At 40.1% G+C, this 72,089-nt stretch overlaps 1 protein-coding gene and 1 non-coding gene across 2 annotated transcripts; both read left to right on the top strand.

Annotated features, from left to right (window-relative positions):
* Positions 1 to 29,985: 29,985 nt before the first annotated feature.
* Positions 29,986 to 30,483, top strand: LOC121870359. The gene has a single exon (XM_042372155.1). It carries the CDS (start codon positions 29,986 to 29,988, stop codon positions 30,481 to 30,483), a length of 498 nt encoding a protein of 165 aa, XP_042228089.1.
* A 10,993-nt stretch (positions 30,484 to 41,476) lies between these two features.
* Positions 41,477 to 41,549, top strand: Trnak-cuu. The gene has a single exon. It is a non-coding gene; the product is annotated as a tRNA-Lys (tRNA).
* The last annotated feature ends 30,540 nt before the right edge of the window (positions 41,550 to 72,089 follow it).

Genomic DNA, 72,089 nt, shown 5'->3' with positions numbered 1-72,089 from the left:
AACCTAATGGGAGCCAATCCTAATGGTTACTGTAGGTTAAGTTAAGTTGGGGCCGACTAATTTTCAAGAAATATATTCATAAGAACAGATATTGTTCCTGAAATAACTGACCAACAACCAAGGACACAGTATCTGGGAGGGCAGGTACAGCAACAGCTTCAACCCGCGACAGCTGCACTAAGCATATGGTGTTTGAGTCTGTAATGCCACAAAACATTACTGCACTGTGTTAAGTTATTACGAGGAACACAATGTGGACATGTCCCTCTTCGCACTACAGTAAAATCCTGAAGGCCATAATTCTGAATAACATTATTGTATAATGCTGATTACTGAACATATTTGATTAAAATCCATCGATATTAATCACAAATTATCATGTTTACTACAGAACGGACAAACATTAGGAAGGAATGGTTGCAATTCCAGGTACAGCGTGGGCAAAAATACGGTGATTAAACCAAGTCACCGGAACATCCAGGAGAGAGGCCTGAGCTCACCGTTTCAGTTGTACAAAGTTATGTGGAGCGGCTGAAAAATATGGTCACCTTTGATTTTGCTCGATCCTTCCTTGGTGCCTCCTTTATTACCTGTATTATAGCAAGTGATGACTGTGTACTGAGTAACTTGTTTAACTGAATCAAAATATGGTAGTTCTTACCCCTGACATTAATAAACACCAAAGTTTAATACAATATGTAATTTATAACTGGACGGTGACACACAGTCTACGTAAATATTGGTAGTGGTCTAGAATATCCTTAATAAACAATGAGAATATTTTTTTGTCCAAATATGAAACTTACAGATACAATCTAATCTCATATAGTTTTGGATGATTAATGAAAAACCGATGAAACCTTCTTATTGATGTCATTGATCATAAATCTCTGTTTTAGTCTATAATTCTATGTTTTGAAACTTGAAAATATCAACATTGTTAAATAAATTTATATTTCTCATAAAAAAAATACTGTTTGTTATATATCATTTCGGGGCCAAACTGCATTATGTAAAACTTATACATCATACCTTGACATTAAAAAAAAGTCATTGTAAATCATAACACCAAGTAATTCATCCTATATTTATTAATCCCTGCAGCACCTTGTTACCTGTTGGGCGGAGTGTTTGTTATACAGTGTCGTGTTAGGGAGGCGAGAGGAGACCCGCAGCATCCAGACTTATGTTCCTTTAACCCTACCGGGGATCACCAGCACCTCATTACCCCTGCACCACAATAACTCCATAATCTACCTCTAGCCAATGCTTGCAGCCATCAGAGTTACTGTTCAGACATGTATAGAAGCAACTAAAGACTTTACATAGATTCTGTTGAGAGCCACTATACATCCTTCTAGACATGGTTAGGATCGACTAGAAGCCCTGCATCTACAGAAGACCTGAGAACTCCAATATATTCCACCCTGACAACAGAGACAGATCAGCACCACGACAGTGCGAGACTGCCTGACCAAAATAAATAATTAACTCCGTTGGCTGAATAAAAGATCAACATGTATCTCGGCTCAGCAGTACTAATCACAAGAGTGGTCACGCTGGGTCTTTGTTACCAAGGCGAGGGACGCCTCACAGTGTCTGGCACCCGCTAGCTAATCCCCCACATAACAAAATCTATTTTCTTCCCCCCTCGGGTGCGTGATGTTCGAGGGGCGTCAGTCCATTATAACCCCGGCAGGAAGGCCGCCTCGTGTGTTCTGTCTATTTTGTTTGTTATTCATAGGCTGACTGACCACCATCATCACCCGTCTTTAGAAGCTGACGAAAATATGAAAATGGTTTTCTGTGTGTGTGTGTGTGTGTGTGTGTGTGTGTGTGTCGAACCCCCGTGTGTGTTAAGTGTTTCTGTCACTGGATCTTCCCCCCTTCAAAGAAAAGTGGTTCAAGTTCAATGGTAAACTCAAATATTTAACACCAAAACTTTTTTAAGCCATCCACAGGTCGCTTGCTGCTACAACACGTCCAGGATATAATGTTCAGTGTTTGCTGTGTCTTCAATGTGTGTGTTACAGAAAATTCTCCTCCTCAGACCTACAACACTGGAAGTACTGATTACTTACTCGTATCTTTATTTCATTACCTTTCTATTGTACCATCTTGTTTCATTGGCAGTTCCACTCCTGGCACACCCAGGTCATTGTTCTAAAGTCATCACAATAAACACTATAAGCGAATAGCATCATTACTAACTTAACGTACCTACCTAACCTGACCTAACCTAATTTTGGTATACCTTGGAAATTTTGTGATACTAAACGACGTTCTACTTAAAACAAAAAATTTGCCAAATATGAACAAGTTTTAATTATTTGACAGCAGTAGAATATAAGAGTTATTACATTTTAGCAAACACATTCACAGATTCATGAGTCTCAGCGTTTACGGATGAGACGGAGATTTACAGGAGATTTTTCGGTGACTATATTATATATTGGACAAAATGGAAAAGAAATGGAAGAGAAGCACCGGGATAGATGAGGGTCCAGTGTTGTATTGGTTCATATGAAAGATAAGAACCACCAAAACGAGAGAATGACTCTGATAATACACGTTGTCTTTCATCAATAGTCATGATGGTGAGTATAAGTTAGATGATGTCTTCACAAATTATATATTTACAGAACTTAAGATTCGAAGAGCTTTCACAGTTTAGTTGGTGAGGTGCAAAGAGGTTTGGGCTGGACCAGTCTGATAAAAGTCGCTACTACCTGGGCACTCCTACTACCTGTTACCCTACACTGAGGTGTGTATATATGTTACGCTCCGTTTGTGGAATTGCCCAGTTCATGAAATAGCCTCCCAAACTAACCTAAACCAGCCCAAACATACTTAACAACCAATTTTAGCCCAACCCTATCTTACTTAAAGTAACCTAGCTTACCTAGTTTATGTTATGTTAGTAAGGTTAGGTTAGATCATTTTGCCTAGTTCGCTTAATGGGTTCCTAATCAAGCCTTGGTTAAGTTAGGTTGGCTTAAGTTAGGCTAGGCTAGTCTAGTCTAGTCTAGGCTAGGCTGGGTTCGAGAGGGTCGGGTTAGGTTAGGTTAGGTCGAATTGGTTTAGGTTGGAAACCTATTTCACGAACTGGACAAAATGACTGCCCAGTCCATGAACTGGATTAGAGACGAAAGCATGATAGTTAGGGCATTTATGTTCCCTTGTGAGATGCGTTGAATCTTTATTCCAATATTCCATGTAACCATTTCATATATATATATATGCGCGTGTGTGTGTGTGTGTGTGTAAGTGTGTGTGTAAGTGCGTGTGTGTGTGTGTGTGTGAGTGCGTGTGTGTGTGTGTCCAGTGCTGCCCGGCTCTCACCCTCACCTCCCGCACTAACCTCATTATACGTAAGTCTAGACTTTCATTAAACTATGTCTTCATCAGCCTGTCCAGTTTCTCACCAAACTCCCGATGCCTCACTGTCCCCGACTTACATGTGGCCGCACCATGACGACCCTCTGAACCGCCACCAAGTCTCCTTCCAACCTCTTACAATAACAGTAATGTTGAGTTTATCATAGAAAACAAAATGTAGATTGCTGGCAAAAATTATGGAATTTTTCTACATGAAGCAGTTTGAACGAAGTTTACAACATTCTGAGATATAAAATACCAAATATGGAGGAAGTTAAGACAAGAGTATAGGAAACATTTGATATTCATCCCACCAGAACTCCTCGCACTGCGCAAATAGTTTGGCATCGTACACTTTCAGCATTGGTCTCAAAATAACTTTCATGGTTGGTTGGGCTGCCCCCGGGCGACTGACTCCACCGACTTTGTCAGTAATGAGTTTTTCCCTCCTAGATGCTGAGTAATGACACTTTTACAACTTTCCAACTAACTGCGTGAGACATGGAATGTTGAGGCCCGTGTATTTTGTTTTTATTTGTAAAGTTTCATGAATTATCAACACACACACACACACACACACACACACACACACACACACATATATATATATATATATATATATATATATATATATATATATATATATATATATATATATATATATATATATATATATATATATATATATATATATATATATATATATATATATATATATATATATATATATATATATATATATATATATATATATATATATATATATATATATATATATATATATATATATATATATATTACCGGAAGCAATCATTTCAAACTCAATTCGAAATCACCTCGAGAAACACAAGTTAATTAATGATTCTCCGCATGGCTTCACAAGTGAGCGTTCATGTCTATCAAATCTATTATCATTATTACAACCGTGTTCGAATCAGTGGATGACGGACACGATTATGATGAGGTTTACCTCAACTTTAGCAAAGGCTTCGACCGGGTCCCTCCCCAATGAAATACTAATACGTAAAGTGGAGGCACATGGAATTGGAGGCGATATTCTAAACTGGATTAGGGCGTGGTTACTTGACAGGAAACAGTCAGCATTAGTAGCACAAAATCCGATTGGGGTAACGTCAATAGTGGAGTGCCCCATTACTATTTATTATATACATAAACGACATAGATATAGGTGTAGAGATCCACAAAGTAAATTTGCTGTGTAATTAAATCTGATGAGGACTCCGCAAAACTACAGGAAGATCTAAACAAGTTTTTCACATGGTTTGAAAAATGGCAGATGAGATTTAATGTGTAAAAAATGTAAAGTACTTACCTTAGGACATGTAAACAGAGAAATCAGATATTATATGAACAACAATGATATAGAGAAATCCGACTGTGAGAAAGATTTAGGAGTAATGATAAGTAGGAATCTTAAACCAAGACAACAATGGGTATTTGCTCAAAACAAAGCAAAGTACTTAGGTTCATACAAAGAAGTGTTAGTTACAAGACTAGCGAAGTTATCCTAAAACTATATCTTGTGCTTGTGAGACCTCACTTGGATTATGCAGTTCAATTCTGGTCACTGTACTACAGAATGGATATAGAATCCCTAGAAAGTAGATTAAAGAATTTGAATTTGCACTCCCTCGAGAGACGTAGAGTGAGGAGAGATATGATCGAGGTGTATAAATGGAAGTCAGGGTTAAACAAAGGTGATATAACAAAGGTACAGTACTTAAACTATCCAACCAGGAGCGAACTCGTAGCAATGGTTTTAAATTAGACAAATTTATATTTATGCGCGAGATAGGTGAACACTGGTTTGGAAATAGAGTAGTGGATGAGTAGAACACGTTACCAAATATCAGGATAAACTCGAACACGCTGGATAACTTCAAATATGGGTTGGGTGGATATATGATCAACATGGGTTGGGTGTAAACAGGACTGCCTAGTATGGGCCAAAAGTCCCATAAAGTAATATTGCAACGTACCTCACATGTACTTTGACCTCTATTTTCCAAACTTCGATTGCTTGTCTAGTAATGACCTGGGAATAATGACTGCAGTTCTGAAGGCTCATGTAATGTGTCTGTGTCGAATTTTTAATACCATTAAGACTATCAGCTACAGGTTATAGGCTGACCCTCTCAAGTGTCAATGGCGGTAGTGGCATCCTCACAATAACAGTTGTGTTGGGTTGGAGAGAAAGTTGCTTCATCCTGTTGGCTCCTTACCTCACCTGTCGTATTGTTCTGTTCACCTATATCTAGATTCAAAGTTACGTCATCTGTTTTGATTGATATATTTACGTTGCCTCCATTAGAACTCATCTTCTATTTATGACACCAACAATTATCTCATCGGGAACTGTTTTGATTTATGTTTTTTTTTTTGAGAACTTCGTTACTTACCAATACTAAGTTTCATAATTCATGTTTTTAGTTTTTTTGTTACACTAATGTTTTCAAGCTTCCTCTGCCTCAAATTCTCCTCCTCCCTTACAGAACTACGAAGAGATGAGAACCGAGGACTTGACTACAAACAATTACTGTCACCTTACCCTGGGATCTAACTAACGCACACCTTTCCTTGTCAGAGAGCATAGTGCTATTGACAATGGACAAAGAACTACATTGGTGACTACCATTTTCCTTATTTTCTTTTATATTCCAAGACATTAAATGTTATGGCAGTCTTTGTTTAGTTTTCTTGTCATTTTTTTCTAGTTATGTGTTCTGGAGGACAACCAGCTACAAAGATATAAAATTCCTATATATACGGATAACTCTAGTTCCCGTTTACAAAAGTCACTCACTGTCCTACTTAGCCGCAGACTACCTCAAAGAAAATGGAGGTGGGGTGATATTCTGTGACTCTCAAAGTGCTTTGAAATCAATGAACAGCCCGTCAGGTTCTATGTCTAAAGTTGCATGTGATATTAAAAGGAATGTGATAACTGCCAATGAGAACAACTTTCGTATCGAATTTGTGTGGATTCCGTCCCATGTTGGAATCAGGTATCATGACCGTGCTGATAGACTGGCCAATGAGGCATGTAAGAAAGAAAATGTTGACCGCGACCTTGGTCTGTCCAATGCCGTAATTAAAAACATTCAAGTCAGAATCATAAGGACAGAACCAGACAATGTGATGTAGTCGTGGCCAGAATTAGGCTAGGATACAGACACATCTGGCAAGTTAGTAACGCTGTACCCATACCGGAACACTCAGCATGTAAACTTTGTGATAAACCTTTAAAGCATACACTTGAACACTATATTATTGAATGTGACACTGTCAAAGACTTCAGGCCACCTGACTTACTGTATCTTGAACTATGTAATTACTTCATTGAATCAGGTGTGCTTGAGGACATTCTTGCTGTTTATCCCAAATTTGCTAGCCCACACTGATTAGTCTTCAATTAGAATATGACTCCAATGTATGTGATCCACTGACCCATATATGCTGCTGGTGAATGTGATGTATTTCCTTCTTTGTGTACGAACCTCTGTCCTGCGTGGCAGTGAACAGTGGCATTACCCACATGAATCTGACCTATATATAGTGTCAATGAATATGATGCATTCTTTGTGTACGAACCTCTGTCCTGTATGGCAGTGAAAAGTGACATTACCCACATGAATCTGACCGACGTATATGTATGTATGTGTGCGTGTGCGCATGTATATGTACGTGTACATGTATATGTGTATGTATATACGTATATGTATGTATATGTGTGTGTGTGTGTGTTTACATATATGTATATGTACTGTCAATGAATATGATGCAACTCTTTGTGTACGAACCTCTGTCCTGCATGGCAGTGAACAGTGACATTATCCATATGAATCTGACCTCTATACATTTATAGTTGTTAATGAATATGATGTATTTCTTTGTGTGTGAACCTCTGTCCTGCGTGACAGTGAGAAGTGATACCACCCTCAGTGTCAAGACCTGACTGAATTACTCAGAATAGGCAAACTGTACTACAAGCTCTGCCAATAAATTTGTTAAACTAAAAAACTAAAAACTGTCCTAATGACCCACACGAGAGAACGTTTTTATTTTCTTAGCCATCTGAAAATATATTGATTATAAAACTCAAATTTCAAATTTAATTCGTAGGGAAAACTTGACCATAATCCTAGTTAAGGTTGCTGGAGGGCCACGGAATGTGATAAATTCCTGTATTTGAAGCAAGAGTCCTGAAGTTCTTTGCTCTCCAAGAAGTTTTTGATAACACAGAGGCGTGTCGAGACCAACACTGACGTTCCGTGCATTTTTTTTTCATTTACCAGCGTATGATTAGTATTTTTTCTGTCAGCGAGTGAGTGACATGCTTTTTGAGTGACAATTAAAGTTCTGTATATTGAGATGCTGGCACAGAAAACATTAGTTAAATTTAGTTGAGTTTTATATTCCTTACTTTTATTGGTAAGTTAAAGAAGAGTTTCACTGAATAATATATGTTTCTTCGTCAGTGAGACTGTGAGTGAATGGCGGGCGTTTTCCATTGTTTAGTTACTAAATCATATACACAATTGCTGGTGATGCATATTTAGCTAAGTTTAACTGATTTAAGTGTAGGTCAAATTCACTGAACCTTATCAGTGACAAAATTATGCATAAGTTGCCGCCGTAGTTAACTTGACAGATCTTACACAACTACAGTCTTCTCGTTTACAGCATACATGACCTTTACAGCCCGTCCATTGGTTGTTGTTGGGTAGCTTACCACAAATGACAACCATTAGTGTAACGGACGGGTGAACAGACAACTCGGAAACACAATTTCCAGGCCAGCCACAACGAGCCCTCCCCGTATTAGTACACAAGATACTTACTTGCCTTGATGTCTGACACTGGTCTAGCAAGATGTGGACACGCAATGAAAATACATTCACCACCGGAGAACGGTCATTTTTTTTACAGTCAAGATGATTTACACAAGATATATGGGGCTTCTTGCTCCTTCAAACTAGTTCATAGTCTATAGCTGTATAAACACGTGCAGAATGTGTGACTATAAGGAGGGATAAGCTTCGAAATTACTTTGCTCTCTGGCGGGATTAAACTGTTTCTAGCTATATTCATTTATTTAAACCTCTGTGAAGCCATGCTTGAATATTTGTAAATTACTGCAACCTGTCGCACGTACGAATACCTGTATTCATTTAGCCATGTTTATATAATCAAGTATATTCACGCACCCATGATTATACAAACGTTACATGGTGTTTTATTAAATGTATATGCATATGTTCCATCTTCTGCCACGTGTTGTTTATTTTTAAAAACATAATTATGAAAATAGATAATATGCTGAATACTTTAATCATGACGATGAACTCCAGTTAATATTCAAACATATTTTAATGATAATAAGTAATTTCCATATTCATATTTTCACATCGTATTATTAACAACTAAAAAGCTAATTACTATATTTTTTACTTCATAAAACAGAAAGTTTTATATTTCCGTGTCTAAATATCCAACAATGATTTAAAAACACACTGTAATATTGAACCAGTAAACAGCCTTAAGTTACTGTATTGTAATTGAAGATGGAGTATTAACGCCAAGTGGTGCAAATATTTTCATAGTTCCACAAAAGCTACAAAACTGACTGACTCCTTGGATCTAACACAAGAAACAACATTAAATGCCTATCTATTACATTTCCTTCTGCTGCATTTTGGACTCAGGGATGTGTCTCAAACATAATTAAAAGATTGAAAACTTGCTTCTGATATCACACCTTTGGCAAAAAGTACTGCCATCCGTAACTATTCTTAAGTTAAATACTTGTGTCTAAATTAGATCACAAATACACACAAAGACATCCACGGGAGAACTTACCACTAGAACTAAGTGAATGTAAAAGAAAGTTTTCATGTCAGTGTGTACACGTAAAATGTCTTGCCAAAGGTATTCACGCGTCCAAATTCGAGTTTCCAATTTAAAAAAATAAAATACCTGAGATACCGCTCGGACAGGCAAGCAAGCAAGGAAGAAAAAAAAAACGATATGGAACTTGGTAAAAATTGTGTCCAAATTTTAACTTCCAAGCTCAAAAAGTGCCTGAAACATTGCCCATACACTCGGGTAAGAAGATACAAAACCAACGAAGCAACCAACGTCTGCATGTCAAAAGAAAGATACCCTGCATTATAACTTATTGTAGTCACGCGTCACAAACCTGTTCTCACTCAGCCTGTGATTCTCCGAGATATATGCAATATTTATACAGGTCAATTAAAATACTTGTTCTTATTCGAAAATCACCTCATTGGTAATTATAATTAAAAAACCTCAAAGAAAATTTAAATTATGTTAACAAAATTACCTGCGACCGAGAACAATTTCCTTTCCTATGAGTTACCGATTCACATCCTATCATTCTGAGAGGGAAGGATATTAATTTGAACTCTTACGTCAACCGCATCAGTGTTAATCGATATGTTATCATGAATGTGATAGGTGATTCAGGGTATTGGTTCATTGATACCTTCCAACTCATCTTCTTCGGCGTTCTGTCAATTCCTAAGTGATAAACAATGTTGTCCGCGTTTAAACCATTCAAAGGTAATGCAATATAGAATAATTTGATGGCTTTATTTGCTTCGTGTTTTCTTTCCATTTTTACTTTTGCAATCACTTATATCCCTTTGCATTTTAGGAGGAGGGAAAAGAAGATAATTATTGCGTTCATCAGTATACATTGCCTACGTTACCAAGGCCACCAAACTGTTCTAGGCTACAACGGGGCAAAAAGACATGTCACTCATAGTATGGAAACAAACCATATTTTAACCCATAGAAAGAAGCGAGTACTCTGATGGTTCACTGATCACACACACAACACACTCACACCCCGGCCTACACCGTCATTGACTTACACCCCGGCTTACACCACCACTGATCACACACACAACACACTCACACCCCGGCCTACACCATTACCACGACCTCAATTTCCTCCACACAGGTTGCAATGTTTAACTTATAAATCAAAAGGAATAAAAAGATACTGCTTCTATGAATATTTTCTTTGTTCATGTAGGAAATTTATCCATCGTCATTTTCGTTGCAAGTTCCTTAGCTTAAGAAACTGCTCGGGATTCAGCCAACTTATAAGAAAGTGTTGAAATAAAACCAAAAAAGTGACACCTGTCTATAAGGAAATACAGTATTACTGTAAATTATTTGACTGATAATGAGAATATTTTTTATCGTTTGAAAATCCTCACCTATTGGAAAAAAAATCTCCGGTTAAACACACCAAAAAAAATAAATTAACAGTATGGAAATAATTTCTCACAGTAAGCCGTTGCCGCTACAACAGCAGTCAGTTTAGGAAAAATAAATGTTCCACAATTACACGTTGAGCTAAACTCGTCTTCTACAAATCACACCATTATTAGTCTTACCAAAAAAATAGCCAAAATTCACTTGTCAACCTCGCTGTGTTTTCCACCTTCAGTTAGTGACAATAAAACGAGCGTCAACACGTCTCTAATGTCCTCAAGAGAGTCTCCACAACACTATTCTTTACTGGCAGTAAATAAAAGAATCATTGAATTGCATCATTGCTAGAATGTTATATTACATAATCCCTTCCAGGCTTCGCAATCAACACCCAGGACTCCACGGCGCCGCCCAGAGCTTTCCTGGTGACTGAGGCACAACACAGTTCCTCACCGCTACTGCATACGCGGCCGGGATCACCTAATTTACACTATGTAAAAGTTCCTCACCAACGTCCAAGGCTCCTCCATCACCATTCAGTCCAGGGTCAGCGACTCAGGGTCCTATCTGAAACCTGTAGCACGAAATTAACCTTTCAATATGATCAACAAGAGTAACACCATGCAAACCATTCTTCCCTCCATAGTTAAAGTTAATGGTCTTTCGTCAACTGTCGCAGTCTCGTTATATTACCACGTGTAAATGTGGTAATACCTCTGTGGTGATACCTCTGTATCACACGTGAGGTCGCGCTAACAGGTCCTAATAACAGTACACTTAATTCTGACATAAGTAGTCATGGTTACTCTTCTCTGTACGAGTTTGTTACAAGCAGGTGAATAACGTTGACCGGTGGTAGCTCTGCTACACGCCAACAAACACTATTATCACCGCTTTTGTAGGGTCTGTCACTGACATTTTCATCATTAGCTCATTGACTGATTCTCTGCAAGCTACTACACCTAATATCTGAATTAGTTCTCGGAGGTAATTTCGTAAAGATAATATCATTGTTCTGTCATTTGTGTCTATGTGACCATCTGCTTGTCTATTAGTGTTCTCGCTCACCATCACGTGCAGCTCTCGTTTTAAAACTTCCTGATTATATTTCTGAGTCAATCACTGGAACTCTATGGAATTTGTTCGAAAATGACCCAAGTCCCAAGATCACATTGCCACAAGGCAGTGGACCAATTTTGAGTTATTTCCTCCAAACTTTTAGATTGGATGTCAGAACTTCTTTTTAGAACAGTTAGATGCCAAAATCACGCAAAACACAATATATATATATATATATATATATATATATATATATATATATATATATATATATATATATATATATATATATATATATATATATATATATATATATATATATATATATATATATATAAAATGTACAAACCTGTAATTTATTCTCTTTGCCGTTATTTTTATAGGAATTCCAACAACAAATTTTCACATTTTGCGTTCAAGAAATACGAGTACATGTTTGATTGTCGTGAGTTGCGTATGAAATCTCTTTTGGTTGGGTTTTGCAACAGGTCCCTCGTACTGTTGAACTACTTGGTGCCTATTAATATAAGAGGTATCCAAAGAGAGTGAAAAGCAGACACATCATTTAAAAGGCTGAACACCGACGGAAAAAGAAAAACTCAGTCAAAACATCTGCAAACATCACCTGCTCCTTGGTTCACTGACTAATGTACTATATGTGAGGAGTGTCCGTGTATAGATCTGTGCCCGAGTGTGAGCAAGGAAGAGAAGAGGTAGACGTGGCAGTCCATCACGAGAGATCTTCTGACACAGCATTTTGTCACAATTAATTAATGTATATAAAAGAATTTATATTCAAAACTTTTTTTGAAGAATTATGTGACCTTTGACCTCCGTTAAACTTCATTTGCGGGAAGTTTAAAATTGTAAAAGAATGTATTTATGAAAATACCTTGCTTCAACTGACTATAAAAACAAAAACTAAACGCAAAAGGTGTAATTTTCTTTAATGTTGACTTATTAATTGTTACAATATGACAAAAATATTATAATCCATAAATTTTCTGGCTCTGGTCATTACACACCAGCCCCTTCCCCAAATATTATTCCTGCTGGATCGATATTTAAGTGAAGAGCAGGACAAGATCTCCTTTTTTGTACACCAGCATTTTTTTCTGATTATCTGAGGGTATCTGTCCGTCACCCGTGTACGTCTGTCTTCTCTTTGTCAATAGGAAAATACAAGTTAAATTCATTTTCCAGGAATCTAGCCTCGACGGTGCCAAGCTCCACCTCCAGTACAAGATATTAATACCCAGAATTTTTTTTTTCTTCTATAATATCTAAACCTTGACCTCTCGTGCTGGAACAAGGTTAAAAATAATACTAAACAAATAGACTCGACTATGGCATATCATTGGAACACTTGACTTAGAGATAAAAAGAACATAAGTGAGAATCTTGTATAATAAAATGAAGAAATGAAACTAATAACAATTTAAAAACATTACTTAATAAGCTTACCAGGAAAATCCCTCCAATTTTCTTCTTATATACATTCGCAAGCGTTTATTGACGAATTAAAAGAAAAAAAAAGTCAGCAAATCTTGGTGGATCAAACAGTGAGTTGCCAGTGGGTTAATTAAGTATGTGTGTAGCAAGTGGGTGATTAACAGGAGTGTTGACTCAAGCCTGCGGGATCACTACCACCTCCACCATGCACCATCTCTCCTCCCCACACACCACAATGGCCTCCTCACCTGTCTTCTCTCACCCACGAAAAGATTGTTAAGTCTTTCTCTCATTTACCTAAGATAGCGATTCAGCACGAGTGAGAGAGATTAAGATTATTATAAAGAGCACCTCTCTCTCTCTCTCTCTCTTTCTTTCTACATATATTATAATGCAGTATGAAGTCTCTCTTAATATGTCAAGTGCCTCTTTATCCGCTCGGGAATGGTCTATTCTAACAGATCATTTTGAAACTTTGGGCAAACCGCTGTTAAATATGACATGAGGGATATTGGTGCCTCCAGGGTAGTTTTAAGGGGTGTTGGTGCCTCTAGAGTAGTTTAATGGGGGTGTTGGTGCCTCTAGAGTAGTCTAATGGGGTATTGGTGCCTCTAGAGTAGTTTAATGGGTGCGTTGGTGCCTCTAGAGTAGTTTAATGGGTGCGTTGGTGCCTCTAGAGTAGTCTAATGGGGTGTTGGTGCCTTTAGAGTAGTTTAATGGGTTTGTTGGTGCCTCTAGAGTAGTCTAATGGGGTGTTGGTGCCCCAAGAGTCGTCTAATGGGGTGTTGGTGCCTCCAGGGTAGTCTTAAGTGTCTATTGGAAGCTGAAAAGTTTATGCTACATAATACACCCGCCAGGCCGCCACTAATGCTGACAAGCTCCGGATTGTGTGAACGAGAGAAGTTCCCAGATAAATGTCAGCCGTCCCGCCCTTAACTGTCGTACTGGAGTGTGGTTGGGTGGTTGGGTGGGGCGTGTAGGAGGTGTAGGGGGATAACGGTAATGTGAGTTTGCATTTACTGGGAACTCACAAGTATCAAGGAACGGTATTGGGGTATACAGGTAATTCCGTTTGTAAGAGGCAATGGTAAAGGAAATAATTAATTAACCATATAATTATCACTGTGAGAATAAGAAATAATGAGTTGTAAGCCTATATGTAGGATCTTACTTGTCTATGATAGATAAGGAATAATATTAAGGTTATATTTAGTAACACCTGTCCACTTCGTGATGCTTGATTAAAAAGATTATCCTACGTGTTTAATTGCTACAAGTTAAGATAAACCCATAAAGATCTATACTCCGTTATTATCACGGTGTGAAGGTGTGGAACAACTTACCCCCACCCATCCGAGCAAAGACTACGCCCCCTTCCTTTAAATCATCTCTTAAAAAATATCTATTGTCTAAGTATTAATATTTATTGTAATACCTACTATATTTACAGTACCTGCTTTTATTGTACCATCAAAACCGTTTTATCGGAAATTATCATGTAAATAGATAAGAAATTACCATTGCAATAAATATATTTGCCAACATAATCCTGACAGCTCTGTCCTCTTTTTCAACCTTAATACTGTACAACCCATCTTGTACTGCTTCCCCATTATAACTTGTGTTCAATTCCACTGTAATTTATGCATATACTTATAAAATAAATAAAAATATAACAATAATGAATAAATAAATTAAAAAATAAATATTGAAGTGATAACCGTGGCAACATTGTGAGATGTTCTTATTACCACCATGCTATTGTACTATTCTAGAAGTTACTAAATATTACATAATACTTCCTTGAGATAAATGTATAGTATACTGTATATCAGGTGGCTACAGGAGAGCTCAGATTCTCAACTGGCTCAGCCATGTTAATATTGTTATTATTATCCACTCTGTATCTGTGTTTTTCTGGCTAAATAAACTGTTTCAATTCAATTCACTATCGAAAAAATCATTAGAAAGGTGAATAAACCATAAATATGTTATATGGAACATAAATATAACTTCCCAAATCACTCTCATATACTTCCTAACCGCGGCCTGACGAGTAGTGCAACTGTAACGTTCTGTCAGGGCTCAGGTCGAGGCTCATCCGTACTGATCATCTATCTGTGTGTGTGTGGTGTGGTGTGGTGTTGTGTAGTGTTGTGTGTGGTCAAAATGGCGGGGATCCGCTTTTGAATTTTGACACATGCGGCAGCTAGTTTAATGTGCACCCCATACTCATCCTGTGACCGATAGCGCAAAAGGATGAAAGTTAAACAGTAGAGGTCACAAAGGATGTGTCTGACAGACGCTAGGGGTCAGGATATTGTGACATTGAAAGTTAAAAAAAGTATTTATAATACAATATTTGTTTAGTTTTGTACAATAGTATGTATGTATGTATGTATGTATGTATGTATGTTCCTCAAGGGTGCTACGAACTACACCCATCCATTTCTGAAAGACGCTGAGGTTTAAACACATATTATCTGTAGTTATCATTATATATAAAGAGAAAATGTTTAGTACATTTTTGTTTTTTATATTTGTAAATAACAGTAATGAATAATACTTACTAACTGAACAGGTAAGACCATGTACTGCACGATACCTACAGTACCTACCTGTTACCTACCTACCCACCTGCCAGCCTACCTACCTACCTAACTGCCTGTCTGTTTGTCTGCCTGTCTGCCTAATCTGTATGGCTGCCTCTTTGCCTGCCTGTTTACCTAATCTTTCTGTCTGTCTGTCTAATATGTCTGTTTGTTTATCTGTCTAATCTATCTGTTTAATCTGTCAGTCTGTCGATCTAATTTATCTGCCTGTCTGTCTAATATGTCTGTTTGTTTATCTGTCTAATCTATCTGTCTCTAAGCCTTCTGTCTGTCTGTTTAATCTATCTGTCTAATCTGTCTGTATGTCTAATCTGTCTAATCTGTATGTCTGTCTGTTTAATTTGTCTAATCTTTCTTCTGTCAAATCTGTCTATCGTCCGTCCGTCCGTCCGCGTTTGTGCGTCTTGAAGTATAAATAAATAAATAATTATATAAGATTATAATGTGAGACCCATACTTGTGAGCAACATAACAGCAGCAAAAATTGACAAATTTATATGAAAAGTTGTACCTGTGATTACCATTGATTACGCCATACCCCCTACCAATTATGGCAGACTATATGTATTATAACACACACACACACACACACACACACACACACACACACACACACACACACACACACACACACACACTTTATTGTACCATCAAAACCGTTTTATTGGAAATTATCATGTAAATAGATAAGAAATTACCATTGCAATAAATATATTTGCCAACTAGACATAATCCTGACAGCTCTGTCCTCTTGTTCAACCTTAATACTGTACAACCCATGTTGTACTGCTTCCCCATTATACTTATGTTCAATTCCACTGTAAATATATATATATATATATATATATATATATATATATATATATATATATATATATATATATATATATATATAATATAAATAATAAAAAAATAACATTATGAGATGTTCTTATTACCACCATGCTATTGTACTATTCCAGATGATACTAAATGTTACATAATACTTCCTTGAGATAAATGTATAGTATATATATCAGGTGCCTCCAGGAGAGCTCAGGTTCTCAACTGGCTCAGCCATGTTAATATTGTTATTATTATCCACTCTGTATCTGTGTTTTTCTGGCTAAATAAACTGTTTCAATTCAATTCAATTAATGTACTGATATTCGATAACTGATTTGATATACAGTAGATTTTACAGTCAAGATACACTGAGCCTCGTGTAAAGAAAAGTCTGAAAAAAACATAGAGACAGATGAGGAGGTCAAGTAAAGGTGATGCAACTTAGTCAAACTTTGGCCGAAACTCAGCTCTTCAACCCAAGCGTCACAAATGAAAATCACTGAGTTATTGTTTATGTTTCCTGACAACTGATGACTTTATTCATCATATATTTAGCATAAAAAGGGCGAAAGAATTTATTGACAACGATGTTCTATACAAAAAACAACCATTTTCAACACAAGCCTGATGTCATGGATAATACAATATGATATGAAATGTAGTTACGTCTTTCCGTGATAATGACGAGGGTGTATCAATATTAGAGCAGTTTATCAAATACATAATGACGTTGCTGGGGCGCCGTGCAGTCTAACATGGGGCTGATGACATCGTTCTAAATCAGGGGTTCTCAACCAGGGGGGAATTCAGGTTTTCAGGAGGGGGGGGTGGGAAACTGATTCGGAAACAAGAGATATGTTCGATGAGAAATCAATCACAGAATTTTGGCCCTTGATGTGCGATTCCTACCCAAAAGTGGCAGAAAGAGCTATCCGTGCATTGATTCCGTTTGTGTCGACATATCTTTGCGAGTCAGGCTTTTCAACTCTGTTGCAAATTAAAACGAAGCACCGTAGTAGATTAGAGGTAGAAAATGACCTGCGTTGTGCCCTTTCAAGCACTCCTCCGCGTATCCCAGAATTGGCGAAGAAAAAACAATCACAGGTTTCTCATTGACTGTAATCTTCATCTGAATAAAATTAATTACAAATTTACAATATCCTGGTAGTTTATTGAACTTTTTGTTTATTGCATTATGCTTCAGTTTGGTCTGTTAAGTAATTCATTATAAATGTAAAAAAAACTATTTTACTTTTATTCAAGTTTTATGAATCCATCAACATTTTCAATTGGCATTTAATTTGTAAAACTCCACTATAAAAATAATCCATGTAAAATTGTAAATGTATATGTACTAATATGGAAAAATAAAGGATTTTCAGTATTATATGCATATTATTTGGAATGCACTTTTTGAGGCAGACAATCTTGGAGAGGAGGGGGGAATGACATCCTGACATATGGTGAAAGGGGTGCATGGGGCAAACAAGGTTGAGAACCACTGTTCTAAATATTATGCGGTCCTTAAGCGTTCCTTTGTTCCTTGGTATTCTCAGCACAGGTTACTTCCCTCGCCCTCACGCTCTCTAATTACCTGGCAGTCACACACTATCAGCCAACTTCACGAGCACCTCACCACATGAAGTTTAATACTACTAACTTCATTTCACTCCCAAGCACCACCCGCAACTCACTACTTACACAATTAATGCGATAAAAAGACAAAAACATTCTCCCTCTCTTGTCTTCCTCCCTGCTGGTTCCTGAGTGACTTTCCGCCGTGTAAGGCTTCCCGGTGTCGGTGTCTTGCTCGTTTCTACTCAGGGAGTCAAAAGTCCTACACTGCACTTGATGGTACTATCATCCCTACGGCCCCAAAATCCTCTTACTACACCCCCTCTTCCATCTACACTGTACGCAAGTCATTACAGTTGGACATTACAAAGAATTTATCAATACTTGTTGATGGTGTTGAACTTTGTCTTACGGACGACGAACTTACCACAAGCTTCACCTTCTTCATTGTTTTGATAATCAGGATTTTAAAAACATTCTTGGATACTAAAACAAATGTTTTAGATATTATACAATTAACTTATTGTAAATAGAAACATAAAAAGGTTCAAACACCCCCGTAATTATTCATATTTTCAGGGAGTTATGTGTAACTAATGTAAAAAAGTTTACATTGGACACACGGCCAAGGACTTAAATACTAAAATGAAACAGAGGTACAGTATCTGATCATAGAATTGTTTAAAACAATGTTTGTAAAACAATTTTATGCAAATCAATTGTTTACAAGAATATTATTGAATCTGTTAATTTTAGGAACACTGCTGTCACAGTGTTAACCTAAGATTAAGTTCATGTACTACGTACATTAAATCTTTTCGTTATTAAAAAACAATAATTGCCAGTAGCCTTAAGTTTATAACTATTTTGCGGCATTGGTTATCGCCATATTTTATTTGCCTTGTCTGACCGACTGTGTCAAACGAGAAAATCTTGTGTGTGATTATCTACATCTGTGTCAGGGACTGTCTGTCTCCGAAATTCTAGCAAAATAAAAATTTGTGGATGTGATTGTGATGAATGTTCAGTACGAGTAACTATAAATATGGGTGTTAGTACATGTGTGAGTGTCATATTCCTTCTTTTTTTTTGATGGTTTATAAACAAAATTATTTATTGTGTCTCTCCTTATCAATGAAGCAAGCAACGCTTCGTATGATTATTTAGCAAATTTTTTTTTTCACAATGGGAGTATTTCACCTCCTGTATTGGCAGCGGGTTCGTGTGTGTGTGCGCGCGTGTGTGTATTAGCGTCCATTATAAGAGAGGGGTACACAGAGCGGCAGGTCTCAACACATGAGAGAGACTAGACCCCAGCACACGCAAGGTCTGTGACACAGGTCCACCCCATGTCTCTATCCCCGGCCACTATCCTTTAAAGAATAATTATTTGAGCGGCACAGCCGGTGAGGGGGGACGCAATATACGAGTCTATGGCGCCGGGGGGGGGGGTCGCTCACTCACTTTGATGACGGGAAGTAAGGAGGATGAAGCAAGTAATTAAAAGGCTTCGGCTTCTTAAGGTCTTGGGTCCTTCCCTTCACTTGCCCGGAGGAGACTTTTTATCTCCCTTGTTGATTAAAAGAGCTCATTTCCCCCCGGAGAAAAACTTTGGACCAATTTACAGTACATCTAATTTTGTATCACATGTGCACCAATTGGGAATATGACTGTATTGACTTACCATTTTTTACCTACATGAAAAACTAACAGTTTATTGTTAAACTGATTCTTTTTTGTGATGTAGGAACAAACAATTACTAGGCGTGACCTCGATTGTGAACCTAAGTTTAGGGCCACATTGTACCTCACATATTTATGCTGCCGCGAGTAATTTGTACAGCAATATTCGTTCACAGTGAATACGGGAAAAATTGGCCAAAGAATAAATAAAACTTGCAAAATGTATGCTAATTATTATTCGGAATTATTCATTTCTACTCAGAGCTCGACTTTGGAAAAAATAACATGTTTGCAATAAACGAAAATTAAAATTGAAACAACAGTAACATGTCCCGGTAAATATTGAAATTACTGAATAAACATTGGAACTATATATATATATATATATATATATATATATATAATCAACGACCTCACCAGCAAGGAATCGAACCCTCGACCTACTGGGTGTGACTAGGGAACGCTTACCGGCTAGGCCACAAGGACACTAAAAGCAGTTCTAGACTCTGTTATATTTCACACAAAGCCTGTTCAACGAGCTGATGGCGCCGTGCCTGTGGACAAAATGAAGTAATATATATATATATATATATATGCAGTTTATCATATATATATATATATATATATATATATATATATATATATATATATATATATATATATATATATATATATATATATATATATATATATATATATATATATATATATATATATATATATATATATATATATGCAAGTAAATCACTGTAGGTGCGCGTGATCCAGGTATATGCTGATAACCACAAGGAAAGAAGAAAACACGAAGTTCCCAAGCGCTTTCGTGTAATTCACATCTTCAGGGGTGAGTACAGACTAAGGAGAAGTACAAAACAAGGTGTATATATACAGAGGAGAGTGAGACCAGGTCCATAGTGGTCAGGTATTAGGTAATGACCCTACTAATCTTTAAAAAGCACCGCAGCAGTCAGTAGTCAGGTCAGAGGGTAAGTGACCCAACCTTCTCACCTGGTTACAAATCTTCTTAATTACGAAATTATCCAGTGTGTGCATACCATTACTCAAATTCATGTTGACGGATTCGGTATGTTTAATGAGACTAGATTCTATAATGTTCCTACTGTCAATTGAATTACAAGGTAATATTGAGGAGGCATTTGTTACCAGGTGAGAACATAAGAACATAAGACAATAAGGAGTCTGCCATAGGCCGATTGGCCTGTGCATGGCAGCTCCTGTCGAGAGTTACTACCACTCTCTATCATCCATGAATCTATCTAGCCTCCTTTTGAAACTTTCTAGAGTTCCCGCACTTACTACAAAGTTGCTAAGCTTGTTCCACTCGTCCACCACCCTATTTGTGAACCAGTTTCTTCCTATCTCCCTCCTAAACCTAAACTTATCCAACTTGAGAAGGTTGGGTCAGCTTACCCTCTGACCTGACTACCGACTGATGCGGTGCTTTTTGAAGATTAGTAGGGTCATTACCTAATACCTGACCATTGTGGACCTGGTCTCACCCTCCTCTGTATATATACACCTTGTTTTGTACTTCTTCTTAGTCTGTACTCACCCCTGAAGATGTGATTTACACGAAAGCGCTTGGGAACTTCGTGTTTTCTTCTTTCCTTGTGGTTATCAGCATATACCTGGACCACGCGCACCCACGGTGATTTACTTGATATATATATATATATACTGTATATATATATATATATATATATATATATATATATATAAAATATATATATATATATATATATATATATATATATATATATATATATATATATATATATATATATATATATATATATATATATATATATATATATATATATATATATATATATATATATATATATAGGTGTGTGTTAATACCACTATGAACAGTTGTGTTCTGACCTCACTAGGGGAAAGGTCATGGCAGGGTTAGCTCCCGAGGGATAATTATCAGATATGGCCAGTGCTATGTGTGGTCTGGGGTGCGCGAGTTTGTTGGCCAAGCTGGAGAGGGCCAAGGAAGAATTGGAGAAGGCCAAGGAAGAATTGGCGAGGGCCAGGGAAGAATTAGAGGGGGCCAAGTTGGAGAACCTGAAATTAAAGGAAGAGATGGCGAGGATGAAGGAAGAGGTGGGACAGGGAGAGCCAGTGTCTGACGAAAACTCAGGCGTGAAATAGGTAAACACTGGTTTGGAAACAGAGTAGTGGATGAATGGAACAAGTTACCAAATATCATCATTAACTCGAATTCGCTGGATAGCTTCAAACATAGGTTGGATGCTTATATGAGCAATAGGGGTTGGGTATAAACGGGACTGCCCAGTATGGGTCAATAGGCCCGCTGCAGTTTCCTCCATTCTTATGTTCTTATGTTCTTAACTCCTCTTACGCCATAGAGTGTAGACGGAGAAAACAATTGTACTACGAATGGCTACAAGTAACCTGAACCTGACCATATCACAAGGCACTAGGATGTTAGCCTGACTCAGTTACTGAGTGCAGCAGGAAGGTGCCACTAGATGACCCGCCCTTAAACATAGAGTAACTGAGAGTCACAACTTTTGGTATAATAATATGGACACAACACAATGATAATTATGAGTGAAATGTAACATAAGAGCGCTTCGCTTCTTGTGCTGCAGGACTGGAACTTACAGTTCTCACAGCATAAAGACTGTACCACCTGTATCAACTGAGTCTAGGTTAATGTCCTGACACAACAACTCCCAGGTAATATCAGAAACATCTTATTTCCTCCAATAAATCTCCATTCAAACTGACTGTCTTCGCTCTCTGTCTTTCTTCTTTACATATTTTTATCACTTTTATTCACACTCATAAGTTAATGTGCAAACATCAACTGACTCACCTACCATTTGCGTCCTGTGTCACCATTTGCAAAAGTTTTCCTTCTCCACAGTACGCTTGCTTTCAACACCTATTACCCCATCCATGAGAAGATATACATTCATTATGACAAAATATATAGTTAATTTATCCCTGAAGATGTTGTTCACAATTAACATTACAGGAAAGAGATGTTTATACACACAGCTTCATGACTCACGGCAGCTCACACAAAACAACGCGCGGGTAAGCAACACCATCAACACGCAGGCAGTATTGCCATCCTCCACAGGTGGAGCAACACCACGGGATAACACCTAATCCCCGTTGGGTAGGATTTTTTCTTTTGCTTTGATCTGTATCAAAACGGTGTAAAAATGAAACTCCTGACACATGCAAGTTCGGGGTCTTTGTACAAGAGAAAAAATCTTTTGATAACACAGCCCGGAAAGTCAATTGCAATCACACTCCACTTACTATGCAAGGCAGCTGATGGAATATGCAACGAGTAATAGCCCCAGCCTGTATAATATGAATGTTAATGGCATTAGGCTGTTGAGTGAGGGATACGCGTACACAGGCTCGTCCAGGCTTGGGGTCAGGGGGGAGGGAAGTGGGGTGGGGAGCTAAATGGGTGTACGGGAATGAAGAGAGAGGGTAGACAATGAGAGAGAGAGAATGTTGGAGGGCGAGAGAAAGGAGAGGAGAGTGAGATGGAGAGACAGGCAGATAAACCTAAAAAAGAAAAAAGAAAAAACATAATTGCCACATCCACCTATAAACACAACACACCCGTCAGAAAAACATTAGCTTTAAGTGGTTGAAATTAAATTCATTAATTCCTAACCATCAATTATTTTATTTATTTTACTACAACAAAAGATTCCAAAGGCAAACATATGGATAGTTGCATTCGTCTACTCACCAGCGAGGTCTCGACTAACTCATATATATATATATATATATATATATATATATATATATATATATATATATATATATATATATATATATATATATATATATATATATATATTAGTGTTGGATGTAGTGACAGCATGGCAAGGTGTGTAGTGTGTGTGATGGAGCAGGAGGTAGTGACAGCACGAGAGGGTGTGTAGTGTGTGTGATGGTGCAGGAGGTAGTGACAGCATGAGAGGGTGTGTAGTGTGTGTGATGGTGCAGGAGGTAGTGACAGCATGAGAGGGTGTGTAGTGTGTGTGATGGTGCAGGAGGTAGTGACAGCATGAGAGGGTGTGTAGTGTGTGTGTGGTGTGTAGTGTGTGTGATGGTGCAGGAGGTAGTGACAGCATAAGAGGGTGTGTAGTGTGTGATGGTGCAGGAGGTAGTGACAGCATGTGTGCAGTGTGTGATGGTAGGTGACACATGAGAGGGTGTGTAGTGTGTGATGGTGCAGGAGGTAGTGACAGCAGAGGGTGTGGTGTGTGTGTGGTGTAGGAGGTAGTGACAGCATGAGGGTGTGTAGTGTGTATGGTGTAGAAGGTAGTGACAGCATGAGAGGGTGTGGTGTGTGTGATGGTAGGGAGGTAGTGACAGCATGAGAGGGTGTGTGTGTGGTGTAGGAGGTAGTGACAGCATGAGAGGGTGTGTAGTGTGTGTGGTGTAGGAGGTAGTGACAGCATGAGAGGGTGTGTAGTGTGTGTGGTGTAGGAGGTAGTGACAGCATGAGAGGGTGTGTAGTGTGTGTGGTGTAGGAGGTAGTGACAGCATGAGAGGGTGTGGTGTTTTTGGAACTTCTGATTAGTATCTAAATTTATCTATCGTATTGGGTATAATATGGCTGTCTTATGATGGTAAACGACAACTTAAATGAAACAGAGGAAATTTGCAATAAATTAATTGGTTTCCATTAAATTGTAGAAATAAAAATAACAGTTATTCCTATAAACGGGACTGCCCAGTATGGGCCAATAGGCCCGCTGCAGTTTCCTCCATTCTTATGTTCTTATAGCAAAAGAGTCAGTTGCTCTATATAAATCAATCGCCGATTATTTCAACTTTGCGTGACACCTACGTCTATACCTGTACTGTACTGTGTATATAAATAAATTCAAAATGAGAAAGACCCGACGCTAATTGCTTACGTAATGATGTTTTAGATGTTTTAATGGTATATGACAACTGTAATTGACATAGTGCAATATAAATGATCCGGATAAGTAATGTTGTTTACGGTGCAGCGGGCATTCACTCTTACTGAATTAGCAATGTAACAGACTTTATATTTTCCCGGAAACACGAAATTGTCATTGAGTTTAATGTGTCTACTAAGATCGTCAACAGACAATAGAAAAATTATGGAATTACTTGATGTTTTTTAATGTTGCCTCGTTGTGTTATAGAGGACTAAACAGATATTGTACATATCCCATGAACCCCAAGCTTTTCCTGATTCACCCTCGAGTCTTTTTTGGTCTTCCTCAAATACTGGAAATTCTCCGTCTTTGTATCATAAACGCCAAACACAACGGCTCCTCTCCCTCAGCGTGAACCGCACCGTGCGTCCCAAGTGTGTTCCTCACCACTGTCTAAGACCCCCACATTCCTTCATGCCGGGACAAGAGTTCTTTTATTATCACCAACAATTTATGTAGAAACTTTTGCAATTTTCCAGACGCCTGTGTCGAGGCAAACGGCCATTACCTCCATTCTCTTGTCTTCTAACTTCCTCACAGATGACTGGCCTTCCTCCTTCCTACCTAGTCTGCCTCCACTTAGCCACTCCTACCATACTGAATTCGATCTCTTATAATTTCTAATTGTTGATGGACTAGTGTAAATACTACCCATGTTACGCATTTAAAGACCTTTGCTGTTAAATCGTAGTAATCAAAATTTAACGTCAACATGAACGACCTTCTATATACACCATCAGTTGTGATAAGCGTGTGGAAACGGCAAATTAATGCTCACTATACGCACATGCCTAGTGATGGCATTATTGCAGTTCATTCTATAGGTGATGCAATGCACAAGAATACGTTATTGCTCAATGATGAATGATACAGGTGTAAACATCAGCTACAGGTGGCAAATAAGAAATGTAAATTGTACAGTTAAAGGCTGATGACTGCATTAGCAAAATACTGTTCTCAAATCTTATCACCTAGCATATTATATGGATGTTCCACTGTTGCCATCTGGGTTAGGTAACGGGTTAGCAGTGTTATGCAGGCCGTGGCAAATATACCACATTCATTAGCAGCAAGCTGAACATCAATTCTACAACAACAATAATACACCTATAATTGAAACTGAGAGAGAGTATATCATACTGGACAACTGTTATGGGTCTCGTATAACACCATGAACTTATTACATTACTGTTTCATGTGTTACTTAGGTGTTGCTGTTGTTTTGAGCTGCTCTTCTGGGTTTATAACTAATATGTCCTCGAGTGATGGCTTCCTTCTCACTCACGCTTTGTACATTATTGCTCACGTGGAAACAATTCAGTCTAGGTCTTCTAACTTTCCCAGTCAGTTCTACAGCCTCGATGACATCGTATCAGTGACTTGCCAATTACATTGTAAAAATTGTAGGGTGTAATTTTTTTTAGGTGAAAGGGGTACATTTACTGCAAACTACCTCTTGATATATAAAATAAAATAAAATCGGACTTGTTAGGGTATATTGCTGTCGAAAATACCTGTAAGTTGCAATTGGTTTTACATTATCACCTGAGGATATTTTTTATTTTTATCTCAAGATATCCTCAATTGATTCTTTGTGAACTGCTTGGAATATAACACTGAGTGTATACTGAGACATCAATCACCACAAATTTAACTTTAAATGACCTAAACAGCAGTTTATTAGAATACAATTAGTTCTATTGCAACTTATGGCATACAACATCATTAAAGTTTTCACCAAGAGTTTTGACGACAACACACACTGCTTCTCTTAATTTATTTTGTAAATTAATGAACTGAAAAAGTTAATTTGAATTGAAAATGTTTCTGATTAATTACATGTGCTACTTGGATCATCTTAGCAGAATATAATCATGAAGATGTGTGATGAAGAAAAGATGGAAATGATTATGATATTATTATTTTAATGTCTTAACATGTAACATCCAATATAAATGATCATGTTTAGCCTAAGTACCTCTACTGTACACCTGGACATGGGGAGGAGGGGAGAAAATTAAATAAGAAAGGAAAGAAAGAAATGTGGGATCAGGGAAGATATTTAAAACATCCTCAGTTCGAATATGCCAAGCAAGCCAATGGGCGCCGGGCTACACAGGCAATCAGTGTCACGCTGAGCAGCACTGATCTCGCCATGGAATCTAATTCTCTGTCCGGTTGGTAAGCAAAGATGATGACTGCATTTGTAGCTATTTTTGTGTAATAAAAGGAGAATATTTTAAGTGACAATGAGTTTGTTAGAGAGTGACAGTGTTGGTGAAGTGCGTGGGGGTGCTAGAAAGTGAAGTATAATACCGTAAGTGTGCACCAACGGTCAGGAGTCTCACACTCCTAGCACTGTGACACTCGGTTATATACGGTGATGTCACCTATAGTGTTTGTGGTACTGCTTTTTTACAGTGTCCGCAGTATAATGGAAAGACGCGTGTACGCACAAAAGGTGAGGAAGATAATGCGGAGTTATTTTCATTGGGTTTCTCTTCACCTTAATAATCTCTTTTTCAATCTAAGGGTTTTAAATGTATTGATGTTTATATACCCTTTTGTAGAGTAAGGTTTTAGAGAATTATATAACCTTTCTATCGATTCAGTAAGGGTTTATTGGTATTCATATACCCTTAAAAATTTGCCATCAAGGTTAATAATTTGTTTTTATTTTTTACTGTGTAGATGAGTCTTTATTTTAAGTGATCCGCTTAATACTTGAGATGAAGAGAGTGTATGAGGGAGCTGACAACCCAAAGACAAGTTGTCACAATAGTGTAATCATTCGTAATGGCCCAGGCCACAGAATACATGATAGTACCATATACAGTATGTCTGACGTGTTTCATTTCACGTGATAACCTTGCTTTTTCTGACTACCTCTTTGACTTGTTGAACCCCTTGTACCAGTACCTAAGGTAGGACAAGGATTAGGTCACCTTTAGCGCTTCGTCACTGGTTACCATATATGTTAAATCCGTCGGCCGAATAACATTTAACAGGAAATTGAAAACAAAACTTGGTAAAGTTGAAAATTTCTAAAATTGGGATGAACTTGGGTAGCGTTCCATTAAAAGAATGTTGTAACCTTTTTCCTCAACACAGTCTCGAAAAGAACGAAAAAAGGTGTTACAAACATGTAATATGAGACCTTGAGTGAATCTCTGAAGAACTAAAATATGTGCCATTAAAAAGAAAAAAAAACGATTCAGTAGAGGCAAAAAATACGCTCTCCCAGAAAGCCAAAAAATATAAATCGTTATTTTTCCTCCCTGAAAAGATTAAGAAAAAATTATAAATAAATATAAAAAGAAAAAAAATGCGCCCCACATACGAGAGAAGGAAAATATTCTAGACGTAGAGAGAAAAGTTTACACCGAGAATTCCCTGCCAGTATAAAACACACAGAAAAAAGTGTGCCTTTAGTCAGAAACCTAAGAAGTACCCTTTACAGAGAGAAAGTCAGCATTATCAGGCTATAACTATATACCAAAATATTTTTTATATATTTCTGCATTCTTAGTTACAATAATAAAGTGCCTCTTGCTGAAATCGAAAGACAACAACAAAACACGAATAAAATGTTTCCTTGTACCCGTGTATTAAAAATTCAATGACATCAAGTTTTTAACATTACTCTCCCCAGCGTGAAACTCGACCCAATGTTTCTTTCTTCTCTCCCTCTTAAGGTGTTGTCGCCCCCGTGTTGATCTCGCTCCACCCACCCTCGTCTGGCCAAGGTCCTCCACATCCCTTCTTCTCGGACCAAGAATTCTCCCTTATCATCACTAACAATTTATAGAAGAAGTTCACTAGTTTCCCAGCAATCTTTGTTGGGGTTTACGGCAATTATTTCCCCTTTTCTGCTTCCCTACTTCCTCCGTACCCTCCCATGGTAATTACCTGCCATTCTACCTCACCTCCTCTTCTCCAATTTGCTTCCCTTTCATCTAACTCAACTTCTCCTCCCTCAACTCACCCTCCATTCCCGAACTTAACTCCCCCTCCCTAAACTCATCTCTTCATCCTCACTCAGTTCTCTTTTTTCCCAACTCACCTCCCCTTCTCTATACCCTCACCTCCCCTTCTCCATCCCCTCACCTCCCCTTCTCCATCCCCTCACCTCCTCTTCTCCATCCCCCCTCTTCTCCATCCCCACACCTCATCTTCTCCATCCTGCTTCTCCTTCCCCATCTCGTCTTCATCCTGTTATCGACTACCTGTCATCAGCGCCTCGGTCACACACCTGGAGGCCGCGAGTCCTTCACCGTCCGTGACTCTGACTTACATTAATGCTGGTGAACCTATCGGGATGACGTCAATAACTATAGGATCAACGAATAACTAAGCAGGAAAAATATATTTTTGAATAAAATAACACAAAAGTGAAATTTACCACACACACACACACACACACACACACAAACACACACACACACACACCACCATCACTACCATCATCATCACTACCACCATCACCACGCATCTTAACTACCACCATCATCACTACCACCATCACCACACATCTTAACTACCACCACCATCACTACCACCATCACCACACATCTTAACTACCACCACACATCTTAACTACCACACATCTTAACTACCACCACCATCACTACCACCATCATCACTACCACCATCACCACACATCTTAACTACCACCACACATCTTAACTACCACCACCATCACTACCACCATCATCACTACCACCATCACCATGCATCTTAACTACCACCATCATCACTACCACCATCACCACGCATCTTAACTACCACCATCATCACTACCACCATCATCACTACTACCATCACACATCTTAACTACCACCACCATCACTACCACCATCACCACACATCTTAACTACCACCATCATCACTACCACCATCACTACCACCACCATCACTACATCCACCACCACACACCTGAACTACCACCATCACCACCACTAAACAACTACCACCATCACTATAATAACTACACTACACCACACTACACAATATTCCAACTCTACTACACTACACTGCACCACACAATATTCCACCTCTTACTACATTATTCTCGGCTCAGATCTCTTAAGGCTGAACGCTAGTAAGTGCTCGGGACTTTGTTAATTATGGATGCTCTTGATATCTTCGAATATACTGTGTCCATCAGTTACAGCAGCGACCTTGACCTCAGCAGTAGCAGTTCCCAAGACTCTCCAGCAGTTAAGATGAATGACAGTCACCTTCCTCGAGTCAGTTATAACGACATCACGAACCAGAGAGTGTTAGGATGGGGAGCGTACGGCATAGCCCATCTTGTGAGTCTCAAGCTGGCCAATGGAGGGGTAGTCCCGGCCGTCGCCAAGACCTCCCTCAAGGGCCAGTCTCTCATGGCCGAGGCCCTGGCTCTCTACCATCTTAATGGGGCTGGTGGTGCCCCTGTCCTTTATGGCGTCACCAGTGAAGACCCTCAGGCATTGGTTATGGAGTACTGTAGCGGCGTCACAGTTGACGAATTTTTAGAGTCACATTCTACAGAAGAGTGCCTCGAGGCCTTCACCTCCATGAGTGAGGCACTCGATCAGCTCCACGCCAAGGGTTACGCTCACCGGGACCTACACGAATAGAACATTATAATCGACGCCTCCTGCCGTCCATATACCGCACACATAATAGACCTCGGGTTCGCTAAAAGACTCAAGAATGATGGACGCGACAGTGACCAACGCAATAAGAGATATGACAGGAACTGCCTCAGCTACATCCTCAAGGTCATTGAAGAAGGGAGCTGGGTAATCGCCTTAACGTTACACCTACACTGTATAAACACCTTAGTGCTTTTACCATGGGTCATCTACATAACACTATGCTGATATACTGTAGTCCACTTATATCGCCACAACACTGTCTTCCTGGACTCTGCCATTGGGATCAGCGTCAACAATTCTGCTCCCAACTATACCGCCCTTCAGGATTTATTGAACAGTCTCCAAAACTGGGCCACCAACAACCATGTCACCATCAACCATACCAAGACCATGGTTATGCACATCAACCTCTCCTCCGACATTGTCCCACCTCCTTCCATTACTCTAGGTCCGAACACACTCCAGGTTCTAGATTCCACGAAGCTCCTCGGCGTCACCATAGACAACAAACTAAATTGGAAACCACACGTCACTGAAGTTGTCAAATCCTCCAGTTTCCTTCTCCACCTCCTCCGCCGACTCAAGTCCCTCGGAGTTCCTGCACACGAGCTCCTCAGTGTTTACACAACATTCATACTTCCCAAGCTCACCTATGCCTCCCCCACCTGGTCTTCCTCCCTAAATGCCACACAACGTAAACACCTAGAAAAAGTGCAAAAGAGGGCATGCAAGATTATTCTCTCCCCTTCCTACTCCACATATCAAGAAGCGCTGAACACACTGACCCTTTCGACTCTCACTGACCATCACCACGACCTCATCTGCAAATTTGGTAAGAAGGTTCTACACCATCCCCGACACCGGCTCCTACTACCACCTGAGATCCCTTGTCCGTGAATTGCTGTTCGACACCACAACCGCATCCAGCCCATACGTGCACGAACTGATCGCTATAAGAACAGCCCAGTCCCAACCATTGTAAAAATTATCAATAACTTGTAATAAATCAGTGTATTCACTCCCAGTAAACACTGCTCCTTACACTGTCACTATGTTGAAATGAACTGTAGTTTGAGCTTTTCCACATCTAGTTATTATATGTCTTATTTGTGTCACTTATGTTACTTGTATATTATTTGTAATTCGTAACCCATTCCCCAAATATGTAACTGTATATTTTCAGCCTTCTGGCTGCCAAGCTCTTTCAATAAACCGTTAATTATTATTATTATTATTATTATTATTATTACACACACACACACACACACACACACACATATTGACGAGGTACAGTACGTACTTGGTAACGCCAGCGAGTGAAGCCGAAAATCATTATATAAACTAGACTACATATTTCGTATATAACGGTGATCGAGAAATGGTGAGGAGGCTCATCAATCCAGGCTAGTTATAAAGCTCTCTCAGAGTGTGGATGAGTGTGGTATTTATAGTGATTATAATCGCAGGGTACAAGAGAGTGACGTGGCAACTGGGTCCCAGTTACACAGTATTACTAGTGTCAAGTTGCTGTGCCAATGTGTAAACTTTGGTGCTTAATTTGATGCACAAAACTCTAATATCACTCTCCATGTTCAGAACATCTCTCTTATTAGACTCGGCTCCCTTTACTAACTCTGACACTGAAAGGACTAAAATTGCTTCAACACTCCAAACTTTTTTCCACACACAGTAGGAAAAATATTTTACTGTTCACTAGTAAGAAAACTGTTACAACGTTACCTTCGTGTGTTTGTCAAAGAGAATTTAGAGAGGAAATATTTTCAGACTCTGGCGTAATATCGTAAGAAACCTGAAATCCTTTAGGGAAGACAAGTAACAGTATGGGCCCTGAGACTGGGTTTGACCAAGATGAAGTCTGACAAATATCTAAACAAAACCATCGGGATGAACCAGATTCATTCCTTTATATTATCAACAGCGTTTATCAGGGTAAAATAACCTTCGTTCTCAATATTCCTTCATTCCGGCACGAGAGTTTCCTCCGATCATTACCAACATTTTAACCAGAAACTTTAGCAATTTCCCAAACATCTGTGTCAAGGCAAACGACCATTATCTTCATCCCCAGTCCCTCATTCCCCCTCACCCAGTCTGCTGGTCTCCTCTTGTGACCTGTCTCACCTTACCACACCATAAGCCTCCTCCTCTACAGTATTCTCTCTTATCTTATCATCCACCACGAAATCTTAGTAATGGAGTTAGAAGGAGGCTGAAGACGGGGCTATGACCAGGCCTGAAGTTCTCCACACACAGCTACTACCAAGTTCATCATCTGGCCATAAATATTTGAGAAATTTGGAAGATAATAAAATGTATCTCCAAAATTACAAAAAGGTGAAGAGTACAGACGAAATAGATCAGTTCAACAGTTAAGTACAACAACAACCACAAATAATATGGATGATGGACAAATAGGACTATAACACGAGTTATAGTTAAGCTGCTATTGTTAACTTCGTCTGATGGTTACTGCAAGGGGAACACTGTTAGCTGCCCTTAGCAGTCAGTTACTGTACGGTATTAAGTGATTGTGACAATATCGAATTAGTTGAAATAAAGAATAGCTACTATATGTATATCCACTCACGTACACGACACAAATATATATCCAGTTCAATCGTATTTCCACGTGACGCCCAACACTAGGGGTCTCTCGTGTCGGTCACTTGGGTCACATGTAAACACTATATATTTAACTACAGCCATTCCCTCCCCGCAGGATACTGACATGACAAGTGCATCTCCAGTGTTTGTCTGATAATTAAAACATTATCTGTTGACCCCCCGGACTTGCCTGTATATCAGGTCAGAGCTGTGACCACAACATCACCGACCAGGTTTTCTGAATATCAAAAAATTTGTTTAGCAAGAACCAAGAAAGTGAAGCTGTGACCTAAATTAACTTCACCAGAAAAACAAAATAAATTCCACCAAACAAAGTGCGCATCAGCACTTACGGGAGTGTAACGAGGCAATTTTATTAAAAGCAGAAATGTAGAAATAATTTTTTTTAACCTTCCAGTCCAACCGATTGAAGAATATAAATAGCCGCTGGACATTTCTGAAAACTTCTGAAACTTTGGGAAAACAGCGGATATTGTTCACCTTAAAAATAACAACAATGCTGGGACAGCAGCACCCTTATCCACTACCTCCTAAGATGTCCCCACACACAACGCTTCCGTGACGCCTGCTGGACCACCACTCCACGACCCCCTGACGGAGACACGATGATCCTCCCCATACTGGCCAGATATTTTGTAAATAATATTGATTATGTGTTAAAGGAATATCCTTCCTTCCTTAGGCTTTAGTAAGCCCCTTTATAATATTTATACTGTATATACTTGTCACACTTGCCAGATCCTTCTGGTGTCATTGTACAGGGGTACCTAGTGACAGCACTAGGATCCCGCTTCCTCTATCAAGGAATAAACAATTGAAATTGAATTGAACATTGCTGGACCGCTCTTTCTCGTTCAGAGGCCGTCGGTGATGTACAGTCATTAAAGAATCCCATGACAAGTCAACCAAACGCACTGCCTTGAACTCCACTGACTGCTCCAGCCTTCAGTCGTGCTAATTTTGAAATTGAATTTGCGTAACTAAATGGGTGGAGTTGTATCACGAGGGCCTGTAATCCCAGTATCAACCCACAATTTTACATCCAGTATTTATAAACTTTCATCTTATGCAGTATGACATATATATTAGCTTAGTAACAGAATGGAAAGACACAAATGAATATAAAATTTTTAGAGACAAAATAAATTAAGCAAGAAAATAAAATTTGGACTCATATGAGATAACCAATTTTCGCTATATTACTCTCGAGATTATTGATGAAAGATATATAAGAGTAAATAACAGTAGATAACAGATATATAACAGAGTAACACTTGATCCTTCCTGTCTGTCCCTGGGTTGTGATAACAGTTTATATACGTCTCTCCTTGGATGAATTTTGTGAAAATAAATTTCTTGAGAATGAACTGTTAATCATACAAGCAAGTTCTAACAGGGCGGAACAACCTTGGTTCACCTGTGTTAATATTCCAAATTCTGTGAAAACTACAATTAATTTCTCAGATATTTCTACACGAACACCTGATATAATGAAAGAACACATTGGATTCATTGCATCACAACCCTGGCGACTCATTAACCAACATCAGATTTTATAAAGATCAATGTAATGTTATTTTGAACATTTGATAATACGTAAATATTTAGTTAGATTATAATATTGAACTAAATGGGAGACCAAACATTCTTTAGTATGTAGGCCACATCTTCATCTCTCTACATTACATACAATGGTGATGTCTCCACAGGTTGTATGGCCAGTACATCTGACGGCAAATAAAACAGATAAGAAATTAACGATATAATTAAGAATAAAATTATATTTATACGTAAATGTGAACTGAACCTGAATTATTTATCTTCGTGAATTCATCTCATGTGCAGCGATATGAATAATGAATGAATGAATAAATAAGAATAAGATCTGACGAAATTATCCAGGAATTATTCACTTCTTATCTGAAGAAGAAGTTGTTGTCAAGAATCCATATAGAAAAGTGTACAATCATTTATACAGGTAAGTTTTGAGTGATAGACTGAAATACAAGGTGTGACATTTGACCTCGTGTCCTTTACTTGTGAACAACCTCGACCGAGCGTGGGGACTTCCAGACAGACCCGCAAAGCTGGGTCATTCATTATTAGCCTTGTGACCTTGACCTCCCAGACGCAACCATCAGACATAGGAAGCTTCTGGCGTGGCGCTCAAGAATATAATTGGGAAATATCACTGTTATCACCACTGTTTATATCACTGTTGTCATCACTGTCGTCACCACTATTTACATCACAGTTGTCAATACTCACTAACAATTCAATAATTTTGTTGAAATCACATCACAAGTAATGGAATACAAGAGATCCCTGGTAGATGACTGACCACTATCCAACACAGCGACAGAACCTAAGGAGTGTGACGGCTGTATGGCATGACCTGTGTCTCTGGTGACTCGTCCCGTCCTCCTTGGCTATTTTCATCTGATTCAACCCAATTCGACTGACTTCTCTATTGACAAGCCTCGCCTCAGCAGCTTTACCACACCAGCTTTACCTGCGCAGTTCTTACCTGAGAAGCCTTACCAGACCAGCTTTATCTGACCAGTCTTGCCTGACGAGCCTTTCCTGACCAATTTTACCGGATACGTCTAATGTAGCACAACATGTAACAAGGAGAGCAAGGTTGTCGCATCACGTCAAAAAATTATTCTCGTGTCAGGTTTGAAATATCGATATGTGCACAATAATCAAAGTAAATCTTGCAAAACTGCTCTGCTGTTTACTTATTCAGATAATTTTTCGACTACATGGACGAGAGATCTAGTGCTCGAAAAGGTTCACTCTGGGGAGATGATGCTTGTGTTGTTGCTAAAGACAAAATTACGACGGACACAAAATTCAGGAGTGAGTGAAATTACGGGAAGTCATACAGAGGTTAATACGCAAGTGTATGCGAAATATATACTTATAGCATATAATTTATGAAAATAATGATGAATTAACTATCTTGTCCCTACTCAGTGATTGTTTGACCGTGACCTTTGAGTTACATATTGCATGACATGACCGCGACCTTGGCTTCACGGGTATTAAATCTCGTAATGAGACTCATAATAAGTGTTCAATTTTGACTCAGAATGTTGATGTGAAAATTAAAACTTAACACTCAGATTTTTCTTCGAAAGTTGGTGCGGTAAGAGTCTGACATAGATACAGACAAAAGAAACGTGATGTTGCAGAGTATAAATTATACTATGTTTGGTTCTAAATATATATTTTAACTTTTTCTTGACCTTGACGTCTAATGAAACCGACTTCGAAGAGCAGGAAGTTATCAGGATGACAGACTGACGGGTAAACTTCGGAGCTCAAACAAGTACTGTTCCCGAGGTACTCGTCTTACACACACACACACACACACACACACACACACACACACACACACACACACACACACACATTAACATATACACAAGTGCTGTCACCTCACATATTTGGCAAGAAATCTCTTATTTCCTCAAATAATATACAAAAATAATTTATTGAAAACATGGGAATTTCTTCCAATCAATAAACTCTTGAATAAAATGAATATTCAACGATTTCTGTCAAAATATTTCCATAAATAACCTGAATCATTCCAGGCACATCTAATCTAGCCATCATAAATATATACACCATCCAATAATTTCACATGTCCATCAGTGGGTGTTGATCTCCCATGTGGCTGCTCCACCACCCCTGCTGTGTCACTCACCACTCTGCTTAGGTCCACCACATCCCTTCATCCCGGGATAAGAGCTCTTTTATTATCACAAGTAATTTATGAAGAAACTTTTGCAATTTTCTAGACGTCTGTGTCGAGGCAAACGACCATTATATTCATCCTCGAGTTCCTCCCCATCTCCCTCACCAAACTGGCCTTCTCTCTTGTGACCTGCCTCATCTTAACACACCATCAACTTCCTTCTTCACTCTCTCTTGTGACCTGCCTCATCTTAACACACCATCAGCTTCCTCCTTCACTCTCTATTGTGACCTGCCTCATCTTAACACACCATCAGCCTCCTTCTTCATTCTCTCTTGTGACCTGCCTCATCTTAACACACCATCAGCCTCCTTCTTCATTCTCTGTGACCTGCCTCATCTTAACACACCATCAGCTTCCTTCTTCACTCTCTATTGTGACTCTGCCTCATCTTAACACACCATCAGCCTCCTTCTTCATTCTTCTTGTGACCTGCCTCATCTTAACACACCATCGGCCTCCTCCTTCACTCTCTCAGACCTGTCTCATCTTAACACACCATCAGCTTCTCCTTCACTCTCTAGACCTGCCTCATCTTAACACACCATCAGCCTCCTTCTTCATTCTCTCTGTGACCTGCCTCCTCCTTCACTCTCTCTTGTGACCTGCCTCATCTTAACACACCATCAGCCTCTCTTCTCTATTCTCTCTTGTGACCTGCCTCATCTTAACACACCATCAGCCTCCTCCTTCACTCTCTTGTGACCTGCCTCATCTTAACACACCATCAGCCTCCTTCATTCATTCTCTTGTGACCTGCCTCATTTAACACACCTTCCTCCTTCCTCTCTTGTGACCTGTCTCATCTTAACACACCATCAGCCTCCTCCTTCACTCTCTCTTGTGACCTGTCTCATCTTAACACACCATCAGCCTCCTCCTTCACTCTCTCTTGTGACCTGTCTCATCTTAACACACCATCAGCCTCCTTCTTCATTCTCTCTTGTGACCTGCCTCATCTTAACACACCATCAGCCTCCTTCTTCACTCTCTCTTGTGACCTGCCTCATCTTAACACACCATCAGCCTCCTTCTTCACTCTCTCTTGTGACCTGCCTCATCTTAACACACCATCAGCCTCCTTCTTCACTCTCTCTTGTGACCTGGAGTTAGAAAGAGGCTGACGGCGGAGCTAGGACCAAGCCTGGATGTCTTCATATAATGCTGCTAACAAACTCAAGAAGCTCAGATCTTCAAAATTGTCCAATAAAAACAGAGAATTATTATGACATGAAATAAAAAGTTGGAAATCGTATGATAATGAACAATATCATCAGTACGGTAAAAAAAAACACCGGATTAGAACTTTGTCTTTTGAACTGAGATTTAGACGTTTAGTTTGAGATCAGGAATGGCCATAAATTCCAAGTTTCAATTTACGAGAGATAGTTAATTATTCTTTACTTAACGTAGCAAATGATTGAAGAAAAAATATTGACAGGAAAATAAGGATAAAATTGAGGTTAACGCTACTAAATATTAAGCAGTAATGTGGCTAACAACATGACCAGTAATTCTTGTGGCGTAGAATTTGTGATTTTTTTTAATCTCTTCTTGTTAATGAAGCCGTCGGCAAGTAACAGCTTCATTAATAAAGTTATAATTACAGTTCAGGAGTTTCAGGGTTAATTTATTCGTCCCGTCATACACCATAACCAGAGGAGTCAGGTGAAACAGCAACACTTTTCCCCCAAATCCTAACTTGGGGCCAAAACACGAAATTTCAGCGATGCAACTGATACCAGCTAAAAGTAAACTCTTCACAACAAACAAACAAATAAACAAACAAACAAACAAACAAACGAACAAACAAACAAACACACAATAAACAGCAACAACATAAATTCTATGTTTCAGTTTAGTCACACAACAAGACAGTGCTCACAGGGGGGGGTGGAGGACGGGGTACAGGAGGGTGGAGGACGGGGTACAGGAGGGTGGAGGATGGGTTACAGGAGGGTGGTAGACGGGGTACAGGAGGGTGGAGGATGGGGTATAGGAGGGTGGAGGATGGGTTACAGGAGGGTGGTGGACGGGGTACAGGAGGGTGGTGGACAGGGTACAGGAGGACGGGTGTGGAGGACGGGACACAGGAGGGTGGAAGATGGGGTACAGGGGGGGTAAGGAGGGTGATGGGGACAGGAGGGTGGAGGACGGGGTAGGCAGGAGGGTGGAAGATGGGGTACAGGAGGGTGGAGTACAGGAGGTACAGGGTACAGGAGGGTGGAGGACAGGGTACAGGAGGGTGGAGGAGGGTGGAGGACCAGGAGGGGTGTGGAAGATGGGGTACAGGAGGGTGGAGGACGGGTACAGGAGGGGGGTGGAGACGGGGTACAGGAGGGTGGAGGACGGGGTACAGGAGGGTGGAGGAGGTTACAGGGGGTGGGGGAGGGTGAGGATACAGGAGGTGGAACGGGGTACAGGAGGGTGGAGGATGGGGTACAGGAGGGGGAGGGGAGTGGGAGTACAGGGGGAGGTGAGGCAGGAGGGTGGAGGACGGGCACAGGAGGGGGAGGGGAGGAGGGTGGAGGTGGACAGGGGTACAGGGGAGGTGGGATGGGGTACAGGAGGGGGAAGATGGGGTACAGGAGGGTGGAAGACGGGGGAGGGTGGAGGACGGGGTACAGGAGGGTGGAGGACAGGAGCGAGGGTGGAGGACAGGAGGGGTGGGAGAGGAGGATGGGGAGGAAGAGTACAGGAGGGTGGAGGGTACAGGAGGGTGGAGGGACCAGGAGGGTGGGAGGGTGTGGAGAGGAGGGTGGAGGACAGGGTACAGGAGGGTGGAGGACGGGGACACAGGGGAGGGTGGGAGGACGGGGTACAGGAGGGGGAAGGGGGGGGGACAGGGTGGAGGATGGGGGTACAGGAGGGTAGGGGGTGGGGAGGGTGGGGCAGGAGGGTGGTGGAGACAGGGTACAGGGGGTGGAGGGTGGAGGACGGGGAGGAGGATGGGGTACAGGAGGGTGGGAGTGACGGGTACAGGGTGGAGGACGGGTACAGGAGGGGTGGTGGAGACGGGAGGTGGTAGCACAGGAGGGTGGTAGACGGGGTACAGGATGGGGGATAGACAAGGGTTGTTACAGGAGGGTGGAGGACGGGGAGCACAGGAGGGTGGGAGGATGGGGTAGGAGGGTACAGGAGGGTGGTAGACGGGGTACAGGAGGGTGGAGGATGGGGTATAGGAGGGTGGAGGATGGGTTACAGGAGGGTGGTGGACGGGGTACAGGAGGGTGGTGGACAGGGTACAGGAGGGTGGATGACGGGATACAGGAGGAAGACCTTTTAGGAGCGACTCATTGATTCCCCCAAATACCATTTTCTATCTCTCGTAGAATCTGCATAAACAAATATTATGTTGTATTGCTCCAGCCTGTTGTTGCAAGCTGCATATTTACAGTATAAACCTTAAACACTATTTCGTTTCTAGATGTTGCCAACAGTGTTTTATTGGAGGGGAGAGCTGACTGGTAGTGTGTAGTGATTATACAATATATAATACCTAAAGTGTACAAACCGGCCTTAGAAGCGCAACAAATGTCAAAGATGTATAATGCAAGATGGGAAATGTTGCTACTTGGATCACAATCATGACATATTTTTCTTTCTATTTTTCTCTCTCTTCACGGAACACACTCGGCCTTCAGTGTGGACAGTGCTGTAAGTCATTTCATCCGAGGAGAGTGTTAATGGTCCCGTGAGTCCTGTGAGTTTCATTCAACCAATATTAGTGACATAAACACAAGACCACCGCACCAAGTTCTTGTTTACAGTGAAATATTCTGGTACAGTTTCTGGCGATCAAGAGCTGTGAGAAAGTTCAGCCCAAGATATTTATTAATTTATTTACGAAGTCACATTTAAATGAGTTCACGACAACCATGTCACTTATATATGAAGAAAGCTATTTTACACTATTTAAAACTGAGGTTCAAAACAAACCGAATTTGATAATATAATTAGAACAAGATACATAACGTATGCTTTTATACACAAATAATCAGCTAAATTACTTAATAAATCTGACTGAATGAGGATTACAATTCAGTAAGTTAAAAATACTAAATTTCAGAGATTGTCCCATGATTAAGTGGCGTCTTTAATAGTCCAACACCTGGAGACGCCTCTACCTGCAGCCCGTCAGACAAGGACGTGATGCTCGACTGGACTACACTACTGTACATTTAGCAGAGATATTAAGATATTTTTGGAACTGTCAGTTTGTCATGAAAATACCAGAATTTTGTTATTGAAAAATAATACCCATTTGAGTTTTTGTCGGTCTTTTCTTGCATTAAAAATTCTCTGAAAATATTAATACTGTAAAGCCCTAACTTGTAACAGGATAGTGAAGGAAAACATATTACTTTCAGAATGGAAAACAAAATAATATCTGACAACGAGCTTTAATTTTCTGTCACTACCGACAGAGTTTGTGAATTAATGTTATAAAATATTAATTTATCTTCATGTATAAATGCCTGTGTGTGTGTGTGTATGTGTGTGTGTGTGTGTGTGTGTGTGTGTGAGGTGCACGTGTGTGTGTGTGAATGTGTATGAGGTGCCCGGCTAGCTCAGTCGGTAGAGCACGAGACTCTTAATCTCGGGGTCGTGGGTTCGAGCCCCACGTTGGGCGCAAATAATTTTCTCAATGTGACTTTAGACCATCACGTGGCCCAACTGACATGATCTTTGTTGCCTGTCAGATACAGGAAAAGTGCAAAGAACAGCGTCGTGACCTGTACATGGCTTCATCGACCTAACCAAGGCCTTCGACTCGGTCAACAGGGAAGCCCTCTGGTGGACCCTCAGCCGTTTTGGCTGCCCACCAAAATGCATCGCCATTGTGAGGCAACTTCACGATGGCAGGAACGACAGTGTATTGCACAATGGCACCCAGTCTGAGTTCTTCCCCATCCAAACGGGGGTTTAACAAGGGTGTTTAGTAGCACCAACTTTTTTATCAATTTTCTTGCCTGCCTTCCCTTACTCGTGCCAGTGCCAATTTAGCCAGCGGGGTGGACATCAAGTACCGGATGAAGGGGGGTCTTTTCAACATAAGACGACTCCAGGCAAGAACAAAGTGTCGGCAGCTTTCATTAGTGAACTTCAGTATGCAGACGACCTCACCCTTGTTGCTCACACTGAACATGACCTACAGGAGATCCTGAACACCTACGCAGATGCGTATGCACACTTCGGCCTTGAGGTGAATGTACGTAAGACTCAAATTCTCTTTCGACCTGCCCCTGGTTCAGACACACCTCCACCAACTTAACGGTACTACCTTCTCTATTGTTACCCATTTTCGATATCTCGGCTCCCACCTGTCCACCACCGCTGGCATCGATGAAGAGATTCAGCATCAGATCAAATGTGCATCTCAAACCTTTGGCAGACTCCGAAACCGTATCTTCAGCTGTAGGGAGCTGAAACTATCTACAAAGTTACACGCATATCGAGCAGTGGTCCTCCCAACCCTGCTATATGGCAGTGAGACATGGGTCACATACAGGAAGCACCTCAAGGCACTTGAAAACTTTCACCAACGTAGGCTACGTTCCATCCTCCGTGTTCGCTGGGAAGACAAGAGAACAAATGCAGTATTCTTGCTGACACCAACTGTTGGAGCATCGAAGCTACCATTATCCATGAATAACTACACTGGACTGGCCATGTTACCCGCATGAACGACAGTAGACTGCTAAAGCAGCTACTTTACAGTCACCTAACGAATAGTAAACGTAACGCCGGCGGGCAACTGAAAAGGTATAAGGATAGTCGAAAGACAAACCAGAAAAAGTGCCAAATCGACCCCCTCACATGGGAGTCGATTACTCCACATCGTAACGCTTGGAGGAGCATCACACAAGAAGGTGTCAATACTTTCGAGTTAGCCTGACTGCAAACCGAGGCAGACAAGCGCCAACGCCGGAAAGAAGCTGCCACCGCCCCTCCCGCACTCGATGTAGCCCTCCACATGTGCAACTCATGTGAACGATTCTGCCGGTCCCGTATCGGCCTCGTTTGTCACCTCTAAACTCACCAATGAAGGTGACATCCCTAATAACTCATATAATTTTATCATAGCTGCATGATCGTTCTACTCGATTCCAAGTGACAGCACAGTAGTAATGGTGGTAGTAGTAATGTGTGTGTGAAAGAAAGACAGTATAAAGGTCGTGACACTGACCTTAAAAATTATATTTAAGTTGATACAACTAATCTTACCTGTAATGTGGTTCAGTAATGAAAATATTAGTTAGCTCAGCATTAAAACTGGTCTATGCTTTTCACTTTGTATTCCCTTTAAAAAGTTTAGCTTGAAAACTTCTGGATATACAGGTGAGAGAAACGAACTGTCCGGGTGCATGAGACCATAATCTATTAAAATACTATATCTCTCATTTTATTTCAGATTTTAAATAATTAAAGTTTAGAAATTAGAGGAATATATAAAATGTGTGTTATAATTTGTCGAGCTGAAGGCGATAACATCTGTCAGTCCACGAAATGCATTGTTACGTGCATCTGTTCCTTACTTCATCATTATATAGTTAGTGTTGCTGCTACTGTGCCACATGTTACCTATCCATTGTGGCTGCTACTGTGCCACATGTTACCTATCCAGTGTTGCTACTGTGCCACATGCTACTTATCTGGTGCTGGTGTTTCTTTGCTACAGGTTGGTCAGATCGGCCGAGTCCACGGAGATGTTACATGTGTTGGGTCTTATTTTCACATATTCTGAAGAAACTTTTTCAATTTCCTAGAAAACTGTGTCGAGTCCGGCCGCCATTGTTCTCACCCAATGAAGTTTTTACTTTTTGCGTCATCTATTAAATCCCTTATATTTCTCCCTCTCATCCTTCGATCATCACTATCACCACTACCATTAACAACAACTAAAGTCACCACCACCACCACCTAGCATCACCACCACTTAATATCACCGCCACCTAGCATCATCACCACTGAGTATCATCACCACCACCTAGCATCACCACAATCTAATTTCACTACCACCTAGCATCACCACCACTTAATATCACCACCACCTAGCATCATTACAACTTAGTATCACCACCACCTAGCATCATCACCACTGAGTATCACCACCACCACCTAGCATCACCACAACCACCTAATTTCTCCACCATATACTACTACCACCTAACCTAACTTCACCACCACGTAATATTTATAATGTAATTTACGAGAACAAGGCCGTCAAGGTTACTAAATACAGTCCTGATGGGTGTTTGGTATAAAGGATGATCCTCTTACATGTCTCTAATTAGAGCGTCACGGTTTGGCTGTACCACTGCTGCCAGCTGTCGAGGGTATAAGCACTATAGGACAGCCTGCGGCAAAACAAACGGTCACCATTACCTGGAAGTGTATGAGCGTGTCCTTGGCGATGCCGCAGCTGTACAGATTTAACTGAGAAAGGTTACACCGTAGATAATGATATATCCTTAATTTCTCACATATGGTTTTAGAGTTTGGAGGTTGTCCAGCATCTCCTGATAATGAACATTGATACTCATAATGTATCTACAGGAGATGACTGTGGTGAGGACGATATGGGTCCTGGGTCCTTCTGTCATACAACAGCTGATCAAATGCGATGTGACAGTAACCTCCAGCCAGACTAAAACATAAACTCTACTGATTTATGTCATTGTACCGGGAATGTTTAATGAAGAAATACAGCTGGTATGATACCAAAATCCAATAGTAAAAATCCACAGTCAGTCCATTTAATCACCGCCAGAGGAGAACTGCCTCTCATTGGAGATTTAATATTTGGTCGCACTCTGTATCGATGTGAAATGAAATATCCTATTTAGCTCCACAAATACCGACGGTCCCTTTCTCTCCCCATCCTCCCATCGACTTTAATACTATTCCTAGTCTACATTTTTGTCTCTTGGTTATCACACCCATTATGATGTAAGGGCTCTAGTCTATGGGGTTAGGAAAAATTATTTGACGATTCAGGCCACACAACTTGGCAGGAAAACAAAGAGACGTCTCCTCCTACAGTATATATAACCACACAGGTTTTCTTTGGGTGGATTCAAGTTATTTCTCGTTCAAATATCACATATTTATACAATATATACCTGGCTTGTGTGTTGTGTGTATCTTTCTCCTTATCATGAGTCTTCTACCATTTCACTTTAGCTTCAGAATATAATAAAGTCGGTCTTCAAATATTTCACATCAAATTACAGTTAACGATGGTTTCAGTCTCTATGATAGCCTGGCGGTACAAGGATTACTGTCCTACTAATCCTCTAGGAGTACCGACAGTGATTTCTTCAATGGCCAAGGAGTTTCCACATCTGGTCAACGAGTATGTCCACAGCCCTGACCGTCAGGAAGATACGGACAAGCCTCTTGACTTTTTTTTTCTAAACAGTTATCACCAACCCTCAAACAATATTAAGATATCTTGAGTGAATGACTGATTATATTCTGACAGTTTATGGTAAATTGCTACTGATTTATATTAATTACTAATAACTACTAATAAACCTAATACACTTTCACTGTCACTTTCTTACAACATCCTTTATACAGTAAATTGCGATCATGATCACCAGAATACGTTGAAACAACACACCTGACTGGAAGACCGTGGTGTGTGGGTCAGGTATTCGGGGGTGTGACGTGAGGATGTCTTTAGTATACATTTAGGTCTTAATATGGTAAACCTTTTGCTTGGACACTACAGAGGAATAGCAAAGTGCCTTACTAATCTTAGGTTCATAGAAACGTGAAAATAATCTCTCTCCTGATTGATGAAGACTTGAGTTTAGTGAAGAAAAAAAACACGGCTCGCATACATCCATAAATTAATAACCATACCAATGAACAGTTACTATGTTTGATAATGTTTCTATAACTATTACAAACATCAAACTTTTATAAGGGATGTTGCTATATCTTATCATATACCAATATCCTTATAAAATAAAGTGATTGTACGAAGTTCAAATGTCTCATAGAATAGACTATACTTGGTAGGTAAACAGACGTAGAAGCGAAACAGTTATCGTCATCTGTTAATTAGGATTGACTCGGTGTGTCAGGTTCGTCCTCCGGCTAATGGTTCTATAGGAGAATCATAAGAAAAAATAAGTAAGCAATAGAGGGTTTGGTTTACGAGTGGCATGTCAGTACTAATTCAACCATACATAAGTTCGAGGAACCCGGAAGTCCCACTTGGAGACACAGAGAGTTGAGAGTCTCTGTTCTTCTGACAATGTTTCACGATGAAAATTTTCCATTAAAATATTTGGCAGATGAAAGGCTGGAAATTATTGACCAATTTATATGTAGAAGAACACTAGGAAATAGCTCATCCGTAACTGTATGCAAATCAGATTGGGAGTCCATCAAGGCTCTCAGTTCCTTATCTCCAGTATGAGTTGGATCCATAAATTTGTTTTTGGAGATAATGGACGGAAGGTTGGAGGGAGAGTAGAGTGGATCTGAGGAAAATAAATTCTCCTTTCAAGTGTTTTTGTTTTTGCTTTCGTTTTCTCACCTCTCTGCTATGAAACACACACACACACACACACACACACACACACACACACACACACACACACACACACACACACACACACACACAAGAAAAATGATTCACCCCGAGTGTTATTGACGGTGAAAACTAAAGAGCAAGGAGAAGAACATAACTTTCAAGTAAAACGTCTTGCACCAGCCTCTGTCTCGTCCATCTTCATAGGGTGGATCCCAGCGAGATGGTCAACTATGTGCGTGGTCACCTGAGGAAGGGAGGGAGGGAGGGAGGGAAGGATAGGGACGCATGATGATCCTCCCTCCCTCCTTCACCACCCCTTGTTCAATTCCCTCACATTTTTTCAGCTTTTTTTCTCTCAGTTCGGTACACAACTTTTTTCCTCATCTCCTACGTTGAAGTTCTCTCTCTCTCTCTTCCCTTGCATCAATCATCACTTTTCTTTCCTCCATTTCATTCATTTCTCTCTATCATCCTCTTCACATCACCTCTCTCTAATCCCTCTACTTCAGGTGTCGATCTTCCCTTCATTTAATGTTTCACGTCTCATTCGCCATTTCAATTTTCTTTTCCCGCGTCTTTTCCTTCGTCCATTATCCTCCTCTTCCCCTCACAGCTTTTTCATCATCGGTCCCTTCTATTTCTTCTTCCGTCCACGGCCTCCTACACCCAACCATATCTTAGCCACCTGCCCTTGGGTCACAGCTGCTCAGACCTCCCTGACTTAGAGTTTTTCTTCACGACGTTCCAGAATGGTGCCACCCCCTCAGAGAGAGAGAGAGAGAGAGAGAGAGAGAGAGAGAGAGAGAGAGAGAGAGAGAGAGAGAGATTTATTGTAACAATCCTGGGGAAGGTTTTTCAGATAGGATACCTTTTACCAAAATTATCCTTTAAACCAGTTATTATGTGATTAGGCTAGAACCTTGTCAGTGATCCCCATGTAAACAAATGTTGAAAAAAAAAGAGAAAAAACATTTTGACATTATAGTTGAATCATCTATTTATTAATCCTAATAAATAATGAGATTTATGATTTTCACTCTTCATTACTATTTACTAACTCCCACGACCAGTACCACTAACATCATCACCATCACTAACACTAACACCACTCTTACTACTACTACTACTACTACTGCTACTACAATTAACACCATACTCACCATTACCACAGTAACCACCATCCCCACCACCACTACTACTACTACTACAAACATCATTTTCGTTACTGCATCAACACCAATATCACTAGTCTACCAATACCCAGCACCATAAGCTGAGGAAGGTGCAGGAGGTGCAAGGGGTGAGGGTGAGAGTGTGTGTGTGTGCCACCGAGGCAGGTCATGACTCATCCTCCCACTGTTGATCACCACCATCTGTACGTGATCTCAGGGTGTCCTCAGTGATTACACGACACCCTGAAGTTCACAATGTTGTATTTGAACAGTGTCTCATGTGGGACGCTTTGATTTATATGTATATATTTCTCTAGATGTTAAATTATTTATTATTTGTTGACATGATTGTGTGCAATATTTGGTAAGAATCGAAATAATTATATATTAGGAATCTTTTCATTCACCGACACAGTTTTCGTTAAAAAAATATATATTTATATTCCGTAGAAAAAATAGTGGAATTTAGATGTTTTTTAAGGGATGTGAAATATACTATAGTGGGAAATACCAATATATATCTTAAACAAAACTAGAATCTAAAATAATGAAGGTAAACAATTACACTTAAGAAACCTTTGAACAATATTTCATATTCTACTAAATTTAAGACTGACAATGATATTGTTTGTGTACTGGAAGAAGAGTTTCCTTATATCTCGCAGCAGCTACAATAAGAACATAAGAATATAAGAATGGAGGAAACTGCAGCAGGCCTATTGGCCCATACTGGGCAGTCCCATTCACACCCAGCCCCTATTGCTCATACATCCATCCAACCTAAGTTTGAAGCTATCCAGCGTATTCGAGTTATTGATGATACTTGGTAACTTGCTCCAGTGGTCCACTACTCTATTTCCAAACCAATGTTTACCTATTTCGCGCCTAAATCTAAATTTGTCCAACTTAAAATCATTGTTTCGAGTTCGCTCCTGGTTGGAAAGTTTGAGTACCTTTGTAATGTCCCCTTTGTTTAGCCCTGACTTCCATTTATACACCTCTATCATGTCGCCCCTCAATCTACGTCTCTCGAGGGAGTGCAAATTATGATGTTTTAACCTGTCTCTGTACTCATGATTCCTAATGCCCGGGAAGGGTCTTGTTATTCTTCTGTGAATTCTTTCCAAGGATTCTATATCCATTCTGTAATACGGTGACCAGAATTGAAATGCGTAATCCAAGTGAGGTCTCACAAGCCCAAAATATAGTTTTAAGAAGACCAAGCTAGTATTGTAACTAATACTCCTTTGTATGAACCCAAGTACTTTATTAGCTTTGTTTTGAGCAAATACACATTGTTTACTTGGTTTAAGAGTCCTACTTATCATTACTCCCAAATCTCTCTCGCAGTCGGATTTCTCTATGGCATCGTTGTTCATCTGGTATCTGGTTTCCCTGTTTACATCTCCTATACTGAGTACTTATCATTTGTCCACATTGAATTTCATCTGCCATTTTTCAGACCATTAGAAAAATTTGTTTAGATCTTCCTGTAGTTTTGCGGAGTCCTCGTCAGATTTAATTACACGTCCTATTTTAGTGTCATCAGCAAATTTACTTATGTTGCTGTCTATGCCGATATCTATGTCGTTTATGCATATAATAAATAATAATGGTCCAAGTACTGAGCCTTGCAGAACTCCACTAGTGACGTTGCTCCAATGGGATATATAGCCGTTAATGCTCACTCGCTGTTTTCTGTCCTGTAACCACGCCCTAATCCATTTTAGAATATCACCTTTAATGCCATGAGCCTCCACTTTTCTTATTAGTCTTTCGTGGGGGACTCTGTCGAAGGCTTTGCTAAAGTCGAGATATACCACATCATAATTGTGCCCCTCGTGCACCGATTCGAAAACTGATGTAAAAAATGTTAATAGATTAGTTAGACATGAACGCCTGCTTGTAAAGCCATGTTGGGAATTATTGATCAACTTGTGCTTATCCAGATGATTTCGAATAGAGTGTGAAATGATTGCTTCCAGTAATTTGCCTACAATTGACGTTAGACTGATTGGGCGGTAGTAAGAGGATAGTGATCTATCCCCCTTCTTGAAAATCGGTATTACATTCACTATTCTCCATGATTCTGGTACTACACCTGCCTTTAAGGACATGTTAAACAACTTTGCTAAGGGCATACTAAGCTCTTCCTTACGTTCCTTTAATACTCTGGCAAATATCTCATCGAGGCCTGGTGACTTAATAGGCTTTAGTTTGTCTATTTGCTTACTAATAGCGTTACTAGTCACTACTATCTCGCTTAATTTATTTTCTTCACTATCTCTGTATAGAGTCGGAGCTTAGCGTATTATGTTTAAATTTTCGGTGGTGAAAACTGTTGAAAAATATTTATTCAGATTATTGCTCATTTCTACGTCGTTATCAGTTAGCTCTCTGGTATCTGACTATATTGGGCCAATCTCGTGTTTTAGTTTGATACATTTGATAGAATCCCTTGGGGTTTGACTTTGTCTCCCTTGCTATCTTCAGCTCATTATTCCCCTTGGCTTTTCTTATCTCGGTCTTAACCCTACTGGCCAATACTTTATAGTAGTCTTGGAGGTAAACTTCACCACGATTTATTCTCCGAACTATAGCTTCCTTCGTCCAATAATGTTCTTTAAATAATTATTTATCCATTTAGGGTCATTGTTGTTTGATCTGAGTTTTTTGTATGGTATGTTCTGCCTTTGTGCATCAATTAACTCATTATTTAAATTGTCGTGGAACTCGGCAACCTAAGGTCAATCTCAAACGTCAGGTCTCCATGTAGGGTGAGGGAAGTTTTCACTGTGGTAAAGTCAAGTTCATGGTCACGTGTTGGGTCACTGCTGAAGCTTCTCACAGACTTCCCACACTTGGTATTGCTCCATCAGGCTTCACTTGCCCAATATTAAAAGGAATGTATAAATTAAACAGTGAATTGTATTTTGGGGATGTCTTTACAAACCTAAGCGTTATAATCACGTATTCATAATTCAAGTAATCCAGTATATAGTTTGTGTGAATCATTCTATTCCTGGAGGATTAGATAAGGGGTCAGGCAAGAACCAGTAATAGTCACTTGTGAAAAACGTTATTGTGTCATGTAAGAACAGTGTGATACTTTACCCCGCTCGTCTATATTGCGGTTACTGTTCAGTTTGTATTTTTCTTGCTAAATAAACTGCTTCAATATCAATATCAATACATGCTAAAAAAAAACCCATACAAGCCACCCACAGCGGGTGTAGAAACTACAGACCAATACTTGGATCATCTATCTACACTTTGATTCTTAATACAAATAATAAATTTAATCCAGCATCTTCGCTCCGCCTCCCAACAATTTTTTTTCCCGGAATCACAACAGGTTGGTAAAACTGTGGAAGGCTGAGCTAGCGGCGGGGGCCACTGGCTAGTGGCTACCGGACCTACGCAGCATCAAGGAGTGTCCCAGGGGAGGGAGGCTACAGAGTGCCTCCCCGACCACTACTACTCTTCAGTATCTCTCTCCCACTTCTTGTTTTTCTTGTATCTATTTAATCTCGGGAAGATTCGGTGAATTGTGAGCCAGTAAGCGATAGTTACACTTATTCTTCACTGATGGAGATGGAGCATCACGTCCAGCTTGAGCTTCACCACAAACACACCAATCACCGAAACCTTTTCCCACTTGGGCGTCAACATATCAAGACAGTACAAGTCACGAGGTGGGGGAGCACACCAGTATAGCCCTCGTGACTCACTACAGTACAGTAGGTCCGAGAGTATCGTGATGTTCTTTAGCTTGGACTTAGCGGTGGACCTGCCACACCCTCACCACCACCACCACCACCACCACCACCACCAAGATAAACACTACCAATAACTGTTACACCCATTGATGTTTAATATATAGAAACAAATCTACACTATATATATATATATATATATATATATATATATATATATATATATATATATATATATATATATATATATATATATATATATATATATATATATAAAGAGGACTGGGTGGCGGAGGCGTAGCCTCTTTGCTGGCAAATCCGGGGCGCAGCTGTAACCGCCATAACTGGAATTGGCCTTCTGATACGCTACTCTCACGGCTGTATCAATCTGAAATACCAAAATGGTGCCGTTTTGCTCTATTATGACGCCGACTGCTTCCACACGTCGCAGCCAAAACACCAAACTCACATAATACTCCTTGCTATTATCATGTCCTAAATGTATCCAAGTCGCGTCACGCATCGATAGTGGTTTCCAAATTTTTTTTTGTACTGGCTGGGAATTTTTAGAAGAATTAGAAACAATAATCTTCATATTAAGTCAAACAGGTTCTGTGAGTTAGGAAAGTGTCGTATATATCTATGTATCTGTGTAAGTTATGTCGATAACGTAACTCTATCACAGAATTAGCAACGGTGGTCAACGATCATGACACCTCCTTGAACTGTTGTGTTTCTCTGGTCAAGGTCAAGGTCACCACCCAGCATTAATGATAACAGTTACAATGTTGAAATTAAACATAACCCTCTGAGTTGCTTTTTTTCAAAGATCACAAACTCAAAGACTAAAATTGCAGGTAAAACGCACAGGCGGAGGGAGTTGGCGTTTTACTTTGGTTTAGTCAAGTTTTAATATGCTTAAATTTATCGACAGATTTACTTACTGGCATGACTCGCTAGAAAAGACACACACACACACACACACACACACACACACACACACACACACACACACACACACACACACACACACACACACACACATAATAAAAAAGGAAGGGGGTCTCAAGCCTGTTGTTCCCTGAGTGCATCGTTAATAAAGTATAGTGAGAGGAGAGGTGCGTCTACAGGTCTCCTTGTATCTCGCCGTAATGTTTAAGTCCATAATTCAACATATACAGAAGCCCCTGGTGAAATAATTTATGTATATGAGAGGAAAAACACGAGTCTATTGCTTTAGACAGGAGAGTCTGGTTCTCCAAAATTATTGGCTTAATTGACTTTCATTAGGTGACGCCAACTGCCCAGAATATATGTTCCAGAAAATAACTCTAGTTTGAGTTGTTGACATCTGATGGGCGAAACCTGCCAACTCGTTTAATATACTGTAAGTGAGTTGCTGTCTATTGAGAATCCCGCGCGTGTTCAAGTCTAAGTGACAGGGGTCACTATAATATACTATTGAGCTACCAAGCGTAACTGCTTTGTTGTGTGGCCGGGCTTAATCTCCGCTGGTTAGGTTAGTGTTATGATATATGTAAATTTTAAAAGAAACACACACACACACACACACACACACACACACACACACACACACACACACACACACACACACACACACACACACACACACACACACACACACACACACACACACACACACACACACACACACACACACACACACACACTCCATATTCACTGTCAAAAATGACATCATATTTTGACTATACTGTTCATTTGATCAGACGTAATTCCTTCCGGATGACAGTGGCTTTGTCAACTGAGTTATTGAAGTGGGACGGAATCAGTTAATCAGGTTAGATGGACAAAACCTCCCACCACTTTGTTGCGTGTGTACCTCTCCCCGTGTATCTCTCCCTGTGTACCTCTCCCCGTGTACCTCTCCCTGTGTAACTCTCTGTGTATCTCTCCCTGTGTACCTCTCCCCGTGTACCTCTCCCTGTGTAACTCTCTGTGTATTTCTCCCTGTGTACCTCTCCCTGTGTAACTCTCTGTGTATTTCTCCCTGTGTACCTCTCCCCGTGTACCTCTCCCTGTGTACCTCTCCCCGTGTACCTCTCCCTGTGTAACTCTCTGTGTATTTCTCCCTGTGTACCTCTCCCTGTGTAACTCTCTGTGTATTTCTCCCTGTGTACCTCTCCCTGTGTACCTCTCCCTGTGTAACTCTCTGTGTATTTCTCCCTGTGTACCTCTCCCTGTGTACCTCTCCCTGTGCACCTTTTCTTGTGTATCTTTCCCCCTGTGCCTCTCCCTGTGTGTGTCTCCCTGTGCACCTCTCCTGCACCTTTACCACGTCGGTGTCACGTTACTCCCTCCTTGCACCACATCCTCTTATTACTCTGCATACAAGCCCTTCTGCTTCTCTGTGCCTTCCAGTCGCGTCTCTCCCACCCTCCTTCTCGCTCCCCTTCCACACCTCCCTACCACCTTCACCCTGTCTCTCAACACTTATAAATGTTTCCTTCCTGGTACTTCTCCACGATTGTTAGTCTTCCATAACCCCTTCTCTATCCAATTCCTTTGTTTATCTTCCTCTTCTCTGTCTCCTTCTTTCACTTTCTAGGGCAATCTTCCCCTCTGTCTCAGGTGTTTTTTGTCTGGGTGAGTAAACGAAATATTTATCAGTGAGTAGATTATGTTTCCTTTCTTAACCTCTGTATACGAGCGATCCTGAATTGCCTCTCTTCTTATTTATTTCCTTAGACTTCCTTCTTACTTTTCCCTCGCTCTCACCAGTCTTCTTGTTACCATAGCTACACTCACTTCCCTTCCAGCCCCTTGACTATAGATTTCCTGAAATTATTTAATCTTTCCATGTCTCAAATTTGTTTTCCTCTCTCTCTCTCTCTTTCCGTTCCTTAGTTGCGTACTCTTATTTTGGTTACCTCGGCTGCCATCACACAATATATCTCTTCTGTTTATTGGACTCTTTCATTTTCTAGGTCTTCCATCAGCTGTGAGCGGTCACTAGTGGTATAATCCCCCGCCGCCGACGACACAGTTACTATTAGTCACCCTACTCGTAAACCTCGCTGGCGTCACTTGCTTCTTCCTCTGTCACTTTACTTCTACGTCTTATTCTCCGTTGTTGTGGTTGTTCTATATTCACCAGTTTTCTCCCTCCCTCCACGCCCCTTCTTGCACTCGTCCCTTATCTTCCCCCCTCACTCCCATTCATTCTTCCTCCCTTCTTCCCTCTCTCAGTCCTTACACGTTCCTTCTCTTCCTCCTTTCTTCCTATTCAGTCTCCCTCCCTTGCTGCCCCCTTTCCCTCACTACCTCCCTCCTCGTTCTTACACTCTCTTCTTCCCTTCCATCCTGTCATTATACCCGTTAATTTCATCCCTTTCTCCATGTCCTTGCACTCATTTCCTTCCTCTTTCCTGTCAACAAAAATTTCAACAATCGATACTTCCCTTCCCTCACTTCTCATCCTAGCACCCTCTCCTTTCCTCCCTCTCTTCCTCTGCTCTAGCAACTGTTCTACCCTTCCTCCCAGACCCCTCTTCCAATTCCTATCACCCTCCCTCTCCCCTTTCCTGTACTCACCACCGTTTCCTCAACTCCCTCTCAAACCCTTTTATGTGTTCCCTCTCTTCTACCTCCTACCCTCCTAGAGTGTCTGGTAAACCCCCCTCCCCCCTTCTCCTCCTCCACATCCCCTCGTCTCTAAGTGTGTGTGGGTGTGTGTGTGTGTGTGTGTGTGTGTGTGTGTGGTCTATCTCACCTTCACCTGAGCACGCTTCAACCAACAAGAAATGTTATCTAAAAAGGTTATGACGAATATGAATGAAATCAATAATAATAGAGACAAAAGTGGCTCGATGTATCAACACCCGCACACACTGGCTCACTGTGTCAACACCTGCACATAATGACTCACTGTGTCAACACCTGCATATAATGGCTCACTGTGTCAACACCTGCACATACTGTCCCATAGCATCAACAAATGCACATAACGACTCACTGTGTCAACACCCGCACATAATGGCTCACTGTGTCAACACCTGCACATACTGGCCCACTGTGTCAACACCTGCACATAATGACTCACTGTGTCAACACCTGCACATACTGGCTCACTGTGTCAACACCTGCACATAATGACTCACTGCATCAACAACTGCACATACTGGCACACTGTGTCAACACCTGCACATAATGACTCACTGTGTCAACACCCGCACATAATGGCTCACTGTGTGAACACCTGCACATAATGACTCACTGTGTCAACACCTGCACATACTGGCTCACTGTGTCAACACCTGCACATAATGGCTCACAATGTGAACACCTGCACATACTGGCACACTGTGTCAACACCTGCACATAATGACTCACTGTGTCAACACCTGCACATACTGGCTCACTGTGTCAACACCTGCACATAATGACTCACTGTGTCAACACCTGCACATAATGGCTCACTGTGTCAACACCTGCACATACTGCCCCATTGTGTCAACACCTGCACATACTGGTTCATTGTGTCAACACCTGCACACAATGGCTTACTATGTCAACACCTGCACATACTGGCCCACTGCATCAATACCTGCCCATAATGACTCACTGTATCAACACCTGCACATAATGACTCACCGTATCAACACCTGCACATAATGGCTCACTGTGTCAACACCTGCACATGCTGGCCCACTGTGTCAACACCTGCACATAATGGGTTACTGTGTCAACACCTGCATATAATGGCTCACTGTGTCAACACCTGCACATACTGGCCCACTGTGTCAACACCTGCATATACTGGCTCACTGTGTCAACACCTGTACATACTGGCCCAATGTGTCAACACCTGCACATACTGGCCCACTGTGTCAACACTTGCACATACTGGCCCACTGTGTCAACACCTGCACATACTGGCTCACTGTGTCAACACCTGCACATACCGGCCCAATGTGTCAACACCTGTACATATCGGCCCACTGTGTCTTACCTGCACATATTGGCTCACTGTGTCCACACCTACCGGCCCACTGTGTCAACACCTGTACATACCGGCCCACTGTGTCAACACCTGCACATACCGGCCCACTGTGTCAACACCTGTACATACCGGCCCACTGTGTCAACACCTGTACATACCGGCCCACTGTGTCAACACCTGCACATACTGGCCCCACTGTGTCAACACCTGTACATACTGGCCCACTGTGTCAACACCTGGCCCACTGTGTCAACACCTGTACATACCGGCCCACTGTGTCAACACCTATACATACCGGCCCACTGTGTCAACACTTGCACACACCAAATTGGCAAAGACTCAACATCCTCTACTGGAAAAGAAATATCCATAAAACTGTTCATAACTCTATTAACGCAGCTGAAAAAGGGCCACAGTGTTTGCGAGGTGGACACAAAGGTTAGAAAGTGTGAGGTTGTCTCAGTAAGTGAGGTAGTTAGTTTATAAAGGAGGAAGAGGAGACAGATGGAAGGATAACAGGAACATGAAAAAGTGAAATGTATAGACACGTAGTTTGTGAGTTAGTGGTGGTGGTATTCAGTTGATACACGAACACATTCATCAGCTTATCATTTTTAATTCAGGTTTTTGAGAGGCAAAACACTGATAAAGGCAGCCAAGGCAAAATACGAGAGCTCTAGTTCTTAAACAAATAACACGGTAATAAAATTCCAAACACGCTGGTGCTAAGTTAAGAGTTTTATTTGTGTTGTTTTGTTCTGGCGGACGTTGTGGGACTCAGTGTTGGTGGGAACCTTGCCAGAGTACTTACTTAATTCACTTTATTTTTTTAATTATTGTCAAAGAAGGTATTTCGGTGTGTCTTCCCCCAAAATAAGGAGAGTTAATGATTTTTCGTGTTTGTTCCTTCGTCCCTTCTTCTGGAAAACAGTAAACAATTAATAGTTGTTCCTACAATTCTAGGTCCACATAATTTGATGCTTGGCAGAAGAGCATCTTGGTACAAAACTCCCAGCATTTTTGTATGTTAATTTTGCATTTTTAGGTATCTTATGATTGTAGAGGCCAAACAGCCCAACGCCGTGTTTCTTGAGATAGTCTTCGGTCATATAGTCCAATAAAAAGATATACTTGGCTATAGACCTCACTCAGAGAAACTGAGAAAGTGACATTTTTGCATATTTTGGCCATTTTACAGAAGTCGAAATTTAAGAAAGGTAAAAATTTGTGGATTTTCGTTTATTACTTTACTGTAACTCTATAATTAGATATGGGACTTGGTACAAAAAAATACCTGGGTACACTATATCGTCTGAGAAATGAAATAAATTTTATAATATAAGTTTATGTATTTTCTATACTATTAAATGCGTCAAAGTTCACGAAAACTGCACAATTTGATTTTCAACCCAATTAAGCTACCGAATTTCAACCATTTTTACCTGTAAATCAGTAAAAAAAATACTTGGGCTTCAGCAATATCGAGTAAGGTGGGTTTCACGTCCCTCTGACTACTTTACATGTGCTAGAATGAAAATAAAACTCACTAACGAAGTGACGCAGGAGTGTGTGTTAGAAGACATGTCGTATCAGCTTGCTACTCATGGCCTCTCTTAGCACGAAAGTATATTTTCATGATCTCTGAAAGTTATTGTTTAGTGTACATTGTGACTTATGTACTTACAGCTCGCAGCCGTGGAACAACAACAATTATAACAACATCTACAAGAACAACAACCAGGTGGAAGAAACTGCCCAAAGTTAGCTTGGTATTGACTGTTAATGATAGACCAAAACTCATCTCCTTAAGTTAATCGCCGGAACATTCACCGCTGAGATACGTGGTACTATTCTCCTCCTTGGATTCAAACCTTTGGGAGCCATAAACCGTTCCACCGAGGAGGGTAGGGACACCAATTATTCTAAGTTTATTGCATTACGGTTTAATTTGCTACATACTAGAGGCTGTACCTATCCCCTTGATTTTTCGACAACATTATGAGCAGAATTCAGTTTCGGGAATAAGAACATAAATGACAGAGGCAATAAAAAGGTTCATATTAACCTCGTGTTTGGCCTCCGTCGCGGTGCATCGTCATTGTAGTACTAAATTATGAACTTTGGATAAGTTTTTTCAGCATCATTATCTTCCAATTATAATTTTGTATTCGAAGTCTTTTATCCTACGAGTGAGATAAGACTTACTAGTATCTTCAAGACGAATATTATATTTTTGCTGAATATATATGTGCTGAATCCATAGCACATGAGCCAGATCTCAGCGTTTACTGGTATCTATGCAGAACTTCTCGTCTCTTTTCTATATATCAACAGCGTCACTACATACAGCAACACCCAGAAACTGTGTGCCTACGTAACTATATTTTGTGTTTTGTTCAAGTCATCTTTAGTTCCAAACATCTTATTATCCTGCTAAGTAGTTTAAACACTCGGGCACCAAGATTTTTATAGACTATAAGGATCACGAAATTATCAGTCAATCCAATTCAGTCACGATGAATTTACCAATACGTCTCTTAATCTTTAATTGTTGAAGACTAGTTCAGCATTAACCGAAAATATACGCGTAAGGACCTTAGTTGCTGAAACGCAGTAATACATTATAACATCACCTTCTGCTATCCACTATCTGCCTTAACAACGGGCTGGTGAGTGGTGCCGAAACAGGGAAGACACTCACAGCGATTATTTTTGTTATTTTTATTATCATATTTTTTGTCATAGCTGGGGACAAATGTTTACGAATTATACTTCAAAGAACATGAATCAAGTTAGTTAATATTTAATCCTCGGGAGTGACGTAGTGATAAGTGCTTTCATTACAAAGTTTAATTTTAACTTTGTGACTTGCGACAATTGTCTCGAGAAACTCGGGGACTGAGCCAGGAAGTTTGGACTGTGTACCGGGCTAACCCAACTTATTACTTCAGTGGCAATCCTGGCGATACTGGTAATTTCACCTCGCCATGTATATATATATATATATATATATATATATATATATATATATATATATATATATATATATATATATATATATATATATATATATATATATATATATAAACAAACTGAAGAACGAAGAGGCAGGAATAACTGAAAAGAAAGAAAAAGGAACAATATAGAAAATTTCGGAAGGAGTAAAAAACCAAAAAACCAAAACAAAAGACAACAAACAGAAAGACTAAAGTTCCTGCCAAAATAAGCGAAAAGACAAAGTGACCAGTCACGCCCCAAACCCATCCAAGAAAAATTATTTGACTCTACTGCCCCTTGTAATATTTTATACTTTAGAAAAGGTCAACGACAAAAACTGTTTCTATTAAATGTGTCTATGAGTTTCATTACTCTATGTCAAATCATTAATGGAATATCGGACGGAATGTGAGTTTACCCTTCTGACACTTGTGGGACTTAGATAAAATACGTCAGGTTCTTCCAGTAAAACGGTCTTTTTCGCTAATCTGTTTTATATTTTTCATCAGCTTGACCTGTAATAAAAAGCTGTTGTGTATATGTACATTATCTCAAGTCCTTGATAAATAAAAAAGATCGCCGCCAGAATAATTAGCAACATTAATTTTTGTTGTCCTGAAGTGCGACTCTTGCTGGAACACGTTACCAAACTCCTTCACGACACTTCTACAGAGACACAAAACTATACAACAGTTGTTCTTTACTTCATCTTCACTTTCTCATTATCACCATTATCATATTTCTCTGTGTGTCTCTTTCTCTCCTTCACCTGCTCTCCCTACCTGCTTATATCTACTCACTGCTCACCTCTCCCTCCCTACTCACATCTTGCTCCTTGCTCACCTTTCCCTGCTCACCTCTCCCCTGCTCACCTCTCCTCCCAACTCACATCTCCCTACCTGCTCACCCCTCCCTTCCTGCTTACCCCTCCCTGCTCACCTCTCCTGATCACCTCACTGCTCACCTCTACTCACTGCTCACCTCTCCCTCCCTACTCACATCTTGCTCCTTGCTCACCTTTCCCTCCCTCCTCACCCCCCCTCCCTGATCAGCACGCCCATAACGTGAGGAGTATGCAGCAGTTCCCACCACAATATACCGGAGGCTCCCTCCATAACTCTGCCCGAGTGAGAGGTTCCTGACCACCTTGTGTGTTATATTGCCAATTTGTCCGCCATAAATGCCGACAAGCATAGAATTTAGCGGTGTGTGCCATGGCGACCCCGGACAAGACGTCGCTAACGAGATAACTTACCCCATTAATCAGCCACCGGCAATAATGGCACCCGAGATCTCCTTGGTCATCTGGAAGGCCACCACAAACAAGCTTTCAGAATCAGGTCAGGCTAGAGCCACACCAAACCAATGTAATCCTTATAAAATCACTCTAGAATGACATTGGTGTAATATTTTAAAGGTGTCTACTAAGTTTGATAAGGTTAAGCGTGATTGGTTTGGTGTTCAGATATAGATAGCTTTAACACCCTGCTCTCGTAGAAGCTAGATAAACTCAGTTCCCGATATACTCAGATTTGGTCCTCTCGGTTTGTTACCTCCTCATCAGGGTATTACCAGCCCACACGACACACTTCTTACTCGTTGTCGTGTTGGTGATTTATCATTATAAAGGTTGTTGAGCTATTTGTCTTGTTACTGAATGACCTTAATACATTGTCGAGTAACTTTGTAATTATGTTGTTGGTTAATGTCAAGAGATAGTGTTGAGTAAGTGTGAGGTTAATGACTGACCTTAAATAATTTGGTTGGTAGTTTAGATGTGCCTCCATAAATAAAAGATGATTTGGGCAGTGTCAAGGCATTTGTAAACAATGTACAAACTGGTAAACAAATATCCAAGAAAAACAAGTCTCTTGTTTCAGTATTTGTGGCATGTATTGAGATGCGTTGATTCATAGAAGGATAATTAGGTATGACTGTTCTTATGATGAGCAATATGGGTCGAAATTACTGGTGAAGAAGGTGAGAGGAAGATGAGAATTGCTTTATGGATGAATGCTGGCCAGTACTGAAGGAATCAGATGTTCCAGATTTAGTATTTTAATTGTCACTGACAGTGAGATCAGAGTTGGGTGAGGGAGTGTTCAGAGGACGTGTAGGGAGATGAGTGAAGGCATGATAACAAAGATAACAAAAAACGAGGAGGATATTATAATACCTCCTTGTCTTTGCTATCAATCATGGGATGAGAAGTGGGTGTCCCTCATACAGTTAAGGAGTTGGAAGGTGTATGTGAATTATAAGACATGAGAGACCAGAGTTTCACACACAAAAGAAATGTGATAAATGAAGTCTGTGAATGGTGATGAAGTTCAAGTAGATGGAACATATGAGAGTGTGGCGTGCCTTGGGAAAGACGTATGTTACGAGTATAACTGAAAGTGGGGGATGATGGCCTGCATATCATTGGTGTACTGACCATAAAAAGAAGAGTTGAACAAAGGATAAAATGAGGGAACATCGTGCGACATGAAGAGGGGATAAAGAGGAAGTGAGGGATTGGTCGTTGATGAGGTGAAAGGCTTCAAATTGAATACAATACGAGTTTTATATCCTAACAATAGTCATTCTTCTTTAGTGTAAACAAATTAGTATTGTTGGTAAAATCATTTAATATGTTCGACATATCGGAGTAATATTCAAAATAATTTAATCACACATATCAGGGAGACAAACACTGACCCACATACAAAAACACTGACCCACATACAAAAACACTGACCCACATACAAAAACCACCCAATAGGCATATATCACACACCCATGACAGAATATTCATCGTATACCGTGTAGACCCTCATGTTGCCTAAAGGTAGCTTACACTCGAGGCTCAGTGTGAGTTACCAGGATCATTACGGAAGTGTTGATCCATGTGAATATTATCCTCTAGCTTCTGCCGTCGGTGTAGTGGCGACTTCCCCTCTATTGTTTTTTTTTTTTCTGCGTATATCTGAATCACACTCTTTTGTTGCTCTTTTTCTGACATTTTTATATGTTTCTATCTTTTATTCTCCTTTTTCCTTTTCTTTCTTCATCACCCAATCATCTAATATCAATTTCAAAATCCTCTTTGTCTCAATATCGAATCAAATCTTTATGCAGCGGAAAAAGAAATATTCAAATACATCCTTTGACTATGCCGCGAAATATATTATATACTGTACGTTATCTCAATACCACGCCAGAGACCACTGAAGATTGGCAGGCTCCCACACACTCCTTGTTCGCAGGGACTACAACATGGTGAAGAGGAGGAGGAGGAGGAGGAGGAGGAGGAAACAAAAGGAGGACATTTTTTTTGTATTAGTCCAAACAATCCAGTTTTTGGCTAAACCAAGACAAAATTGCAACAGAAAGTTTAAAGGCATCTCTGACAATGAGAAACGTTGCAAGACTTCATAATCAAAACTATGAAGAAGTTGATATGTCCTCAGTCATGGTACAGTACTTGCATCATTTTGCCGTCATGAAGGGAAGCAATTTAACCCAAGTATATATATATTTTTTAAACTACATGAATTAAATATGATATAATGCCACCCAAAAGTACAATTCATGTATACAATAAACTACTATGGAGCTTGTCATTCCGATAAAATATGTGGGGGTCAAGTCAGGTTAAAGTGTGACCTGTTACAGAATTAGCCGAATACCTGCTTTTCAGTATATGTGTTGGCAACTGTAATTATCAGCGTAAAGTGAAAACCAACCATCTCATCATGACATGCCTTTGGAACATAATTCTTGTTCTATATCACGTTTTAAAAATGTTTACAGTTGTAATATCTAATCTAAAACTGAAATTTACCCGCGAAACTCTTTTATGAAATGAATAATAGCATCATAATTTTTTTCAGGACATTTTTGTTTAGAGAGAAGTTGAACGCGACTGACTCGAAATTAGTTTTTAAATGGAGCGTCCAGCAATTCATAAAATAAAAATGATAAGAGGAAACTTACATATATATTTTTTTATTTTTCAAATTAGAAAATAAAATTGCCGCAGTGAAATGTGTTCGGCGGCGTTTTCCATATTCTAAGCTACGGTATCTATGTAATTTGTTATAGAACAGATTACCAATAATTCGCACACGTGGAGTAAGTGATAGACATTAACTCAGGACCAAACTCAGACATGTGGGGGGGTTGGGTGAGGTGACGACACAGAAGGTCCTCACCACGACCACAGCTTCAAAATGAGACCTATTGTGATATAATTTGTTTAGCCGGTACTTATACTTACAGTTGAAGGTGAAGACGTTAGAATCAGTCATGTGTTATAAAGACAAACATTAACAGTCAAATTGAACGAGTATCTTGAAAATATTTGACATGAAAGATTCTGTTAACTTCTAAGACTCTAAGAATATATCATCCCCCTCTCCTGTTCTACCATGTTTATTAACTTCCTGATATAATTAGTATTGTACATAATTATACCCCCGAATAATTAAAAACAGAAGCTTGCCATAATACTTTTATTCTTAGAAGAGAAATAATTATACTCTCAGTAGTGGGGTGATGTGTGAGGCAGGAGGGTGGTGTAGGACCACCAGCTACACCAATGTGCTACGTTCACTTCAACCCCTCTATCCTTCCTCCTGTTATCCTCTGTCTCTCTTCTTTCTATTTACTGTCTCTTTAGTTGTCTATATGTTAATGTTTGTGTTTTACCTTCTCTATTTATTTTTCAGTACAATTAAAAAAAAAAACAATCTGACCTCGACAAATGAATCTCCCCCCCCCCCCCAACCCATGGTTTATGGGTGGTGAGGGAGCTGCCACTCTACTGTTTGTGGAAGCGGTGGTAATGGCAACACCAATCAGCGCTCCCATGTTTGTCCTATAAAAAGTCATCGCATTTACGTCATTTTACGAGCCGCGACGGTGACAGTTCTGCTGGCAGGCGAGTGTGGCCCGAAATGTGTCTCTCGTAAGATGCTGCACTCAAGGTTTGATTTACGTAATTTAATGAAATTTGTAATACAGGTGAACATTCAATTGCAAAAAATATCATGGGAGACGGAGTTTTTTTTTATGAGTGGCATACTGCTTTTATGAACTGGAGATAAATGTGAGAGTGATACAGACAAACGAACTTGATTCACGTAAAGGAGTTTCTGTGGTGTCGAACAAGTATTTTCTCAACACACTGTAACTATGGAAGAAATATTTGTTTCTGAGAATTTCTGTAACAGTCCCTCAGCCGATGGTGGCGAGTCTTCTTGTTGTGCCCTTAATAATAATAGTAATAATAATAATAATAATAATAAAACTAATAATAATAATAATAATAATAATAATAATAATAATAATAATAATAATAATAATAATAATAATAATAATAATAATAATAATAATAATAATATCTATCAAACTTGTTAGGTATGATCAACATGTGATAAGGTCCACGTGATAAACGTTTTGTGCAAATTGTGCTAAAATTGACCAATTATTGCCATGTAAATTGTTCTTGCAAGGATAACAAGTTTTTCGGGCGTTAAGGAAAACGATAATATGAGACAGTTTCAAGCGGTGACTACATTATTAAACAGTGACAGCACCACTAGTTTGTTTTTACCCTGCTGTGGTAAGGGATTTTCGTCTGCATGGATTATTATTATTATTATTATTATTATCATTATTATTATTATTATTATTATTATTATTATTATTATTATTATCTGTGAAGGTTGTCAGGAATATATCTCTGAAACAACTTCGCAATCAAGGTCACAGGAAGATCAAAAGTCAATTTTACAGGAAAATCAAAGGTCAGTGTTACAGGAAGATCAAAGGTCAATGTTACAGGAAGATCGAAGGTTAAGGTTACAGGAAGATCAAAGGTCAAGGTTACAAGAAGGTCATAGGAAAATCTTAAGTGAAAGCATTGTACTGGGTCTTAACTTATATTAATGTAAAATATTTTGATACGTTTCACACCTCAAGGTCAAGGCTGAGACTCGAAACTTTTCACTTACTTTCTTACTGTTGCGGCAAACTTTCTTTACGTGTTGGTGAAGGCGATATGTAGTTCCATTCTTATTTATACTATTATGTCAGAGATTCTTTATTGTGAAGGTTTTTGTTTGTTAAATATTTCATGTGTGAGTCATAGAATATTTATATGTGTGTTATATTATATTGTATCCGAGATGTCGTTAAATAACACAATTTTATATAGATTCATTTTCAAGTTAATAAAATCACATGTAGTTTCAGTATATTCCTAGTAACGAATTGTTGATTGCCAGCTGACACACATTATAATATCCCTCCTTCAGCCAACTCACGCGTCGCTGCCAGGAGTACAACCATTTCACCCATTAAGGCACCTGTAATTAACTCCTGCTCACCTTTGTGTAGCGGTACCACTGCCTCAGACTACGGATTATCTCTTGTGTTTGATGTTCCTCTGCACCTCAAGGATACTGCGCCCCGGTAACAGTGACTTGTATGTAGGATAATGAGTTTATGACATTGCAAGCGCTAGGGTGATGTTGTTCCTCCCGTCACAGATTACTGCTCACCGTTGTCTTCACTTTGTCTGTTTTGGAATAATTCAATTGATTGGTTTTGCATTTTAATCTATTTTTCACATCTGTCGGCTTTATTTTACTCTGCATAATGAGCCCCTTTTTATTTTATATCACATCTTAGTAAACATCATTTTCGACTGCTGTGACGTCATCATCAACTGCTGTGACGCCATCACCAACTGCGGTAAACCCTTGGGGTCGAGGAGGTGCTCAGGGAGAACTGCAGTTTGGAACAGCGAGAACCGCCGGGGTATAGCAACGGGTCCAGGTACCACTCAAGTCAAGAGATTGTCCCTGGTGATGGTGGCGGTTCGCTGGCCACCAAGAAAGGGTCCTCTAACACCTAAGTAAATCTCTAAAACGCTGGACGACGTATAAAGGTGTCCAAGCAAGGCTCTGTTGTGACGTTCCGTGGTAAACAACCTTATCTTAACCGTTAACTTGTTGCTTCGGCTACTACGTGTTTATTCTGCTATGTCACCGATTTTGGTATGACACATCAGGATGATAGTAGTACCACCTGGCATAGTTACTTGGCGCGCCACTGATCATAGATTGCCAGTTACTTCACTCTACGCCATCGATCAACTGTATTCTTTATTACCTACAGCTCCATCACATGGGGGTTTCCATGAGCTTCAGATTCTAGGGAAACTGTTTGGAGGCGGGGAGTCTATCCTGTGTGTGTATTATGTACTACTGTGGTAAGTGCGGTATGAGGCTCACTCTACTCACACGATCTTTATATAATACACCGAGTTTCTGTTATATGAAAAATGGTAGATATATCAAGTGTGACAGATACGTAAAGCGTTACAGATATATAGATTGTCACAGTCATGTTATAATATAAAGTGTCACAGTTATGTTACATAAAGCGTCACAATTATGTTATAAAGCGTCACAGTTGTTATAAAGCGTCACAGTTATGTTATAAAGCGTCACAGTTTTTATAAAGCGACACAGTTATGTTATAAAGCGTCACAGTTGTTATAAAGCGTCACAATTGTTATAAAGCGTCACAGTTATGTTATAAAGCGTCACAGTTATGTTATAAAGCGTCACAGTTGTTATAAAGCGTCACAATTGTTATAAAGCGTCACAATAATGTTATAAGCGTCACAGTTGTTATAAAGCGTCACAGTTGTTATAAAGCGTCACAGTTATAAAGCGTCACAATGTTATAAAGCGTCACAGTTGTTGTTATAAAGCGTCACAGTTATGTTATAAAGCGTCACAGTTGTTATAAAGCGACACAGTTGTTATAAAGCGTCACGATTGTTATAAGCGTCACAGTTGTTATAAAGCGTCACAGTTGTGTTATAAAGCGTCACAGTTGTTATAAAGCGTCACAGTTATGTTATAAAGCGTCACAGTTATGTTATAAAGCGTCACAGTTTTTATAAAGCGACACAGTTATGTTATAAAGCGTCACAGTTGTTATAAAGCGTCACAATTGTTATAAAGCGTCACAGTTATGTTATAAAGCGTCACAATTATGTTATAAAGCGTCACAGTTATGTTATAAAGCGTCACAGTTGTTATAAAGCGTCACAATTGTTATAAAGCGTCACAGTTATGTTATAAAGCGTCACAGTTGTTATAAAGCGTCACAATAATGTTATAAGCGTCACAGTTGTTATAAAGCGCCACAGTTGTTATAAAGCGTCACAGTTAAGTTATAAGAAAGCGTTACACTTATGTTATACAGTATGTAGCTCCACAGATATATTGACCTTCATAGTTATGTAAAACGTTATAGAAATATAAAGCGTCACTACTACTACTACTACTACTACTACTACTTTTTTTTTCTTTTTTTTTGGGCCTCCAGCCTCCCCAAATAGCCATACCTTCGCCACCAATTTATTACCTTAATATTAAATATCCTAATACATAAGTAGCTATCCTAGCTGTGTTGAGTTAGTTGAGCCGAAGAAGGCTCGCTGTCCCGGCGTCCAGAATGATCGAGCACTGACGTCAACACAGGCTTCGTTGGATGTGTTTGAAGTCCTATGTTGGAAAATCTCATCGCCCAATGGAAGGAGGGTCGGTTCTACCCTGACATCACGGCAGATTTCCTTCAACATATTTGCTGTAAGATCCTTTACTTCGTCATGCCTCATGCATATGAAGCCCCCATTCTTGCACACCATGGCGTGATCGACGTCATAGGAAGAGCCACACACGCATTGGGAGGGCAGAGCTTCTACTGGCCTACAGTACCTTAGAGCATTGGCATCTGTAAATTCTTGTTTATTGAGACTGAAACCATTTGCCCTTATCAGTAACGTAGTTAACCTGTTCGAGGCGCCCACCTCCTGGGCTATAGCTACTTTTTTTTTTATTCTCTGGTACTTGCAGCAACAGTTGCTGCAACTTATCACCTTGGCTGTGCTGTCGTTCTGTGGTAATGGACCTTCGAATCTTATTTACTTCACTGGTATCCACCTCCCCTGTTGCGTTCTGAGCTATTATGTGGTCCGTGAGGGCCGCCGTGAGCTTAACTGAGTTACTACTAATACTACTACTACTACTACTACTAATAGTAGTCATATTTCTCTTCATGCTGAGCCCGAAATTAACATAACATGAGATTGATTATTACGAGCTGATGTGTGTATATGCATATGCCCGACTGCATACCAAGTCAAACAAGCTCCAACGCCGGAAAGAAGCTGCCACCAACCCTCCCGCACTAGATGTAGCCCTCCACACGTGCAACATCCGTGGACAGCACTTCAGGTCCCGTATCGGCCTCTTTAGTCACCTCAGAACTCACCAACGAAGGTGACATCCTTAATAACTCATATCATTGTATCATAGCTGGATGATCGTCATACTCGATTCCGAGTGACAGCAAAGTAGTAGTAGTAGTAGTCGTAGTATATGTATGTGTAAATTGTTGTATATATGTATCTGTGTATGTGAATGCATACTTTTAAGTGTGTGTGTGTGTGTGTGTGTATGTGTGTATTTATGTATACATGTGTGAATGTGAGAAGCTAAACGCAGGACTTCAGTAGGCCGTCTTAGACCTACAGTTGAGAAGTTCTGGGTACACGTCCATCTGTGGTTGTCAGGCGCTGTATACTGTGTGGGCGGAGGGAAGGTTTCACGGTACCCTGTAAATTAAATTATACTTTGTAATACATCAAGTCTCAATCTCAGACGGCTGTATATATAGGAACACCACAATTGTAACGAAAAAAAGAAGCTTTTTTGTTTAACATAACTGAATAATGTGGACCTCTCTCTCTCTCTCTCTCTCTCTCTCTCTCTCTCTCTCTCTCTCTCTCTCTCTCTCACACACACACACACACACACAGGCACCCTTAAGATACTAACTCGTAAAAAAGGTGTTCACTGGGCCTCTCCCCGCCCATGAATAATATTATGGCTTGTCGACTCGCAAGGCAAAGAGGGTAAGAAAAGTTGTTGTGAGGGAGGGACGATTTGTAGAGTGGTTGGGGCTGCTAGATGCAGTGTGTGAGAAAGTGAGGGAGGCAATGTGAGAGGCAGTGCTGGAGTATGAGATATGCTGTGCGTATTTGGGAGGCATTGTGAGAGTCTGTGTGAGAGGCTGTGTGGAACTGTGAGATATAGTGTGAAGGTGTGAGAGATAGTGTGGGAAGCAGTTTGTGAGAGGCAGTGTGGGAGGGATTGTGAGAGGCAGCATGGCAGTGTGGGAGGCAGTCTGGGAGGTAGTACGGGTAGCAGAGAGAGAGAGAGAGAGAGAGATGTGGGTAAGGGACAGTGTAAGAGACATTGTCGAAAATGTGAGAGGCATTGGAGTGAGAGGCAATGTGAACAGCACTGAAATGAGAGACAGTGATATGAGAAGCATTGGTGTGAGAGGCAGTGATGTCAGAGACATTAATGTCAGAAGCAATGGTGTGAGAGGCAGCGGTGTGAGAGGCCGTGATGTTAGAGGCATTAATGTCAGAGGCAATGGTGTAAGAGGCAGTGTGAGAGGCAGTGATGTCAGACGCAGTGGTGTGAGAGGCTATGTGAGAGGCAGTGATGTCAGAGGCAATGGTGTGAGAGGCAGTGATGTCAGAGGCAGTGGTGTGAGAGGCAGTGATGTCAGAAGCAGTGGTGCGAGAGGCTATGTGAGAGGCAGCGATGTCAGAGGCAATGGTGTGAGAGGCAGTATGAGAGGCAGTGATGTCAGAAGCAGTGGTGGGACAGGCAATGTGAGAGGCAATGAGAGGCAACGTGAGAGTAATTACAAAGGTAGAGATAAGAGACGGAGATGAGATACTAAACAAGAAAATAAGTACAAAAATGTTTAAGAGTTAATCCGGAAAGTTTTAGAGGCAGTGAGTGTGTGTGTGAGAGGTAGTGTGAGAGAGGTAGTGTGGGAGGCAGTGGGGACGAACTCACACAACACACAATCTTAGGCAAATCTTAAGATGTGAGGCTAAAAGGGTGATTCACAGTTTTATCATCCCAACCAACTTGACGCTGTAGTCTTCGTGGGCTGATACCTCCTGGAATATTTATTTGTTTCCACAGGTACAAGTCTGAGATGAGCCTGGAATAAGTTAGTGCCACCTGATGAGAACTCTAACGAAAATACTTTGTGTGTGTGTGTGTGTGTGTGTGTGTGTGTGTGTGTGTGTGTTGATTTTTTTATTTTGCCGCTTGCAGCGGCTACTTTATTGTGCACCCCACACTCATCCTGTGAGCGGTAGCGCAAAAGGATTACAGAGTAGGGTTTACAAAGGGTCATAATAATTAACCCCGGTTGTCAGGATATTATGGCACCGAAAGTTACACAGTATTTCATTTACATTGTTTGTTTAGTTCTATACATAAAAGGTAACTTATTCACAAATGCGTGAGAACAGGCGTGTGAGGCACTATGTCTGGCCTCACACTTTGTTATTCACATTTACGTGGGAGGTATTCAAGCACATTGCGTATTTGGTTCTGTACATGAGAACTGATATAGTTACTGAGTGCAAAAAAGTGGATACAATCTTAATATGTCGGCTATCTTGCCATTAGAGATGAAGTGTTGTGCCATTTCACACACAGTGTGCTTGGACCTGTCCTAAAGGTTCTATCTTCACACAGTCCGAGGACGTAGTGTTCAAGTGTGTGGCCATATGTATGGCCACACACTTTCTGACCAATTTGTTTACATCTGTGAGAACATGCTGCCAGAGGTACTTATATCCTAACCTTAATCTAGCGGTTACAACATCTTGTAATCTAGTGATCATTAGCATCCCTTATACATGTTTCGCCAGTACATCTCATCATAGTAAACTATGGATCGACTAGTGCCTGTTTGCACTTGTCTACTTACGTCAAGCTCATCGTGTGTGTGTGTGTGTGTGTGTGTGTTGATATGCATGTATGTGCATCTGTTTGCTCCCGTGTGTATTACGGATATGGATATATTTTCACACATACAATTTCCTTCAACTTTTCCTAAAATCAAAAGTTATATAAATGGATATCTTAAATTTTACAGTAACTGCAATCAAATTAAGATATCTTTAAGACATTAAATTGATAAAACATATCAAACATTGCTGACTTAATACAATCATTCACTGGTGGAACAAAAATATGTAAGTGACGTATACAGTAGTTTAAAAGGAAAGACTTGTAACACGAGCGGACCAGGAAAAAGAGGGAAAGTCGGCGGCGGTAACCTCACTGGGGTAGCTGGGGAGGGAACCACTCATGCTCGTTGCGATAAACATGGAGGCAACTTTGTGTAAGAAATACTAGAAGAGTGTAAGTATTTTTCCCTTTACCTGAAAACAGTAATCAGGACGAAGATGGTCTTGAGTGAGGGTGGAAGGAGTAAGTTTAAAAAAAAAAAAAAAAAAACGTATTTTTCACTCATTTAATGGTAGTTGGTTAAGAGTAAGTAGCCGATGTCTCTCTTCTGGTTTTAAACACATGGTTTTATGGTTTGGTATAAATTATATATGAATGCAATAAGTTTTATGTTTGTAATGAAGGATAAAATGTTTGATAAAAAAACACTAGAGGCGTATTAGTTACTCACTGTCGTGGTATTTTGTTCCCTGAAACACAGTTGACTCATCCTGACGTTTTCATACTTTTCTTAGGAAATGACTCAGTTTATCCCAGCTATAATTTCTTGAAAAATTTTCCTAAGACCAGAGCCTTCGAGCATGAACTGTGAAGGAGCCCTCGATCTACCTAAAATC

This window comes from Homarus americanus, unplaced genomic scaffold (genome assembly GCF_018991925.1).
Source record: "Homarus americanus isolate GMGI-L3 unplaced genomic scaffold, GMGI_Hamer_2.0 scaffold32583, whole genome shotgun sequence".
NCBI lineage: Eukaryota > Metazoa > Arthropoda > Malacostraca > Decapoda > Nephropidae > Homarus > Homarus americanus.
This window is presented reverse-complemented; position numbering and strand designations above follow the sequence as displayed.

Bases quoted from the DNA above. Each gene is read 5' to 3' on its own strand.
- LOC121870359 (XM_042372155.1), top strand. From the start codon at position 29,986: ATGGATGCTCTTGATATCTTCGAATATACTGTGTCCATCAGTTACAGC.